At 46.4% G+C, this 71,272-nt stretch overlaps 4 protein-coding genes and 2 pseudogenes across 4 annotated transcripts; 2 read left to right on the top strand and 4 right to left on the bottom strand.

The window, feature by feature from the left end:
* Positions 1 to 16,121: 16,121 nt before the first annotated feature.
* Positions 16,122 to 19,286, bottom strand: LOC136543530 (uncharacterized). The gene is made up of 7 exons (XM_066535953.1): positions 18,053 to 19,286; positions 17,311 to 17,788; positions 16,969 to 17,232; positions 16,768 to 16,878; positions 16,577 to 16,661; positions 16,401 to 16,493; positions 16,122 to 16,319 (listed from the first exon to the last, which is right to left on the bottom strand). The coding sequence occupies exons 1-7, from the start codon at positions 19,284 to 19,286 to the stop codon at positions 16,122 to 16,124; spliced, it is 2,463 nt and encodes an 820-aa protein (XP_066392050.1).
* A 17,173-nt stretch (positions 19,287 to 36,459) lies between these two features.
* LOC136543529 (probable galactinol--sucrose galactosyltransferase 2) lies at positions 36,460 to 38,772 on the top strand. Its single transcript, XM_066535952.1, has 5 exons — positions 36,460 to 36,827; positions 36,917 to 37,027; positions 37,144 to 37,807; positions 37,886 to 38,088; positions 38,193 to 38,772. The coding sequence occupies exons 1-5, from the start codon at positions 36,475 to 36,477 to the stop codon at positions 38,770 to 38,772; spliced, it is 1,911 nt and encodes a 636-aa protein (XP_066392049.1). The 5' UTR covers positions 36,460 to 36,474.
* Positions 38,773 to 39,855: 1,083 nt separating this feature from the next.
* Positions 39,856 to 43,351, bottom strand: LOC136543528 (uncharacterized). Its single transcript, XM_066535951.1, has 2 exons — positions 42,167 to 43,351; positions 39,856 to 40,122 (listed from the first exon to the last, which is right to left on the bottom strand). The coding sequence occupies exons 1-2, from the start codon at positions 43,349 to 43,351 to the stop codon at positions 39,856 to 39,858; spliced, it is 1,452 nt and encodes a 483-aa protein (XP_066392048.1).
* LOC136542880 (GDSL esterase/lipase At5g45670-like) lies at positions 41,065 to 42,029 on the top strand (annotated as a pseudogene).
* Positions 43,352 to 48,425: 5,074 nt separating the features above from the next.
* Positions 48,426 to 52,832, bottom strand: LOC136545456 (dolichyl-diphosphooligosaccharide--protein glycosyltransferase 48 kDa subunit). The gene is made up of 13 exons (XM_066537475.1): positions 52,472 to 52,832; positions 51,890 to 52,026; positions 51,676 to 51,801; positions 50,984 to 51,037; positions 50,727 to 50,840; positions 50,507 to 50,562; positions 50,391 to 50,432; positions 49,870 to 49,945; positions 49,701 to 49,772; positions 49,497 to 49,622; positions 49,299 to 49,403; positions 49,086 to 49,169; positions 48,426 to 48,762 (listed from the first exon to the last, which is right to left on the bottom strand). The coding sequence occupies exons 1-13, from the start codon at positions 52,758 to 52,760 to the stop codon at positions 48,715 to 48,717; spliced, it is 1,329 nt and encodes a 442-aa protein (XP_066393572.1). The 5' UTR covers positions 52,761 to 52,832; the 3' UTR covers positions 48,426 to 48,714.
* A 12,287-nt stretch (positions 52,833 to 65,119) lies between these two features.
* Positions 65,120 to 67,829, bottom strand: LOC136543527 (uncharacterized; annotated as a pseudogene).
* Positions 67,830 to 71,272: the final 3,443 nt, after the last annotated feature.

Raw genomic sequence — 71,272 nt, 5'->3', positions numbered from 1 at the left:
ACAAGCTTTTACTTATATTTCATATACATTGTGCTTGTGTAGTTGCTCTTGTAATTAGTTAGCTTGTGTAGCTTACTAGTTACCTTCTTGCTTGTGTAGCATAGAAGTAGCTCTCTTGCGTGGCTAATTTGGTTTGTATAACCTTGTTAGTCACATTGCTTAGTTGGTGTAGCTAAGTGATTGCGCTCTCTAATTTGGCATTGGTTGCCTTGTTATTGAGCATTGCTAGTGAGCTTAGTTGGCTTTGTGCTTTTGCTTACTAGCATGTGTAGGAGCTCCATTATTGCTTAAAGTACTAGTAGTATAGGTTTGTGTGACCTTGCTTTTAGAATTGATTAGGTGAGCTCTAGCTAGCCCGGCACCTTTGTTGTTTAATTAGGGTCTTTGCAAGGTGCTATAGAATATAGATAGAGGGGTGTAGTCTTGGCTAGACCGATTGTTTTAATTCTGCACTTATTTCGGTTAGCCAACGAGATTAATTTTAGAAATGACTATTCACCCCCCCTCTAGTCCACCATCTCGACCCTACAAGTACCTTTTGGCTCTCCGCCAGGGAAAGGTCAAGAACCCCTCACAATCACCATGATTGGAGCCGGAGACAATCACCAACCTCTGCTTGACGATCCTCGCTGCTCCATGCCATCTAGATGGTGGCAACCACCAAGAGTAATAGGCGAATCCCCTAGTGAAACACGAACACCAAGTGCCTCTAGATGCAAACACTCAAGCAATGCACTTGGATTCACTCCCAATCTCACAAAGATGTTGAATCAATGATGGAGATGAGTGGGAGGACTTTGGCTAAGCTCACAAGGTTGCTATGTCAATGCAAATGGCCAAGAGAGTGAGCTTGAGCCTCCATGGGGCTTAAATAGAAGCCCCCATGAAATAGAGCCATTATACCCCTTCACTGGGCACTTCTCGGGGTGACCAGACGCTCCGGTCCGATCGATCGGATGCTGGACCTTAGCGTCCGGTCGCCCGATGCTTGCCACGTGTGGGGGGTATGACCCCGGATACCCACGGCATACTACATGGGTTGCGCCCCCAGGGGCGGCTCAGCCCACAAGATGAAGCCTCATAGGGCACGACTCTGCTCAGCACCTTCCGTAAGGCATCTGGAGGATATCCTAAAGATACTACGAGATCTGTTAGGATATGTACGATCCCTAGATTCCTGTAATCAGTTATTACTTTCCGGTTATCTCCTAGATCTAACCGACTTGTAACCCAGCTCCCCGGACTATATAAGGCAGGCAGGGACCCCCTCCAAAATCATGGCATATCATACGATAGCTAATACAAACCAACAGACCACAGGAGTAAGGTATTACATCATAATGATGGCCTAAACCTGTATAACTCATGTGTCTCTATTGCCTTCTTGTTCTTAATCACACGCTCTTTTGCCGATCAATCTACCTTCATGGGATACCCCTCAGAGGACTATCGATGATATTCTATCGACAGTTGGCGCGCTAGGTAGGGGTGTGCGTGCTGTTTCCTTGTCGAACAAGATGGCTTTTTTCGCAGGCTCTTCGTCCCTCCCGCAGCCCGGCAAGATCTTCATGGTCGGATCCATCTTATGGATCATCAACGCTGACGGAGTCGGAGAGCTCCTCGAGCCGATGCAGATCCGATCTGCACCGACCACTACCGCACCTGCAACTACAGATCCGATCTTGGAACCACTTCCGAGGTCTCCCTCACCAGCGACTTGCCGCCCACTTCCTCGCTACTAGAGGAGGCACATCAACAATGATGATCTGATCGAATCCATCGATCGGGTCGGTCTGAAGCTCGCTGATTGCCTCTCCATCACCGAGTTGGCTCTGGATAGTTTTGTTCATCGCCGACCACCCTCCAATCCGGATCTATCGAAAGCTGCTCAGCAAACTCCAGGGGTTATGGCCCTGCCCTTCAGGCTCGCCAACACCGCCGCTACATACCAAGACGCCCTGAGGGGCAAATTCACCGACCAAGTGGGGGATATTCATCCTATCGCCGACTAGATCGCTGATCAGCTCCCGCCGATGGTCAACATGCTGCACGCTAGCCGAGGCCCCAGAGCATCCCTCCAAACCATCCTGGAGGAAAATCCGGACTCCGAATCCCAAGGCTCCATGGAGACTCTCGCCGAAACCTTCACCGAGCAACCCCCTCTCCCGCCTTTCCGAGGGGCGCGATCTTCAATGTCAGCATCGACTGCCCCCCTCGGAATGGCGAAAACGATGAGGAACGCACTGCTCGTGAAAACAGGAACATCAACTATGCACAACGTCATGAAAACAAGCGTGCCCTTGCGATGGCCGAAGCTGCTCGTGACAACCAATTTGACTTGCAAGGAAGGCCACTCCATCGCAACCTTGATGAAGAATTTCTCCACGTTGACGGCCACGACGTCTTCAAGACTCCAAGCACCAACCTCATGGTGGCTACCAACGAGCTCGCTCGCCTCCCGCAGACGCCCGAGCTCGCCAAAGTTGCCGCTATGCTGAAAGCGGCACACTATCAAGACAACGAAATCCGAGAGGATCAGAGGCCTTCGTGCTCCATGAGCACGATTCGATGATCAGCCGTGCCAAGATCTAATTGTCGCCCCAGTCAAAGCCGCTTCGCTGACCAGTCATTACCTCCCCAGGGAGGAGCCGAGGGCCACCGTGCCGAGCATCATTGCCAGCACGACCAGGAGGTCGACTAGGATGCTCGAGTGCGCCTCAGTAACCTTCGGGATGCATGACGCCGTATCGAGCAACGTCGCTTCGGTTGCCATGAAGATGAAATATGCCACCGCCAGGAGTATGAGCAAGAGTACAGTAATTCAGACTCAGCTCTGGAGCCGATCGTCGTTGGCGTTGCTGCGGGCAACAGCATCGACAGCCCAGAAGGGTCCCCAGCTTTCACCAGGGTGCTCAGAACACTCCAGTGGCCCCGTGGTTTTAAAATCATCGGGGTCGAGCCCTACGAAGGAAGGATGAACCCAACTCAGTGGCTGCAGGCTTACACCACTGCTGTCCACGCCGCCGGGGGAGACACCAATGTCATGGCAAATTACCTCCCCGTCATGCTCACGCCAGCTGCCATGAGCTGGTTCACAAGCCTTGCCCCGGACTCCATCGGATCTTGGGAAGAGCTAAAGAAAGTCTTCACCGACAACTACATGGCTACATGTACGCGGCCGGGCACCAAGCATGATCTTAACCGCATCACCCAAAAACTGTCCGAGCTCCTCCGCAGCTACATCCGATGTTTTTCCGAGATGAGGAATTCTATTCCCAACATCACTGAAGCTAAGGTCATCATCGCCTTTATCCGAGGACTTCATCACTGCGAGCTCCATTCCAAGTTCAACCGCAAGCCACCTATAGGCATCGGCGAGATGATCATGACCGCCAACCAGTACGATGACACAGAGGAAACTAAGGTGTGATTCAACGAAGATACGGGCACAAATCGCCCACCTCACCGCTACGATGACCGCCCCAACAACCGACGCCACAACAACCGCCGCTATGACGAACGAAGTTTCCACCAGGACATCGGCCGTGATCGGCCATAGGGATCCATGCCTGGTCAGAATCGCCACCATCGGCCAGACCACTTTGTCACTAGCGTCAATGAGCCAAGCGCCAAGCGCAACTACGATGAGCAGTACAAGAAGATCCTCGACGGCCCATGCCCCCTCCACAAGAACGCCAAACACAAGATGAAAGACTGCCTTAGTTTGGCCAAGGAGTTCTAGGACAAAAAGCTGGACGATGATGCCAACGGTGGGAATGGAGGCCGTTGACCACCTGGGGGCAATAACAATGCTTTCTAGGACCATGACAAGGTGGTCGCCACCATCTTCGGGGGCCTCGCCTCCACCGAGAGCAGAAGAGAACGGAAGCTCGCCACCCGACGAGTGCTCGCCGTCGCATCAGAGGAAACCACCGCCAACCCCAGCTATCGCCCATGGTCAGAGGTCCCCATCATCTTTAGCAGGGACGACCACTGGGCGGACATACCCTACATATGACGTTTCCCCCTCGTCCTCGACGCAACCATCTAGAAGGTGCTCTTTAGAAAAGTCCTTGTCGATGGTGGCAGTGCTTTGAACCTACTCTTCGTCGGGGCCCTAAGGGAGTTAGGCCTCGCGATAACAGATCTCACACCTTCAGACTCCTCCTTCTAGGGTGTGCTACCTGGTAGGGCATCCAGACCACTTGGAGAAATCACCTTGCCAGTACAGTTCAGCACGTCAAGCAATTATCGCGTCGAGCATGTCAACTTCTATGTTGCCGACTTTGACACCGCCTACCACGCCATACTTGGTCGGCTAGCTCTGGCCAAGTTCATGGCCGTACCACACTATGCATATCTGGTGATGAAGATGCCTTCGCCTACAGGAGTCCTATCTCTATGGGCCAACCTCTCCGTTGCCTACGCCTACGAGACAGAGAGTCTCGCTCTCGCTGAAGCCACCGACCTCTCCATTCAGATGGCTAGCATGGTCGCCAAAGCCAAGATGGCGTCCACCGATGACATGGAGATCCCAGAGCTGGAGCTTCCTCGTGCCTCCGCCAAGTCGAAGGAAGTCAAGGAGGTCGGCCTTGGCCTCGACGACCCCTCCAAGACCGTGAAGATTGGGGCTCACCTTGACCCCAAATAGGAAAGCGTGCTCGTCTCCTTCCTACGTGCCAATGCCGATGTGTTTGCATGGAAACCTGCAGACATGCCGATGGTACCGCGAGAGAAGATCGAGCACTCCTTGAATGTCTCGCCGACCGTCAAACCAATCAAGCAGAAACTCCGCCGATTCACGCCAGACAAGGAGGCTATTAGGGTAGAAATAAAACGGCTCTTAGCGGTCGGATTTATAAAAGAAGTGTATCATCCAGATTGGTTAGCAAACTCTGTTCTCATTTGAAAAAAGAATAAAGAATGGAGAATGTGTGTTGATTATACTGATCTTAACAAACACTGCCCTAAAGACCCCTTTGGCTTGCCTCAGATAGATGAGGTTGTAGACTCCACCGCTGGCTGCGAACTGCTCTCCTTCCTTGACTGTTACTCCAGCTATCATCAGATCTCCCTCAAGGAAGAAGACCAGATCAAAACGTCTTTCATCACGCCTTTCAGGGCATATTGCTACACAACAATGTCCTTCGGACTCAAAAACACCGAGGCTACATATCAAAGGGCCATCCAGATGTGCCTCGACTAGTAGATCGGCCACAATGTCGAAGCTTACATCGATGACGTGGTCATCAAGACCAAGACTGCTGACAACTTTATCGCCAACCTCGAAGAAACTTTCGCCAACCTGAACAAGTACCGATGGAAACTAAACCCTTCAAAGTGCATCTTTGGAGTTCCATCCGGTATACTGCTGGGCTACATCATCAATGCTCGTGGCATCGAACCTAACCCTGACAAGGTCTCCGCCATCACTAATATGAAACGATCGACATGCGTCGAGGATATACAGAAGCTTACAGGCTGCATGGCTACTTTAAGCCGCTTCATATCACGCCTCGGCAAAAAAGGGCTACCTTTCTTCAAGCTTCTCAAGGCTTCCGAGCATTTTTCCTGGTCAAAAGAAGCGGACGCAGCTTTCGAGCAGCTTAAATTGTTCTTAACAAGGCCTCTGATCATGACCGCGCCACGATCAGATGAAACTCTTCTGGTCTACATCGCCGCTACTTCTCGCGTCGTCAGCACAGCTATCGTCATCGAACGCGAGGAAGCTGGGCACGCTTACAAGGTGCAACGTCCGGTCTACTTTATCAGCGAGGTACTTAATGAGCCCAAAACTCATTACCCTCAGGTACAAAAGCTGCTATATGCAATTCTGATTATGTCGCGCAAGCTCCGACACTACTTCGAATACTACAAGATCACCGTGGTCACCGAGTTCTCTCTGGGGGACATTCTCCGCAACAAAGAGGCCAATGTCCATATCATCAAGTGGGCTGTTGAGCTCGGCACTTACTCCATCGAATTCAGAAGCAGACCTACCATTAAGTCATAGGCGCTCGCCGATTTCATCGCTGAGTGGACCGAGATCCAAGAACCCATTGCCGCCACTTGCCCCAAACACTGGGTGATGTACTTTGATGGCGCCCTTAACATCAACGGTGTTGGTGGGGGCATTCTGTTTATTACGCCAACGAAGGATAAGCTCCGATACGTTCTCCGAATACACTTTCCGGCCTCCAACAACGCCGCCGAGTATGAAGCATGTCTCCACGGACTCCGTATAGCCATTGAGCTCGGCGTCAAATGGCTCATGGTGTACGGGGACTCCGCGCTGGTTATCAACCAGCTCAACAAAGACTAGTCCTATTCTAGTGAGAAGATGGACGCATACTGCGCCGAAATCAAAAAGCTTGAAGGGAAGTTCTACGGTATCGAGTACCACCATGTGGTATGAGATCAAAATCAACCTGCCGACCAGTTCTCAAAGATAGGTTCTTCTCACGCCACGGTCCTGCTGGGGGTCTTCGTTCAAGATCTCTTGGTGCCAACCATTAAAGAAGAAAAAAAGTTGAAGAGGTTCCCCCTGCCGAGCAGTTGGTACTTGCGGTACCTTCGCCGATCGCCGATTGGAGGGAGCAGTTCATCAAGTACCTCACCAGCGCCGAAGTACCCGCCGACAAAACTAAAACTGAACGTCTAAGTCGCCGAAGCAAGCATTACGTGCTGGTGGACGTCAACTTGATGAGGAAAAGTGCCAAGGAAGGGATACTGCAGAAATGCATCACCCAAGATGAAGGGGTAAAGCTGCTACTCGAAATTCACTATGGTTCCTGCGGCAATCATGTGACTTCGAGAAACCTGGTCGACAAAGCTTTCTGAGCTGGTTTTTACTGGCCTACGGCCATCTCTGACGCTGAAGATCTCGTCCAACGCTGTGAAGGATGTCAGTTTTTCGCCAAGCAAATACACGTACCGGCACAAGAACTGCAGACCATCCTAGCTTCCTAGCCTTTCGCATGCTGGGGACGGGACATGATCGGGCCTTTCAAGCCAGCGCAGGAGGTTTCTGGTATGTATACGTCGCCATTGATAAGTTCTCCAAGTGGATCGAGTACAAACCGCTCATTTCAGCTACTACAAAGAAAGCAGTCGAGCTCTTTGAAGATATCATACATAGATTCGGTCTCCTGAATAGCATCATCACCGACCTTGGAACCACGTTTACCAGCCATCATTTCTAGGACTTCTGCGAAGACCAGTGCATCTCCATTAAATACGTTTCTGTTGCCCATCCTAGAGCCAATGGATAGGTCGAGCGGGCTAACGATATGATCCTTGACGCCCTCAAAAAAAGGCTATATCAGAAAGAAGAAAAGCATCTAGGCAGATGGCTTAAAGAGCTACTAGCTGTGGTCTGGAGACTGCGCACTCAAGTTAGTCGCAGCACTGGTGTGTCTCCATATTTTTTGGTCTATGGCTCAGAGGCCATACTACCAGCGGATATTGCCTTCTGGGCACCTAGGGTGGAAAATTATGATGAAGAGCAAGCCGCAGCTGTTCGAATAGAGGACGTCAATAGGGCCGAGGAGGAACGCTTGATCACCTGCGTCCGCATAGCCAAATATCTAGAAGGCTTGCGGAGGTATTATAACCACAACGTAAAAGGTCGTTCATTCACCGTCGGCAACCTCGTTCTCCGCAGAAAGCAAAAGACTAAAGGGTTGCACAAGCTCTCCTCCCCCTAGGAAGGGCCTTACATCGTCAAAGAGGCCACCCGACCAGGCTCTTATTGCCTAAGTGACTTAGAAGGAGTCGATGTTCCCAACTCGTGGCACATCGAACACCTTATACGTTTCTATCCTTAAAACACTCCAGATATGTACTCTCCAATTTTATATTCAGTAAAGTTTTGGTCTCCATAACTTGTCTCTGTTTTGTCTCTATTGTGGTTTAACATCCACTTGCGGTCATCGAGCACCATGCTACTTCATAACGAACTCCAATACGTGATCGCCATAACTGCGCCGAACACGATTTCTCCAAAATCACCGAACATGTTTTCTCTAGAATCACCGAACACGGTTTCTCCAAAATCGCCGAACATGATTTCTCCAAAATCACCGAACACGATTTTTCCAAAATCGCCGAACATGTTTTCTCTAGAATCACCGAACATGGTTTCTCCAAAATCGCCGAACACGATTTCTCCAAAATCGCCGAACATGTTTTCTCTAGAATCACCGAACACGATTTCTCCAAAATCGCCAAACATGTTTTCTCCAGAATCACCGAACACAGTTTCTCCAAAATCGTCGAACATGATTTCTCCAAAATCGCCGAACATGTTTTCTCTAGAATCACCGAACACGGTTTCTCCAAAATCGCCGAACACGATTTCTCCAAAATCACCGAATACGTGTTCTCCAAATCACCAAACACGTTTTCTCCAAATCGCCAACGTAACTCGCCACACGTTTTCTCCAAACCGTCGAACGCTTTACTCTAAATTTCCAAGATATTTTGCCGATCAGCGAGCAGCCTACTCTCTATTCTGTTCTATTCAGAGAAGACCCAGTCTCCGATCTCTCCCTCACGTGCCACGGGCTCCGCACTCTGCGTTATGGGTGGTCGGTTGCAGTTCCTTGGTCGCGCCTTTTTCTCCAACACGTGCACGGACTCCGCGCTCGACGTTATGGATTATGGGCCAGCCAAGGCTAAGAGCTCAGTTCAGAACTAATTGCTCGGACGCCGCTTATACTGTCTACATCTCCAAGTTATTTCGGTAATCGCCGGGCAGCACATGTTCCCCTCTTTTTTCTATGGAGAAAACCTAGTTACTGATCTCTCCCTACACGTGCTACGGGCTCCGCGCTCTGCGTTATGGGTGGTCGGCTGCGGTTCCTTGGTCACGCATGTTCTTCCTACACGTGCACGGGCTCCACGCTCGACGTCATGGACTATGGGCTAGCTGAGGCCATGGGGGTCAGTAGCGAACTAACTGCTCGGACTCTACTTATGCTCCGTATAAATACCTTATGGTCGTAACTACGAAGATTTTTTTGCCGAAATACAACATGACTGCATACACATGCACTTTATAACATTTATCATGTATAAAAGGGTTTTTTATGCTTTCGCGCGTTCTAACTACACTGTCTAGAAATTATAGATGATGTTCACCAAGCAGATCATTGTGCTCCGCCATTGCCGTCCATCTCGCCGAACAGGTCTATATCAGTGGTCAGATTCTTTGCCACGTCCTCCACCTCATCCTCCAGCTTCTAGGTCTCCGCATCGCTCAGTCCTTCGACGAAACCACCCCCTATCGACTGAATGTCGATGGTTGGGTAGTGGGATCGAACCACCATGAGAACGTGAGTAGTGACGGTCACAATGGCATTGCAGTTGAAGATTTTGAAGTTCTCCCACACCACCTTGCACCTTTGGATAATAGTGTCCGAATGTTGCCGCCTGCCGTCGGTCTGCGAAGCCGGTTCTAGGTCGACACAGTCAAGCACTGGCTTAATTGCGGCAACTACAGCATCGAAGTTCTCTTTTTGGATCTTGGCCTCCTGCATCAGCACGTCAAGCTGTGCTTTGGCTTTATGACGATAGCCTATAGGCGTTACAATGTTCTATCATACAAGGAAGCTACTTTAAAAAGTAATTCCGGCCAGGAGGAATTCACCTTTCAGCTCCTCAGCCAGTTTGTCTGCCCGCTCTGTTTCCTTCGCCTTCTCCTGGCGAAGTTGATCGATGGCCTAGCGTAGTTGGCCAAGTTTAGCGTCTTGCTCTGCAAGTGCAACTATTATCACCAAAAACAACGGTTTGACAGCAATATGAAAATACAATCGCCGATATATTGAACCTGCTTTCTGCTCGGATGCACTTTTCAGCTACTCGGATTTTCTCTCCAGCTGCTCGGAGGCACTCTTCAGTTGGCTGGAGACAACGGCCAGTTGCTCAGACTGACTCCGCACCTGCTTGGATGAAGCAACCAGCTTTCTGGTCAGGACCCCATTCTGGTACTCTAGGTCCCACGCATTGGATTCTATAAGGTCTCGTTCGTGTCGTGCTCTTTGGATGTTTTTCTCCGAGAGGTTCATCGCTTCTTTGAGTTTTTCATTCTCCTCGGTGAGAGGCTCCATCCTCTTTATCAGTTAGCGACACTGCTCAGTAGTCCGAGTTATCTCCTACAAATACATAATAATAGTGTCGATATCCAATTCCAAACGTTGACTAGGACCCTTCAAGGTGCAGTGCTAACCTTGATCTGCCTCATCACACCGGTAAGAGCAGTCTCCAGCCTCCTGAACTCCTTGGTGGTGTCCTCCTCTTCGACAATCACTATTTCATCACTGCGCTTTCGGAGGATCCGGACTGCTTGGGGTTGAGGCTCATCACGCATGATCTCCTCCACCTTGTCCTCCTCTGTTGCAGCCGGGGGCACCACCTGGGGGCTCGGTGGTCGGATAGCGGGTCTGACCATGCCCTCCGAAGCATCAAGGACTGCCGTCTGCTCCTTCGGTGCTGCAAGCTTTTTCGTTCCAGATTCCGCCATTGCCAAAGGTGTTGTCGCCGACTCATTTGCCGTTGTAGACAGTCATTCGCTGCCACCAAGCCCACCAGGGGTAGCGATTGGCTCCCCCGCGTGCTCCTGAGCACTCGGGGACTCTAGGATGGGGTCTATTGGCATCTCCCCTGCTCCAGGGCTAGTTTCTGATTGCACCTCAGTCTGAGTGGGTGGGGCTAGATCTGTTGTTCGCCTTGCACTGTATCAAATCAGTTATTTAGTCACCACAGAAGTAAAGAAAATACAGCAAAGTAACTACAGCACAAGGAAACTTACGGTTTGGTCTGACGGTTCAATTTCTTGAACCAACGGTGCCGGCCGGAGCCTCCGAGCGTAGCCGCGGGGTCGACTCCAGTGCTCGGCGGGGGAATTCTCGCCTCTTCCTCGGTCGGCCTCGGTTCCACCTACTGCTCCCGGTCTGCTTCTGTTTGTTGCTCGGGGACTTCCATTGCTCGCCCTGCGGGGACTTCCGTCATCTGCTGCGTAGAAATTCCCTCCGCTCGCTGCTCGAGGGAACTCCTTGTTAGCGCTTCATGGACTTCTTCGCCTACCCCAGGTTGTTCCTCTGCGCATGGGCTGCGTGGAGGCATTTTCATGCTCGGGGGAGGGTTCATGAGAATCTCATCGTCGTCAGACCAATTGAACACCATGGTCCTTTGTGTTCGATTGGTCTGATCATCATCAAGTGAGATGCTGCCTAGTTTGCGGGGAGCAGTACCCGCTGTTTTCCTCTTCTTCTGGGCTGGCTCATCTGCGGTCGGCCTCTTCCCTAGGATTTTCGCCGACACCAGGGGAGGACTCTCCGTCCGACCAGTATCCATAACTCCGGATTCTGAGGATATGCCAACGGAGCTTTCTTCGGGTTGAACTCATCGTCATGCATCCACTAACAGTGGCCAATCATTTCTCGGCATGCTCGAGAAATACACTGCCTTGTCCTGTGAATGGATCTTCACATGAGTAGGATCAGTTTAATGCTCGGCAATGACAACATATAAAAAAAACTTCTCGAAAACACATAGTCAGAATATTCACCTAGGGAGGTAGATTCTTGTAGTTGAAGGGCTTTGTGTACCCTAACAACCTGAATGAGGCCAGCGGAGCAAACAACTCGGCAGTCCGCTCTTCAACGACGTTCCTAGACAGTATTTCTGGCCTCTCTCGGGTACCGTTGGTCTCCCCTTTGAATTCAAAGCCTAGGTGCGTCCTCTCTTTACAGGGCTGGACGCGGCGCACTATGAAACTTGCCGCCACTAATCCGCCATTGGTCTTCACGCTCTTAATTAAGCCAAGGAGTTCATTCACTTGCTCCATACCATCTTTGCTCGGTAGCTCCGACCAACTCCTCTGGCTTTCTGGAATGTGGTCGGTGTTATAGCGAACCGCTAGGTGGCCTTGTCTCATGTAGAACCATCTGGTGTTCCACCCCTTCAGTGACGTGTTAAGCGGTATGGTAAGGTATTCGCTCGCCATTCCATCCCGCAGCTAGAGATATACCCCGCCGACCACCTTGGAACCAGCGCCACCTCTCTTCTTCAGCCAAAATAGGTGATCGAAAAGATTGAAGTGGGGTAGGATTCTAAGGTATGCCTCACAAAAGTGGATGAAGATTGAGATGTGCAAAATGGTATTGGGGTGGAGATTGCACAGAGTAACCCCCCAGAGCTCTAACAGATCCCTCAGAAATGGGTGAACAGGAAACCCTAACCCATGCCAGAAATAGTCCTCAAATACCACTGCTTTGTCGGTATGAGGTGTTGGAAAGGACTCACCGAGGGTTGGCCGCCATCCGGTGGTAGCACGGTCAGGGAGAATGCCGGCTTCCACCAATCTATTTAGGTCCACCTCTCCCGTTCTCGACGGCACCCACTCCTCGTCGCGCTGAGACACGGTGTCCGCCTTCTTGGGACTGGCCTTCTTTGATTTCACAGCTCCTCTCTTCGGCGCCATCTCCCAGATCTAGTTAGGGTTTGGCGGCGGAGGCAAATATGGTTGCGGATTCGGGGATGTGAGAGACGAGGAGGACGATGAAGTGGAAAAGGTGGGAATGGGGTATGCGGCGGCGCCATTATAAAGCACTTTGCCCACCTTTCCGAATTCAAGGGTTTTTGGGAAACCGTTCCCGTGATCTGCGCCGCTCCGAATTCTCCGACGCGTCTTAATGGGCCGTTACCTAGACTTTAATGCAACCGTAGCCCACGTCGCTCATTTATCGCTGCCGTCAGTTGCTACTCGCCAAATAATCACCAACTTCTCCGCCATTTATCGAGGCCCAGTAACAGTTACTGTACAGCCGTTTCTCTGATTTTATCTCCACAGTTGGATTTTCTCCGATATCTTCGCTTGGAGTTCGGGGACTAGCTGTATGCTCGGTTGGTCTTCTATTTCTCTGTTTTTGACCCTGGCACCACATGACTACGTCATCTACTGTCAGGCTCAGGGACTAAGTGGGCACACTTCACCTTGCGGTGAATGTCCTTTTTAGGTCTATGCCTGGGGACTGGCTGCCTGCTCGGCTGGACCTCTTTTTCTTCTGCTTTGGATCCTGACACCACATGACTACGCCATGTATTGTTAGGCTCGGAGACTAAGTGGGCACACTTCACCTTATGGTGAATGTGCTTGTTTTTCCTGAAAGACTCCACGCCTCTAAAAGCTTAAGAAGGTTACCTCCTTTCCTCGTGGTCGGACTCTAAGTGGGCACACTTGGTCCACTGCGAAGAAGTTTTCGATTTGAACTTGAGCTCCTTACACCCTTATAGCAAGCCATGCTTGGGTTATGCTGCTCAGCGACAGTTCATGCTGCTCGGCGATGATTCACGCTGCTCGGTGACTGCTCACAACTGCTCGGCAACTCATCACGGTGGTCGGACCATGAGTTTGACTACTCAGCCTTGTTTGCACTTGCTCGGACAAGCTTAAGACGGCGTTGCACAACGGGTACAAGGCGCTCGGGGACTAGCTGTGGGGGGTATGACCCCGGATACCCATGGCATACTACATGGGTTGGACCCCTAGGGGTGGCTCAGCCCATAAGACGAAGCCTTGCAGGGCACGACTCTGCTCGGCGCCTTCCGCAAGGCATCTAGAGGATATCCTAAAGATACTACGAGATCTATTAGGATATGTACGATCCCTAGATTCATGTAATCAGTTATTACTTTCCGGTTATCTCCTAGATCTAACCGACTTGTAACCCTGCTCCTCGGACTATATAAGGCGGGCAGGGACCCCCTCCAAAATCATGGCATATCATACGATAGCTAATACAAACCAACAGACCACAGGAGTAAGGTATTACATCATAATGACGGCCTAAACCTGTATAACTCATGTGTCTTTGTTGCATTCTTGTTCTTGATCACGCGCTCCTTTGCCGATCAATCTACCTTCGTGGGATACCCCTCGGAGGACTGCCGATGATATTCTGTCGACACCACGTGTCATCGGCTTCAAACGTCGTTCATCTGATCTCAACGGTCAAGTGATGACCGAATGCGCTGCTCAAAGTGACTAAACGCTCCAACACCAGCGTCCAGTCATTTCCAGTAAGGTACCAGAAGCGAGAAATCACGACCGGACGCGTCCGGTCATGCTCGACCGGACTCACTCAGCGTCCAGTCACACAACGCCTCCTCTGTGTGCACCACACCAGTGCGACCGGACGCACCTAGCCAGTGTCTGGTCACTTCAACGCCAGCGTCCGGTCGAAGACCGACGCCTGCGCGTTCTCTGCTGCCACTGACTAGACGCGCTGATCCTACCGAGACCAGCGTCCGATCACTGCGTAAACAGCGTGACTAACTCCTTTTCAACTCTATCTTCTTCACCCTTGCTCAAATGTGCCAACCACCAAGTGTATCACCTTGTGCACATGTGTTAGCATATTTTCACAAACATTTTCAAGGGTGTTAGCATTCCACTAGATCCTAAATGCATATGCAATGAGTTAGAGCATCTAGTGGCACTTTAATAACCACATTTCGATACGAGTTTCACCCCTCTTAATAGTACGGCTATCAATCCTTAATGTGATCACACTTACTAAGTGTCTTGATCACCAAAAACAAATTGACTCCTACCATTTATACCTTTGCCTTGAGCCTTTTGTTTTTCTCTTTCTTCTTTTCAAATCCAAGCACTTGATCATCACATGGCATCACCATCATCATGTCACGATCTTCATTTGCTTTACCACTTGAAGTGTGCTACCTATCTCATGATCACTCTATAAACTAGGTTAGCACTTAGGGTTTCATCAATTCACCAAAACCAAACTAGAGCTTTCAACGGTAAAGGTATTTAATTTATGATTGTATATGCACACACTACGCTACTCTCTAACTCCTTAGTGATTTAAATAAATTATCTAAAATTATGACCAAGTTATAAATAAGATTAGTGATATTTATGACACCAATTCAAATCAATACCACCTCTATGTATAGAAAAAAAATGTAATTCTAGAATAGTAGCATGTCACGCGGTCTTACCTTTAATCAAAATTATACAAAAAAATATTGATAATGACGGTACCGAATAGACATATTGGGTTCACCATAGAATGTACAATTTGCATAGTATATTTTTTAGTGCCATAAATAATCAAATATCAATACTTTTTCCTTTAAATTTAGTCAAACTTTAGTTAGTTTGGCTAGGACTAGAACTATAATTGTTATTATTTTCTAGATGAAGGTAGTATATTATGAAAAAAAAATCAAGACAAGTCGGATACTATTTACTGCTATTTGGTATCATAAAATATTAATATTTTTTTATATAAATTTACTTCAATTCTAGATGATTTGACTAGGTACTATGAATGGCATTTTTTTAATCGAGAGGAAATACATCCATCCATCGAGCCCCGATGGCCCGGATGTTCCATTTCCCATACAAATACAGGTAAAGTCCTAGCTACATTCAGTGTGGCAGCTCACTCGTCAGGGCGTCCCCAACGGCGCCGAAGAAATCGCCAGCAATTGGAGCCGCAGAAGCAATAAAAAACAAAGTGAGAGAGTGCAGACTAGTGAGATAGAATTTGTTGTAGAACCCAATGCCGTGAGATAGAATTTGTGAGAGAGTGCAGAACCCAATGCCGTGAGATAGACACTACTACAGAATGTTACTGTAGGGGCAGCTCTAGAGCCTCTGTAGGGGCGGCTACGCCAGCCGCCCTTCCCAGGGTGTTCCTACAGAGGGTGCCTCTGTAGGGGTGGTTTTCTAACTGCCCCTGTAGTGCCCTCTGTTGTAAGGGCGGCTAGTAATATCAGCCGCCCCTGTAGTGGACTTCTATAAGGGCGGCTGTATCACCAGCCGCCCTTGCTGTGTGTATTTGTAAGGGCGGTTCAATCAAGAACCGCCCCTACAGTGGATTTTCCAGCAAAAAAAATAAATAATTCAAATTCAAATCTGACCGCCACAAATATACATATATACATCCACAAACACAAGACCATCATCACAAATCATAATTCACAAAAGTCCATCATTACAACATAGTCCATTATGAAGTCCATCATTATAACAAAGTCCAAACCGTTCCAAAGTCTGATCCAAATCATACCACAAGTCCACATTGTCATCAACGACCTAGGGCTAACCTATCAGTCTCTCGAAGGTGTTGATACAGAGGATTACTACCTAAGTCGGAAAGAAGATGATGGTAAATGCCTTTATGATACACAATCTGGTCCATTATAAAGTTGCAAAGGTCGCCGACCATCTCTAAGAGCTCGTCATCCTTGTATGGGTTTCTTCTCGTGTCTTTATCTTTCTCCAACTACAAGAGAACAAGTTTAGGTTTACTATATCACAACATATGCAAACTTTTCATACTACGAGCGAAGAGGTTCAAACTTACCAGATTGGGGTTTCTGTTGTAGCCACCGATGGTACTCATCATAATACATGTGTAGTATCCACAATGTAGACTCCTAGGCTTCTGCTTGGGGCACTGTGTGTTTTGCATATGGAGATGTTAAGTAATGCTATTGATAGACACGTAATATATAGAGTACCAAAGTAAATAACACTTACCGCACATAGAGTTTTGACATAAAACTTTTCCTTCCTATTTGGATGATGCCTCCCCTTATGTTCCTGGACATAGTGCCTAAATGCCCTGTTTCAATGGTTTTAGCAAATGCAACTTGTTAGTATCCCACATTGAACCTTACAAGTATGTATACAAACATAGTAGCTAAAATGAGGATTGTCAATATGTATACGTCTTGACAATTGTTATGAAGTCTTTGTATATCTCGACTGGGAAATCCACTGAATCAAAGACCCATGTCATGCTATGTGAGAGCCAGACGCCTATGCAAATCCAGTGATCACTACATGAATTTAGTCATAGAAGGAACACATAAGCTCTTTTGCATCGAACAAAGTAATTTGAACAAAGCTAAGTATACAATCGAACTTACTTGAAGTGGTATGGTATCCATATATCATCATGTTGTTGGAGATTTTTAAAACATAGGGCAATGTATGCCGCAACCTTGAGGGACTCTTCCAATATTTTCTTGTTCCTGATGTCCTCTTTCTTCTTAAGTGTCTTTCCAGCTCCTAGTTCTTTGCAATCTAGTTTCCACTCTTTAGGGTAATTAAAATTTGTTGATGCTATAGGTGAAGGGTCTATATACCCATGTTTCAGAGCTATCCTCTTTTTCACAAAGTCCGCTTGCATTCTACAAATCACAGCGTGGGTTAGTTACAACAAAATTAAAAGATTACATTCATATCATATCGAGAGGGCAAGGACTTACAGGCACCATATGCGAATCAGATTCATTTCCATTCGTCCGAGGTGGAAGCATACCTGGATATCCTTAAACTCAACGGCAATTTGCCCACCTAGGGCTCCAAATGTGCCGGCAGGGATCCATGCTTGTAAGATTTCTAGTTCTGTTATCTGAGCACGCAAGTACCAATCGTGGAACTTTCTCATTCCACGTGGCAAGCACTGTAGGACTCGGTTTGGTAGGAAGTTCTTGCCTTTTTCATATTTATCTGGGCAATCATCTGACCATTTGAGGTTATCAACAGCTAGATACTTGTTAAACCCTTTGTGCAGTTTGCTAGTGGTGCCCTCCTCAGTGGTGCCCTCCTCAAAAGCTGATGCTCTGAATTCTTTTACTTGGTTCTTAGGCTTGAACTGGTCATGAGCCATCCACTTGTGCACTGACGAGACATCATTAATGCCCACATACGATGGCCTTATCTTGATTGGGATTTTGTTTTGAGCTTCCCATTCGGGCATGTCCTTGTCAACTTGTGCATCACCTGCTCCAGGGGCCACTTGTTCTTCATGTATCGGCTGTTCACGAGGCAATTGTTGTTCATGAGACACTTGTTGTTCATGTATTGGCTGTGCTTGTTGATAAGAATGTTGCATCTCATCATGCCTTTGCTCGGTACGAGCTAGAGAAGGACATGGCATGTCATCATGCCCATGCTCGATATGAGGTGGAGAAGGATGTGGCATGTCATCATGCCCTTGCTCGGTACGAGGTGGAGAAGTCTCTAGCGTGTGGTGGTCATGGTCATGGGCCGGTGAGTATACCTCCCCGTCCTCGACGGGTCGCTCCCGAGGATGAACTGCAGTCGGAGTTGGTGAAGACTCGATCAATACAATGTCCTGTCTATGCCAGAGGATGAACTGGTTCATGACGTCTCCGAGTAACACGAGCCCCTCGGGAGTAGGGTGTTCTATCTTCCAAGTCATGAACTCGGGCTTCACGGTATGCACCTCGACCCGAGTGTAATCCTGTGGGATGTCCCTATTGTGCCACGTGCCACCCGGAGGATGTGCCATGCCCGTTGCCACCTCAATGATCATGTTTTGCCTGCCCATCAGAACCACCAATTTACAACTAGTTGGCGCCCGTATGCGATCGACGGGGGTTCCGGTTGCGTTGGAACCTTGACTGCTGGGAACATCCGGAGGGCTGCCAACTACCACCAGTTCTCTGGGCGGACCCATTGGTGTCTGTGGCTCCATCGTAGATAGTCCTTTCTCCACCAACATCTTTTCAACTAGAGCCTTCACTTGGCGCTCAAGATTAGACTCTCGGTCTCTGCCATGTTTCTTGTACATGTGCCTCTCCTCTACGAATCCGTGCTTCCAGGACATCCTCTTCCCTAGCCCCCTGGTGCGTCCTGTGTGCTCGGGGTTTCCCAAGGCAACAGTAAGCTCATCCCTCTCTCTGGAAGGGTTGAATGCGCCCTTCTCCTTGTCTTCAGCAAGTTTCAGTATTTTTGATACTACATCTCCGGTCTCCGGCATAGCAAACTTGAGGCTACTACCGGATGAATCGACACTCCTCGCGTATATCCACTGTTTAAGGCGTGGCTTCAACTTTGACACTTCCGTATTCCCGGTAGCTTCGGCCTCTGCGTCCATCTTCCTAAAGACCTTTTGCTTGCCAGCGTAGCCACCGGGGCCTAGACGAGGGTAGTGTTGGTTCTTCTTCGCCTGCTCGCTGTTACAGGCACTGAGGGACAATGATGCCTCTGAAGTCTTCTCAGCCACGAGCTCCTCCCATTGACTAGGAGTTATGTTGCCATACTCATGGAAAGGAGTTAACTTTTGTTGGATAAAGTTCTTGTTTAGATCTGACCGCCAACGTCGGAAGCTCTGCCCCATTATCTTAAAAGCATTTTGTTGTACCAACTCGTGCGTTCCCTTTGGAAACCTGAAGTTCTGCTTTAGCTTCTCCCATAGGTCTACCTTTTGGCTCATAGGTACCAGATTCCAGCTATGGATAGCTGGGTTCAACTTATCTCTAACTACAAACCCGATGTGATTACGGAATTTCGCCCTGTATGTATATGGCTCAAGGATCTGCCCGTCTGGTCTGACCTCCGTTATCACATAGCATGCCTTGTCGTGATATTGGTTTGGCTTTCTAATCCCCCCTCGTTTCCTCTTTGGCTGGGCAGTCTCAGTCGTGGTTGTGTCCTGAGGTTGTGGAGCAGAGGCCTCATTGTGAGTACCTATGGCTCCTTCCTCTGATCTCCTTTGCCCCGCTACGTATTGTCTAGCAAGACGAGCCAGAGGCCGACATCGTCTTTTTAGAGGTTGAGTAGGGACGACCTGTGTATCCGACAGGTCAAAAGTGTTAGCAGAGGTAACATAAAGCCATAGCATTAGCCAAATTTACAAGCTACTAAGGCTTTAACCGTACCTCATCGTTCGGATTAAAATCCTTGTCCAACTCATCCTCCATTGGCCTCCGTCTGGGTTCTTGTGGGAAAGGATCCTCGGGACTTACATATCCCCCTGATGAGGTGTCATCATCATCATCTCCTTCTTCGCGTTGGGCATCCTCTCTGCCTTCTCTTCCCTGGGCTCCCCCCACTGGATCATCATCATCGACAAGGTCCTCCTGAGTAAGCATCACTTCTAGACCCTTTTCTAACTCGTTATCGAACTGCTCTTGAGTAAGCTGGTCATCTAGTTCTTGCTCTCCATGGGATGGCTGCTCATCATTCACGGGGCATCGGGATGCACTCTTTGATGTTTGCGACATTTCATGCCTTGTTCTAAGATATGCAAGAAAAAAAGTAGTAGAAGTAGTAGAAGTAGTGATGCCAACTACTGCTTGCAAAATCCATTTACAATAGGTTCTCCATTTTTTAGTAATTGATCGTATGCTTTTGTTCTAGTATCCTTTATCATGTTCTTTAGTATCTTGTTGTTGACAACTAAATAGTTCCTAAACACTTCTTGTTTTATTTATAACCTCTACTTGTACTGATAAAAGACATTCTATCTTCTGAGTTTGACCAGTCCAGTGGATGGCCTTGTTCGTTGCAATGAGAAAGTGGGTGAGAGGATCGTCTAGGAGAATAACAATACTATGGTAAATGTTACTGGGAACCAACCTGAAGATTGGCAGAATCCAAAAGGACATGGTCAATTAAGTGGTGGTTTCTCAATTGTTTAAGGAGAACCTTTTACAGTAATACTGTGGGCTGGTGTAGAGGGGTTCCATATGACAGTAAATGGAATGGGCGGCATGAGACATCATTTGCCTATAGAGAGGTGAACTTTTGCAAAACAATAAGACTGCATACTTCACTTTTTGTGAGTAATTGAGTGTTACATAATTGTGAAAGCTATTAGGTTTTTTATAGAGGTCGGAGCCATGGTTGGTAGCAGAAGTCAAGGTTTCTGGTGATTTGGAGCTCTTGTCATTCTTGGCTAATGGGTTACCAGTTTCAGAAGATATAGACATGGCTAGTGTTGCGGTTTTGAAGGCCCCACCTCTGCCAAAGAAGCTAACTTTTCTGCTGGTTGGTGCTTTCTCTACTGGAAACAACTTCAAGCGGCGGATGGCTTTGAGGCGAACATGGATGCAATATAAGGCTGTTCGCTCAGGCGATGTAGTAGTCCGATTTTTCACTGGTCTTGTAAGTTCACTATATTTGCCTCAAGTACATTACAATGTTTCTATTTCTATCTTTTGAACCAGTTTCTTTTTGGTTGAGATACCCTGCTGTATCAGTAAAGAACCACTTGCATATTCTTGCATCTTCATAGCCAAATTATTTCCCTATTTTCCGACTAGCTTCAGCATGTAAGAGCCTAAGCGGCAACTCCTCTGAACAGGGACTGGTTTGGAAGTGAGTCCCATGTTTAGAATAGAAGTAGTAGAGAACATAATGTCGCAACCTGTTCTTTTTTGCCTATATTTTGTTTGGAAGCCAGTCAATCAAAATGCACAGAAAGAACAAAGATAACAAGAAAGCAATAATTATCTCTACTGCTAGTCAGATTCCAACCACAATACACATGACTGTCTACCTTATCAGTCTCGATCACAAGTCATGAATACTGAGTTCAAACAGCATATCTTAAAATAACTAAAAAAATTAAAAACAATTGGTATGGCCATACATGTTTGCTATTTGCTAGTCCTGAAGACTATAGTGTCTTTCATCACTACTAACATAAGTAGTAATGGTTATGTTAGAATGGAACTCATATGATGCTCTGAACCAACTTTAGAACACATTAAAATAGGAACAGTCAAGAAACATGTTATGAAGGAAACAAACAATCGCATAGCTAAAGACTCAAAAACAGGGCAGTGAAGCGGCTATAAAATTTGAGGACATATGCAAATCTAGAAAAGGATTTATGAGAAATTCACAGCAGACAATGGGGATAACTCATACAAGATCATGTGAAGAAATTACAAATAATAATAACAAAAGAAGCAAGTTTGTTTACCTCTAGATGGAAACAATTCAAAAAGAGGGGAATCCCAACGATTACGCCTCTCTGGCTTCTCAAATCTCCTTACAAGATCTTCAAATTTGTCATCATTGAAGAAAAAGCCAATGAGAGGGCAATTTGTTGCTGATAGTTGACAGAGAAGTGCTTGAATAGAAAAAGCATAGTTGTGTTATTATTCCGACAACCCCAAAATTCAATACAGTAACTGAACTACTAAAGATTTATAACCTATGAAATACAAGTTTGTTTAAAATAAGAATGCCAACATCTGACCCCATTAGTGTTTCGGGTCAATGAGCTCCATACAGATTAGATCTGACTTACATATTACTTACATATCCCTACAATGGTCCACTTCTGTATCACAAAAAAGCTGAAACATAAAAGAGGAAGTATAAAAGAAATCACTTTCTAATGGATGATTTACTGTTCTGAATTGTTCAAAGCAAAATAAAGTTTCCATTATTTCCTATAGATGCTCTTGACAAAAGGATCATGCAGGACATAGTCATGAGTTCCAATGTGTCCTACTTGTTGAATTAAAAGAACTTTTGTAACTTTGTTTAGGTGAGGCTCTATCTTGTAAGTTTACTTAGTTAATCCTTTGATAGATACCAAGAATAGCCTAAAAAGGTAGCTCATCATGCAAACAATATTACCATCTGATTCGCGATGTTAATTAAATCCATACTTTCAGAACACGTAATGTCGTCTACAACTCCAGTTTGTTTGTATTATGCTAGGAAAGCCATCATTCTAAGTACATAGTACATAAACAAGAGAGCAAGTGCCTACCACACAATATCTTACTCCAGATGCATGCGCAAGACACCACAACTCATACCGGTACCCCTGCATATTATCAAGTGAAAGTCAATTAATTGTATCCAAGACAAAGACACAGGTGCGCAATAATATTGCAAGACCATAATGCATTTGAGGCATCGTAACTGTAAAATGATGCAAGGCAAATTGCAGAATCTATTTTGTATCACAACTAGCGTGAGAGTTTATACAGAACAGTACCGATGTAGCAATAACAAGAGCAGCACACAGTTGCAACTATGAGTGTCAAATCACTGATTCAATGAAAGTCAGTCAATAAAGATAGGAAGAAGCAACACTTCAAAGGTCTGGGAAACTTTTATGTCTTCTAGAACCCCCTATCATCACAGTGATGAGGGCAAACATATATAACTCACCTAGTGCAATGCAAACATAACTGACCTAGTGCAATGCAAAGTGCAATAACTCAAATGACAATTTGCCGGATGACTCGTAACCCTTGTGTAAGCTGCAAAGGTCACAGTGTGGTTTTAGAATATGCTACTGAAAATATATGGGATCAATTTTTGTATAGAACTATTTTCCCAAATATTACGTCTCAATCATTCACCAAATAGGGCAAATGGAAAGGAAATTTAAATCTTTACCATAAATTGGATAGGTAACGAAGCAATGCTTACTATAAAGAGAAGGATTCGTACGGTGGAAACTGCCCCTGTTCCACACGGAGGTGGATGACAAGCTCAAACTGCCAAGAATTTCGTGGGTTAGATTTGAGATGGAGAGCAAGATACAGATCGATTTGGGGAGAAGACGTAGAGGTAAGACCAACAAAAATGGAAACGAGAACCTACTCGGATGTACCCTTTGACTCGCAAAACCTCCACCAGGTCGTCGTACGCCCGTTGTCGCCTGCCGTCGTCGCTTCCAAACACGCGGATCTGATGGCGAACGCGGATCTGATAACAAGAGCCGTGGCCAGATCTATGGGTCGAGCGGGGATCCTACCTGCCAGTGTCGGCGGCGCGAGGGGAGGACTCCCGGTAGTGGAAGCGGAGGTGGGCGCCAAGCGGAGGCTCAACGACGACGAGACGGCGCTCGACGCGCACGAGCGGTGGGGCATGGCCGGCGACGGGGCTCCCGGTTCCGGCCGCCGCTGGTCTGGCTCGGGGATAAGGCGGTCGCCGAAGAGCGGAGAGGGAGAGGGAGGGGGCCGGCCGCCGAAGACGCGTCGGGAACCCTAGCCGCCAAGGAATTGGGCAGCCTGACGGCGTCCACAGGAGATTTCGCCCAACACTCAACGGGTGGCCACAGCGACGACACTGATATACCTCAGAGCACTATAGGGGCGGCTGAGGTTATAAGCCACCCCTATAGAGAAACTGTAGGGGCGGCTGAGGTTATAAACCGCCCCTACAGTTGAATTTTTTTTTTCAAAAATCTAAATCAAAATGGGAAAAAAATTAAAATCAAAACTACTAAAATAATTTTGAGACACCAAATGATCTCAAATGAAAATCAAAGTTGTAGAGGTCATAAAGATTTACAACTTTTATTTTGGTCATCTTGTCATTTGACAAAATTTGAACCTTTCAAATTTGAAATTTCAAAAAATGACAAGTTCGAACCAAAATTTGAGACCCAAAATGATTTCAACATAAAAAGTGATGAATACCAAAGTTGTTCAACTCATTAATATCTACAACTTTTATTTTGGTCAACTTGTCATTTGACAAAATTTGAACCTTTCAAATTTGAAATTTGAAAAAATGACAAGTTCAATCCAAAATTTGAGACCCAAAATGATTTGAACATAAAAAGTGATGAATACCAAAGTTGTTCAACTCATTAATATCTACAACTTTTATTTTGGTCAACTTGTCATTTGAGAAAATTTGAACCTTTCAAATTTGAAATTTCAAAAAATGACAAGTTTGAACCAAAATTTGAGACCCAAAATGATTTCAACATAAAAAGTGATGAATACCAAAGTTGTTCAACTCATTAATATATACAACTTTTATTTTGGTCAACTTGTCATTTGACAAAATTTGAACCTTTCAAATTTGAAATTTGAAAAAATGACAAGTTCGAACCAAAATTTGAGACCCAAATTGATTTCAACATAAAAAGTGATGAATACTAAAGTTGTTCAACTCATGAATATCTACAACTTTTATTTTGGTCATTTTTTAATTTGACAAATTCTTAGCCCACATTGTTCACTAATCTTACACATGTCTCATATAGTTTATAAAACCTTATGAGAGATGTGTCACATTTGTGAACAATGTTATTACCACTTTATCATATGAAGAAATGACCAATACAAAAGTTGTAGATCTTGATGAGTTATTCAACTTTGGTATTTATCACTTTTTCAGCTGAAATCATTTGGGGTACCAAAATCTTGTCTGAAGTTGCATTTTTTTTATATTCAAAATTTAAATTGCTCATACTTTTCATATGTATATATTGACAAAAAACCAACAAAATAAATTGATAGAGAATTATTTTAGAAAATTTTAGGAAAAAAATCATCAGATTTGGAGTTAGTCTGAGGAAGAAAAACTAGTTACAAAGTTGACCCACAGATTAAAAAAAGAAATCACACTATTCACTATGATCATGTAAGGATCATCTAGAACAGTATGATTTCTCTTTTTAATCTGTGGGTAAACTTCAAATGTGATGGTTTCTTTTCCTAAAAATTTCTAAAATCATGCTTCGGCATTTAAGTTTGATCAAATTTGGATGTGACAATGTTTTACACATTTTAAAATTTGAAATTTGGAATTTGACAAGTTCAAACCAAATTTTCAAACCCTAAATGATTTCAGATGTAAAAGTGATGAATACAAAAGTTGTTCAACTCATCAAGATCTACAACTTTTATTTTAGTCATCTTATCATTTGACAAAATTTGAACCTTTCAAATTTGAAATTTGAAAAAATAACAAGTTCGAACCAAAATTTGGACCCCCAAATCATTTCAACTGAAAAAGTAATGAATACCAAAGTTGAATAACTCATGGAGATCTACAACTTTTATTTTGGTAATTTCATAATTTGTTAAATTCTTAGTACACATTGTTCACACAAACATACATGAATGTAGTCTCACACACACATACATGAATGTAGTCTCACACACATACATAAATGTAGTCTCACACACACATACATGAATGTAGTCTTGCGAACACTGACACACTTACATAAACTAGCTAGCCCACCATGACAACTTTTCCCTTGACACCTTTTCGTTCCCATGGCAATACATCTTTGGGCAGGTTCTTTTCCACAGCCTCGATCTTCTTACAAAAGTCTGTGAATAGCGGCATCTCATCACACTTATTGTAAGCTTCAACATCGTCCACGCCATCAACTCCGATGATATGTTGTTTTCTAGAGGCCACCACGTGCTTTGTCTTCTTCTTTGGGGGGAGGTTACTTTGCGGGTCGGGCATATAGAAGACTTGAGCGACTCAATCAGCGAGCACCCAAGGGTCATCCTGGTAGCCTACATTCTGGAGGTCGGCGACTCTCTGTCCAATCTCATTTAATTGATGTTGCTTGATCCAGCGGCATCGAAATAGGGCCACCTTTATATCCCTTCCATAGTCAAGTTCCCATATATCTTCAATTATGCTAAAGTACAGCACCTTTCGCCCCACTCCGTCGAGAGCCTCTATTCGGACGCCGCTGTTCTGATTCACAGATTTCCTGTCCTTTGTGTCGGTATAGTATGTGTACCCATTGATGTCATAAGCATTCCAAGACGTCACCTGTTTTGATGGCCCGGCCACCAACCGACTGATGGTAATAGAATCTATGGTTTCTCCAGGCTATATGTTCTAGTCCTTCAACCATGATGTTAGGCGTTGCTTATGCTGTTTCATGACCCAATCATCTGAACGGCCATTCCTCTCGGCCATAATGATAGCCATGTGTTCATCAATGTACGGTTGCATCACTACCATACTCTGCAAGACACTATAATGCGCCCAACTCACCTCTCTGTAATCATTGTCGAGGAACACTTTCCTACCACTTATGCCCTTCCCAGCTAGCCTTCCCTTGTGACGAGAATCAAGATTACCAATCCCTCTCTGTACTTTTAGCCACTCTTGGCAGCACTCGACGACTTCTTCGGAATTATAACCCTCTATCATGGAGCCCTCTAGGTGTGTTCAGTTATGCACGTATCGGCTTAGAACCGACATGAACCGCTCGTAGGACCACATTTCATGCAAGAAGCTAGGGCCCAGCGCCTCGATCTGATGAACCAAGTGAATCATGAGATGTACCATTATATCAAAAAAAGTGGGAGGTAAACACATCTCTAGCTGGTTCTGGGTCTCCACCATGAATTCATGTAGGTCACTCAACTCTTGCCTGTGAATCGTCTTCTGTGAGATCTTCGAAAAGAAGTAGCACATGCGGGTGATGGCTATCTTTAGGAACTCTGGCTTTATAGCTCTGATTGCAATTGGTAGGAACACTGTCAGCATCACATAACAATCGTGAGCCTTGCAGTATGTTAATGATAGGTCCTTCATCGACACTAGCTTCTTCGGGGTCACCAAAAACCCAGTAGGCACTCTGACCCCCCTAAGGAAAGCATATAGCTCTCCTCTCCTCTAGGGTTAGGTTGAAGCTAGCCGCGGGAAAACTATACTTGCCATTATCTTGCTGTACCGGCCAAAGCTCTCGCATCACGTTCAGCTACACTATGTCTTTCTGTGATCTGAGACCATCCTTTGACTTGCCTGTGTCCATCAAGGTAGCCATGAGACTCTCAAAGACATTCTTCTGCACGTGCATCGCATAAATGGCATGGGGGACCTCCAAGTCTGGCCAATAAGGCAGGTACTGAAAGAAGATCGATTGCTTCTTGAATGGTACGCCTTCGATGGGAGGTGTGCTTCTATCTCTAATCGTTCCATCCGGATTCTTCTTTCCATAGACGACGTGTATGTTTTGGACCATTCTGAACACATGTTCTCCATTACGATGTCTCTCTGGAGGGGGTTCATCCTCCGGGATGTTGCCATAGTATCTTAGGTACAATTTGCCGCGGTACTTATGACCTGTCTTTAAGAAGCGTCGGTTCCTTATGTAAACTATCTTCCTGGATCCATTTAGGAACACCCATTTAGTACCATCCAAACAGACTAAGCATCCAGTCTTGCCTTTGAACTGTCCAGACAGGGCAAACAGCGCGGGGTAATCATTGGTAGTAACAAATATTATTGCTTTGCATATAAAGTCCTCCCGCCGGAACGCATCGTACATCGGCTCCCCATACCTCCATAGCCTCTCCATTTCTTGCATCAGAGGCTCTAAGAACACGTCTATATCAATGCCTGGTTGTTTGGGGCCGGAGATAAGAATGGTGAGGAGAAGGTACTTCCTCTTCTGACACAAATACGTTGGGAGGTTGTACATGGTCAAGATGACTGGCCATGTGCTGTGGTCGGTCATCCTCTCATTGAAGGGATTCATTCCATCGGTGCTCAAGCCGAACCGTACATTCCGTGGGTCATCACTGAATTCTGCTTTGTACTTGGCATCGAACGATTGCCACTGGCTACAATCGGCTGGGTGTGCGATCGTATCATCATCCACCTTGCGCTCATCATCCCACCATGTCATCAGTGCGGCTTCTTTAGGGTTTAGGAACATACGCCTCAAGCGGTCGGTCACTGGCAAGTACCACATAACCAGGGCAGGAATTCTTCTCTTATTTGCATCGTTGCCTAATGGAGTTTCCTCTGGGGGCTGAGATTCTTGCAGCACCTTCTTCCCACCCTTCTTCCTCTTTCCTGTGGAGGCTTCCACCCCACTTTGAAGGTCATTGTTCTTGTACCGACTAGCCCCACACCTAGGACATGTATCTAAAGTCTCAAACGATGTGCCACGCCGAAAAAGGATACAGTGGTTGGGGCATGCATGGATTTTTTCAACTCCCAATGTGAGTGGACTTATAACCTTCTTCGCTTGGTATGTGTTGGCGGGAACTGTGTTCGGCTGTGGGAGCAACCGTGACATGAGGCACAACAGATCATTGAAACTGCAGTCCGACCAGCCGTACTTAGCCTTCAGGATGAGTAGCTCAAGCACAAAACGTAGCAGTGTGAAGTATGTCGGACAGCCCTTCTCAGCATCATACATAGTCTTCTTCGATGCTTTTGTCATCCTCTCAAGATTTTCTAGACCTCTCTTGCTCTTTTCTAATATTTCTGGTCCAAAGGCCCCAAGCATTTCGTCCAAGTTGTCATCGTCATCTGCATCCCCCTCACGTGCTTCGCCATCATTGCTGACACCACCAGCATCATCACCACCTTGTTCATTGCCAAAGCCACCACCTTGTTGATTGCCATAGTCATGATCCATTTGTTGCTCAAGATCGTCTGTGAATCGGGACAAGTATGCTTGGGTTTTAGCTTCATCAGCTAGATCATCGTCGCTGTCATCAACAACCACTGTTTCACCATGATGAATCCACACGGTGTAGTCCGGAACAAATCCTCTCCTAATCAGATGTTCTTTGATGGTACTCACATCTCGAAATGCAATAAGATTCTTGCAATCTTTGCAGAGACAAATAATCGTGTCACTATTCTCTTTCAACGTCGCTGCATGCTTCTCTGCGGCTTTGATGAATTTGTCCACCTCATCACGGAAAAGAGCGTCGTGTCTTAACGAACCATACATCCAAGAGTTCATGTTGTTCATCTTATAGAAACAAAACAACCAAAAAAAGAATATTACTCGAGAATAATTGTATATACCTGAGACATGCACCATGATAGTAGAGGATAGTTTATTAATTGACTATTAATGCATAAATATTTTAAAATATAAATTGATAGGTTCAAATAAACAATTTCAAAGAAAACAATTAGCAACATTTAATATTTCATCCACTACCTTTCATGCAAACTCCATTCCAATTTCATGGTAGAGGATAATTAATTAATGGCCTATTTATCCATAACTAATTAAAAACACGCATTATAGAAAGGAATCAAAATAAATATTAAATAATAATTAGTAGCCATGGTAGAGGATATTTTACACATTAGCAACAATTAAAATCTTACACATTCACCTACATGCAAACCCTAGTCACATAAAGAAAAAATTAAAAAAGAATAAAAAAACAAAATCCTAGATCTAGATCTAGATATAGGGTTTCATGACACATGCATCAAACTTCACTAATACTACACTAAAATCAACAAAGATGTACTAACAAAGGGTGCAATCTTACTTCCCTACCTAATTACCCTAGTATAGTGAAAATTAGAGTCCAATTTCACTCATAACTAGCTCAAGCTCCATGGAAGAAAGAGAAAACCAAAAATCAAATTACTCATTAACCAATGAATTAAACTTCAAATAAAGGGTTGTAGAAGCATTTCCTTACCTTTTAGAGCCTCTTTATCAAAGGATTTGAGATCAAAACCTTCACCCCTTAGTAGAGCAATTTTTAGGAGGAGCCAAAGGCCTCCCAACCTTTTTTTTGGTAGAAGAGTATGTCCCGAGGTGGAAGAAGGGGTGGCTGCTGCTATTTATTCGTGCGTCGTCAGTAGGAGCGGCTGGTGATTCAGCCGCCCCTACAGTAGAACAGCAGGGGCGGCTGGTGGCAGCCGCGCCTACAAAATGGTCACTGCAGGGGCGGCTGGTGATTGAGCCGCCCCTACAGATCACCCCCAACTATAGGGGCGGCTCAGGTTACCAGCTGCCCCTACAGTTCCATCTGTAGGGGCGGCTGGGCTGCTGTGGTCCGAGGACGTCCACTGTAGAGGTGCTCCCAACCCCAGCCGCCCCTACAGTAAAAATGACCCCGTTCCTGCTGTGAGAATATGTAGTAGTGAGAATTTGTTGTAGAACGTGCGAGACTAGTGAGTATGCACTCGATAGCTAGCAGCTCTGCATCCAATAGAATATCACCTAGACTAGCTATTTCAATTTTCATCTCCGTTAGGGACGCCCTCGTTGGTAATCCACTCCATGCATCATAGTGCGCGCGATTGTGTCGCAAGTTGATGATCAATCAATGAATCATATGATTGACCGACATGACTGCTATGCCGATCGACCTACCTAGAGGCTAGTAGAAGGCAGCCATCCCACCCATGCCAAGGCCTTGTTTAGATGCCACCAAAATTCTAAGTTTTTTCACTCTCTCTTCATCACATCAATTTTTAGCCGCTTGTATGGAGTATTAAATGTAGGTAAAAAAAATAACTAATTACACAGTTTAGTTAGAAATCACGAGATGAATCTTTTGAGCCTAGTTGGTCCACGATTGGACAATATTTGTCAAATAAGACGAAAGTGGTACTATTCATCATGTTGAAATTTTTTCAGCATCTAAACGAGGCCCAAAATTGCCCAATTGCCCATGCGCGAGCGCCAGGGAAGGCCGCCGGTTCCTCGGACGGACCTGTCGTCAGCCGTAGCACATCACAGATGACGACCATCCATTATCCGTTGACATCGACGCGGCTCAAGTACCTAAAATTCAGAAGTGTTATTATTTTTGGACCGAGGAAGTATATCCATCCATCCATCGAGACCCGATATGTCTGTCCCATTTCACTCCCATACTGATACATGCAGGTCCTTGCAGCTACTCCTACATGCGCAGGATAGATGATGCAGCTGCGTCCTTGTGGGATTGTGTCGCAAGTTGATGCGATGGAGATGAATCAATCACGTGACCTGACTGCTCAGCCGACCTAACCTAGAGAGAGCCCTAGAGGCGGCTAGGAGGCTGCCGGTGCCAGCCACCGCCCACCACCCACCGCGCGCCACCAGCCATGCCCATGCCCACGCCGGATGCCGCCATGCGCGAGCGCGAGGGAAGGAAGCGGCGGCCGCCGGCCGGCGGCTGGTCGGACCTGTCGTCAGCCGTATGACATCACCGACGACGACCATCCATTGGCGGCATCGACGCGGATCCGGCTCAGCCACGCAACTTTCCAGCAGCCCACCATCCCATCCGTTCCGGCGGCGCCGCACGGTCCACACACGGGGCCCGGACCGGTCCTTAAAAATTCTCCGGCCGGTCGTAAACGTATGCGTGGGAAAAGCTTTTTTTTTTTTACAAACAGTACGTACGTAACAGATTAGCAGTGAATGATGAGTGCTGCCCATCCCAAGGTCATGTTTCTTCTGCCGGCGCGGTTTTGTTGGCCACGAACGTGTCCCTCGCATAAAAATGGACTTGTATATATGGCCGACGGCTCAATTGTTGTCGTCCATGGGTCAGGTGGATGTGGATTCGTATTTAGCCGACCGTATAAAACACTCAACACATCTATATTAATAGTAATATAATCGTGATATTAATATCAAAGGTTTGTATGGGCGAAAGGTGGCTATAACCATCTCAGATTTTTAGATCCATTTGGAGTAAACAATGATTATAAGGGCCTAAATGTTAATATAGTGTCGGTCGGCATACTTGCTAGATTGAGTTTTGGGTCCAGCTTCTTTGGTGCAGTAGCTATATTTGTTATCAGATAAACGTTTAGCAAAACAACTCCTTAGTTTGAACTCATAAACCCACCTATCATTGGGTTTTTTCTCCACCTTTTTATTCCTCCCCCCCCCCCCCCCCCCCCCCCCCCACCTCTCTTTCTCACCCATTACCCCCGCCCATATCCCTATCTTTCTCTTGCCAGCGCCACTGCCAGTGGCGGATCCAAAGGGGGGGCTGGGGGGGCTCCAGCCCCCCCTAATGTCTTGATTTCAAGCCTAATCACTGTAGCAAAAGCTTGATTTCACCATTAAATCTTCATGCAAATCAACATCTCCATTGTTTTAGCCCCCCCTTATCCCGCATCGTGCATCCGCCACTGGCCACTGCCTAGACTCCTCCTTCGCTAGTGTTGTACCTCCTTCTCCGTTGGCACGTGGGCCTCTATTGCCATTGAGCCTCATCCTTTTGTGGCGTCCTTCACCCCCTGTGATGTCGCGGAGCACAAGCGATGACGCCGGAGGCGGCGCATAAGGAAGACAATGATGACGAGAGGAGCAACTTCGACACTCGTGCAGTTCCTCCTCGGCTCCAGCACACGAGGGCAGCGGGGCCCACACAGGAGCGAGAGAGGGCCGGAAGAAGCTTAATTCTTTTAGATTTGGATGCAAATTCTAGCTTTAGTCAATGGGTTTTGCGGGACTCTGCATGCGAAGCCGTCTCCCGGAGCGCTCGGAGAAGCACAGCTAACACTTGTTCGCTTGAATGTATCAGCCATGATACGGTGTTTTTCTCTCACAACAAAACAACATCAGTCGGCTTATAAGCCACAGAAACGATCAAGCGAACTTGCAAAGCGCAATAATGATTAGTTTCATACTCTGGTCTTGTTTAGATTCAGGGTGTAAAGTTTTGGGGTGTCACATCGAATGTTATATGTGAGTGTCTGCATGTGTGTTCGAATACTAATAAAAAAACAAATTACAGAATCCGCCAGTAAACCGCGAGATAAATTTATTAAACCTAATTAATCCATCATTAGCGCATGTGTTACTGTAGTACTTTATTATCAAATCATGGACTAATTAGGCTTAAAAGATTCGTCTCGCAAAGTAGTCGCAATCTGTGCAATTAATTATTTTTTTAATCTATATTTAATACTTCATTCATGTGTTCAAATATTCGATGTGATATGATGTAAAATTTTGACGGAGGATGTAAACAATTGCCTCAATATGGGCCTTGTTTAGATTGCAAGTTTTTTCACTCTTTCTCCATCACATCAAATCTTTGGACACATGCATGGGGTATTAAATGTAGATAAAAAAATAACTAATTACACAGTTTTATTGTAAATTACGAGACGAATCTTTTGAGCCTAGTTAGGCCATGATTGGACAATAATTGTTAAATACAAACGAAAGTGCTACAGTGCCAAATACTGATTCCTAACCCCAATCTAAACAAGGCCCTGCATATAATGTAGTCAACGGCCATATAGTGTAGTCAACGGCCATCCCTGGCTGTCTCTTTCTCTCTCTCTCTCTTTTGCTAAAAAAAGAAAAGAATAAGGATGCGAGACGAGCGATGTAAGGGGGTGTTTAGTTCATGAAATGAAAATTTTTGGATATCACATCGGATGTTTTGAAGATATCGGAAGGGGTTTTCGGATACTAATAAAAAAACTAATTACATAGCTCGCCTGAAAACTGCGAGACGAATTTATTAAGCCTAATTAATCCACCATTAGCGCATGTTAGTTACTGTAGCACTTATGGCTAATCATGGACTAATTAGTCTTAAAACATTCGTCTCGCGATTTCCAACCAAACTGTGCAATTAGTTTTTTTCGTCTATATTTAATACTCTATGCATGTGCCGTAAGATTCGATGTTATAGTTTGAGGTAAAATTTTTTGGGAAGTAAACCAGGCCTAAACAACCGCCTCTGTAGTCTCGAGCATGGTTCCCTCCTTGGTAGGGAAGCAATTAATTTGCATAGCGCGTATTTCCAGCACATAGCTAGCTAGCTTTTTTTTTTGCGAGGAAGCTAACTAGCTTAATTAGTTCCATAATCTTCGGTCTGTTCGCTTGGTCGTAAACGATCATAAATTTCCAGCCAGAACAGTATTTTTCTCTCACACCAAATCAGCCAGCAGTAATAATCCACGATCGTATCAGCACCAGCCGAACAGGCTGCTTATGAAAGCTTATATTCATATTTTATTAATCACAAATATCATTAGTAGCTTATTAACCACAAACGAAGAATCTAATAAGTAGTAGTAATATGCATGTACCACCGACGTACACGCACACCTTACTAGATCAAAGGATCGAAGGACTTAGGGCCTCTTTGATCCCAGAGCTAAAAGTTAGCTCATCTTGTAAAAAAAGAATTAAACACGAGCTAATTATGAGTTAATCAGGACTAATGGACTCTAACTATAAATTAGCCCTCATTAGAGCATCTCCAGTAGCCACCTATTTTTATACTACCTACATTATGCCAATTCCAGCAGTACTACCTAAATCATGGCTCCTAAATTTATTTTAGCAGTCTATGACATAGGGGACCTACGTGTCATCCTCTTCCTTGTCGCTATCGACGAACTCGGCCATCGGGAAGGGAGTTGCCGGCGGAGGCCGCCGTGCCTGGGAGCCTGCGCGCCATCGGGAGGGGAGGGGAGCCGGAGGAGCGGCGCTCGCACGGCTTCTCTACGGCGTCCGGTGGCGTGCGGCTTCCCTGCGGTGTCCGGTGAAGGGCGCGCATCTCTCGTGCGGCATGGAGGTGGCGAACCGAGATCCGTCGTCGATGGGGAGGCCAACGTCGGGATCCTCCGTGCGATGGGGTGGCCACCGCGCGAGGCCACGGCAGCGGGGAGGCCACCGGGAAGGGCCGCGTGATGGGCAGGGCCGCTGTCGGGAAGGGCCGCCACCCCGAGGGCCGGCGCACGCGAGGGCAAGGTGCCGGTGTGGGTGGCGTCGGGCATTTCTGTGCGCGTCGGGAGGAGAGAGACAAATGAAAAAATATGTAGTAGGATTTGTTGGCCCAACAGATATAGGTAGGCTGCTGGAGTGTGTTTTTTATCTCCACAACCCAAATATAGGATAGGTAGTGGGTTTAGGTAGTCTGCTAGAGATATCTTAGCTCTTATTAGTTCAGAATTAGCCCACATATAGGCGTTCTAATTGGTATAGAAAACATGGGCATATATCCGTTCTAATTGGTATAAAAAACATGGCCTAATTATTAGCTGGGACCAGACACCCCTTAAAATTCTCTAAAAAAAGAAAATTGATTGGAAGAAAAAAAAAGAGGGAATAGATGTAAAGCAGCCGTCAAACTATGGCCTTGTTCACTCTGCAATTTTTTTTTGAACCTGATGAATAGTACCACTTTCGTCTTATTTAGTAAATATTGTCCAATCATGGACCAACTAGGCTCAAAAGATTCATCTCGTGATTTCCAACTAAACTGTGTAATTAGTTATTTTTTTTACCTACATTTAATACTCCATACAAGCGGCTAAAAATTGATGTGATGGAGAGAGAGGGAAAAAACTTGAAATTTGGATGGCATCTAAACAAGGCCTATGTAGGAATTCTGTCCTATACTACTAGACTAGCAGTACACCTATCATCAACCTGGCCGCCCCTAGGGAATGCAACAGGAGGAACGTGTACTAGTATGTAGTCCCATTTTTCCTTGTCTGCAAATAATGAAAGAATTGAAGAGCCAGTGGAATGTAGCCGGAACCTACGCACAAGCAAAACAATTTTCTCGGTTATGGAATATTCTAACCGGCAGAGAAAATGGAAATGATGTGCTTGGCAGTGTGCAGTCAACCGAATTCAGGATATGAAAGAAAAAACAATTGCTTAAGTTCATCCTATTCGTCTAAAAGATCATACAGTCCATTCAATCTATCGTACTCTCTTCATCTCCAGAAGAATGTAAGCCTCGCTTCTTGAGTAGCTAAATAGTTCTAAATTTGACTATGTTAATAGAAAATAGCATCAATCAGCATTTGTATTTTTAAACGTGTTTATTACGAAAATAGCTATTTAGCCATTAAAATGAACATTAGATCGAATGATAGCTTTCCCCTCAAAAAAAAAAAAGATCGAATGATAGCTAAATACAATAGGCGAGACGATCGACGTTTAGTGTTTTAGTGACTAGATGAACACTAATTTTATGAAAAGTTTATTTGATTTAAAATGTGTATATTTAGATATATAAACCGATATTGAATTGTGGTATCTTGATGCTAGAGAGGATTTAACTATGCAGCAAACGTGAGGCCTTTTTCAGTGTGAGTTTAATCAAAGTTTCATTTATATTTAATAAGCTGTCACATAAGCATTTTGACGTGACAATGTTTTTAAGAAAAGAGAAAAAATGAGTAATACTGGAATTTCCGGGCGGCGCTGCTTGGTGATGCTTCCGCTGCTGGAGGGGCAGTTCCGGGCGGCGCTGCAGGGGAACGACCGCGACGAGCTGCAGATCTGCGTCGAGAGCGGTGACAAGGCGGTGCAGACGGAGCAGGGCGCGCACATGGTGTACCTCCACGCCGGCGACAACCCCTTCGACACCGTCACCGCCGCCGTCAAGGCGGTGGAGAGGCACCTGAAGACGTTCCACACCCGCGACAGGAAGAAGCTGCCGTCGTTCCTCGACTGGTTCGGATGGTGCACCTGGGACGCCTTCTACACCGACGTCACCGCCGACGGCGTCAAGCACGGCCTCCAGAGGTAAGGATTCTGCTCTGCTCTTGTGTGTCAGTGACTCCGTGCCAGCGTTCCGTACTAACAGAGCAGCAACCCTCCCCCTGCTCTTGCAGCCTGTCCAAGGGCGGCGCGCCGCCGCGGTTCCTCATCATCGACGACGGCTGGCAGCAGATCGCCTCCGACAACAAGCCCGACCCCAACGTCGCCGTCCAGGAGGGCGCGCAGTACGTGCATTGCATTTGCACCCCACCGATCACATTTCTCTGATCAATCATGGCCGCCGGACAGCCGCCGCGGTTTCCCGACGCTCGCTCACCAAAACTGATTTGCTTGCTTCCAGATTCGCCAGCCGGCTGACGGGGATCAAGGAGAACACCAAGTTCCAGACCAAGCCCGACGGCGGGCTGAAGCGGCTGGTGTCCGAGACCAAGGACGTGCACGGCGTGAAGCAGGTGTACGTGTGGCACGCGATGGCCGGGTACTGGGGCGGCGTGACGCCGTCGGCAGGGACGGCGATGGAGCGGTACGAGCCGGCGCTGGCGTACCCCGTGCAGTCTCCGGGCGTGACGGGCAACCAGCCGGACATCGTCATGGACTCGCTGTCCGTCCTCGGGCTGGGCCTGGTGCACCCGCGCCGGGCGCGGGACTTCTACGGCGAGCTCCACGCGTACCTCGCCTCCTGCGGCGTGGACGGCGTCAAGGTGGACGTGCAGAACATCATCGAGACGCTCGGCGCGGGACACGGCGGCCGCGTCGCGCTCACCCGCGCCTACCACCGCGCGCTCGAGGCCTCCGTGGCGCGCAGCTTCCCGGACAACGGCTGCATCTCCTGCATGTGCCACAACACCGACATGCTCTACAGCGCCAGGCAGACCGCCGTGGTGCGCGCCTCCGACGACTTCTACCCGCGCGACCCGGCGTCGCACACCGTCCACGTCGCCTCCGTCGCCTACAACACCGTCTTCCTCGGCGAGTTCATGCAGCCCGACTGGGACATGTTCCATGTGAGTAGACTGCTTTGCTTGGTTGTTCTTTTGGTCGCCGTGTCGAGGCATCCATTGATCGATTCGATTCGTTGCCAGAGCTTGCACCCGGCGGCGGAGTACCACGGCGCGGCGAGGGCCATCGGCGGCTGCCCGATATATGTCAGCGACAAGCCGGGGAACCACAACTTCGAGCTGCTCAGGAAGCTCGTGCTCCCCGACGGCTCCGTGCTCCGCGCGCAGCTCCCCGGCCGGCCCACACGCGACTGCCTCTTCTCCGACCCGGCGCGCGACGGCGCAAGGTGACCAGTCCTCCGATTAAAATTCCAATTCCAAAAGATTTTCGATCAATTTTAAACCTTTGGCGGTGCTGATTCTTTTTTTCTTCCATTTCTCTGCTCTGCAGCCTGCTCAAGATCTGGAACCTGAACAAGTGCGGCGGCGTGGTGGGCGTGTTCAACTGCCAGGGCGCCGGGTGGTGCCGCGTGACCACGCGCACGCGCGTACACGACGCGGCGCCGGGCATGCTGACCGGCACCGTGCGCGCCGACGACGTCGACGCCATAGCTCGCGTCGCCGGTGCCGGCGACGACGGCGACGGTGAGTGGGACGGCGAGGCCGTGGTGTACGCGCACCGCGCGCGGGAGCTGGTGTGGCTGCCCCGGGGCGCCGCGCTGCCCGTGACGCTGGGCCCGCTCCAGTACGAGGTGTTCCACGTCTGCCCGCTCCGCGCCGCCGCGCCGGGGGTGGCGTTCGCGCCCGTCGGGCTGCTCGACATGTTCAACGCCGGGGGCGCCGTCGAGGAGTGCGCCGTGGACGAGAAGGCCGTGGTGGCGCTCAGGGTGCGCGGGTGCGGGCGGTTCGGCGCGTACTGCTCGCGGGAGCCGGCGAGGTGCCTGCTGGACTCGGCGGAAGGGGAGTTCGGCTACGACGCCGACACCGGCCTCGTGACCGTTGACCTGCCCGTGCCGGCAGTGACGGATTAGAAAAAACATGCCCGTGCTAACGCAACGGATTTATTTTGGAGACGCACATGAAAACAACCGATGTTTTTTTTCCATAGTACAACTTTTACACAATATCTTTGAGCATGTATATAATCCGGGAAACTAAGAAGTCATAGTAAAGTTTTTTCTCATATAACATAGAATATAAGAGGCGGGCTTGTTGACGGCGGCGAGGACGGCGTGGGTGCGGGAACAGAGCCCGACGCAGGCGGATCCCTGCTTGACGGCCTCCATGGCGTACTCCACCTGGAACAGCCGCCCCTGGGGGCTCCATGTGGTCACGTCGGTGTCGTACTGGTTGCGGAACATCTTCGAGGCTCCCTTCTTCCTCCGTCAACCTGCTCGATTCAAGGATCCCCGAGTGCGGCCGGCGGGCGAGTGTAGGTAGGATTTGGGGATCTCTTGGGCTCGCGTGCGATTTTGGTGGCAGCGGCGAGGGCGTCGGGCTTCTTCTGGTTGAAGGGGGGAATGAAAAATCAAGAGAAGGCACCGGCGTCTGCGCGCGTGGGTGGGGGTGGAGCGGTGAAGTGGGAAATCGGTGTTGGAGATCCAAAGAATATCGGCCGTTGGATGTGGCCGAGGAGAAAGAATGAGTGAGAGTTAATTTGGTGCGTATATTTTTAATGTTATCTTTTTCTGTGTGTATTTTGTGGGGTGGACGTAGTTTAGGTCGTGACTGTAGAGGTGAGATTTGTTTGGTGGCTGTAGGATAATTTGAAGTGGTGTATTATAGGGGTAGAGATATTTAAGAGGTGCTGGGTCAAAAAGAGGAAGACCAACTTTACTCAATTATATCACATACATAGCTAGCATATAGCAGTTTTAAACCTTTTACATGATAACTATGATAAACAATCAAAAGTGCATCATAAAATGCATAAGAAGAAGTAAAAGATACAATTTTTAGAACTAACCAACAAAAGATCGATAAATGATGACGCATTCACGCTGTTGTATTCTTCATGAATCATTAGAAGCAATCTATACAAGAAAATAAATAAATTAGTGACACAAATTTCAAGTATTTAACTTCAAAGTTTTGAAGGTAGAAGAGAACATATATCATAGCACTAAATTGTTCCGAGGCACTAACATACGCCGGGTTTTCATGTCTTCAAATCGTTTTATGATTTTGTCATTCTTGACGCTTCTAAATATCTTCTTCTCAGTATAACATATCATTAAGTCATTGAGCCATTCATCACCCATTTTGTTACGCAAATCTGTCTTTACAATAGACATAGCAGAAAATATCCTCTCAACTGAAGTTGTTGCCACCAGAAGAATTAATGTTAATTCAATGAGCCGATACACCAATCCATAAGATGTATTCATTTTAGGGGGAATTATTTATTTGGCACTGAAACAAATCAGTGTTTCGTATTTGGCACTCAAAAATTTGAACTTTCTTATCTGGCATCAAGTTGAAATTTCCTTTCGTAAATGGCACTGCCGTCCATTTAGGACAGTAACGGTGTCAAGTGACTGATAAAAAGACATGAATACCCTTGTTTGCAGCAGAAATTCACGGTGCCAAATAGGGAAGTTCAAGTATTTTCGTATGGACGATATTGCCGGAGCTCTTGCGCAGCCCCGTGCCATCGCCCTGGCGACCCGACGCATAGACCCCGTACCAACGTCCCTGCATCGCCGCCCTACCGACTGAAGGAGGCAGGACGATGGCGTGCCACTGCCCCCACGGGAGCGCCTAGCTTGCTTTGCCGCAACCTCGCTAGTGCCGCGCGCTGGTCATCGCGGTCTCCACGTGCCGCTCGCCGCTGTCCGCGCGAGGTCTGCCGGCACCACAGCGCCTCACCATGCACCGGCGCCACTGTCGTGGCCCCGCACGCGAGGTCCGCTCGTGCTGCTCCCCGTGCGAGGTCTTCCCGCGCCACCGCGGCCTCGCCGTGAGCCGGCTCCGCCACTCGCCAGTCGTCGCTGGACCTGTGCGCCGCTTGCCGCCATCCCCGGGCGCCAGCTCGTAGCTCGCTTTGCCGCGTGTTCGGTGCTGCCCTGCGCGCGTCGCAGCTCGCCGCTTGTCGCGGCCTCGGGGATGGCGGCCCGGCCATCGCGTCGCACTGCGGCAGTGGGGTGCGCTGCGGCGGGGAGCTGGCCGAAATCGAAGAAGATGATGGCGTCTATGGAGTTCTGACCCAGCGCCGGTGACGCAGCCCATGATTTGGGAGGTGGTGAGGTACCTGGACGGCGGTGACCGGGTCTAGCTAGCTAGCTACTAGCCATCAGCACAGGTGGAAAAAGCTAGCCATTGGAATGGGGCGTGAGACAATGCGGTGGCCGCTGCCGGCGCTGCTCCTCGTCATGGCCGTGCGGCTGGCCACCGTCGCCGTCGTCGTGGTGCGGGGCGAGCCCCAGGTGCCGTGCTACTTCATGTTCGGGGACTCGCTCGTGGACAACGGGAACAACAACGACATCGCGTCGCTGGCGTGGGCCAACTACCCGCCCTACGGCATCGACTTTGCCGGCGGCGTCACCGGGCGTTTCAGCAACGGCCTCACCACCGTCGACGCTATATGTAAGCTCTCACTGTGTATTCATGTGTCGTTTTTCAGCTCGGCTTCTGGGCTTCGACGATTACATCCCCATGTATGCCGCGTGCGAGTGGCGATCAGCTTCGGCGGGTAGCTGCAGAACTACCAGGCGGCGGTGCAGCAGCTGGTGAGCATCCTGGGCGACGAGGACTCCGCGGCCAACCACCTGAGCCAGTGCATCTTCACGGTGGGCATGGGCAGCAACGACTACCTCAACAACTACTTCATGCCGGCGGTCTAATCCACCAGCCAACAGTACACGCTGGCGCAGTACGCCGACGTGCTCATCGGCCAGTACGCGCAGCAGCTCCGGACGCTGTACAGCTACGAGGCCAGGAAGGTGGCGCTGATGGGCGCGGGGCAGGCCGGGTGCAGCCCCAATGAGCTGGCGCAGCACAGCGCCGACGGCGCCACTTGCGTGCCGGAGATCAACGGCGCCATCGACATCTTCAATCGCAAGCTCGTCGCGCTCGTCGACTAGTTCAACGCGCTGCCGGGGGCGCACTTCACCTACATCAACATGTACGGGATCTTCGAGGACATCCTGAGAGCCCCAGGGTCGCACGGTACGTATATGCACGTGTTTGAGTGGACACCAAACCAAAGGAAATACTTGAACTTCCCTATTTGGCACCGTAGATTTCTACTGCAAACAAGGGTATTCATGTCTTTTTACCAGTCACTTGACACCGTTACTGTCCTAAATGGACGGAAGTGCCATTTACGAAAGGAAATTTCAACTTCATGCCAGATAGGAAAGTTCAAATTTTCGAGTGCCAAATACGAAACACTGATTTGTTTCAGTGCCAAATAAATAATTCTCTCTTCATTTTAGTCTTGACCATAATTTCAGTAACCTTTCCAAGCTCTGTACATCCAAGAAAGTCTTGAGTTCTTCTAGCACGACTGACAAATCCTCTCAGTTGATCAGGCAAAAGAAGGTCACCGACGTCAAAATCCGCAGCATAAATTTCAGCAAGTCTCACAAGCTTATCCACATCAAAATTAGAGAAAGAGTTCTTTGGGTTAAGACAAGCCATGCATACTAATAATTCTGAACTAACTTCACCAAATCGATGATTCATCTCAGACAAAATGGCATCTATGGCAGCAAGGAAAACCTCAACATGGTAGAAGTGCATGTTTGTTACCTTTTGCTCTCTACATGTAGATGTCCCTCTAGCATTTATTTCCTTGTCCATATCTGGCACTTCAATCTCATTCTTATCACAGAATGTTTTCACTATTTTGAATAAGGGATCCCATCCATTGTCCCTCATATCCTGCAACTGCTCTTTGACATCTATGATCAATTGCATTGCCTCAACAATGTCTTGATCCTTCCTTTGCAAAGCAGTTGATAGACTTTCTGTGATGCTCAACAATTCTATCATTAAATGCATTATGAACACAAAATCAAACCTCTCTATTTTACCAATTAAACCAAATGATCCACCATTATTTTCTGGTTTAACAGAGTCTTTCTTTACTATCTCAAGAATGTCTATGACAGCTTCCCACATCACCAAAATACGAAGTAAAATTTTAAGATGTGAACCCCATCTAGTATCTTCAGGCCTTGCTAGGTTACATTCCTGGTTCAAACCTTTTCCAGTGATAATCTCCCCACTCTCCAACTTTTCTAACAACACATCATCATGCTTTGCAAGCAAGGCATCCTTTCTCATACATGATGTGTCGATAGTGTTGACTATTAGAGGAACATAGTTAAAGAAATCTGCAATGGCTGGAGTAGAAGTTGCAACAGTAACAACCACTAATTGCAATTGATGGGCAAAACAATGCACATAGAATGCATAAGGATTTTCATCTCGAATCAATTTTTGCAGACCATTAAATTCACCTCTCATATTGGAAGCTCCATCATAACCTTTCCCACGAAGCCTAGAGATTGGTAGCTTATGACTGTTAAGCATTTTGACCAAAGCTTCTTTCAATGCAGCAGTTGTACAACTCTCAACATGCTGAAATCCAAGGAGCCCCTCCATCACCTTCCCTTCATCATTCACAAACCTGCAAACCATATTTTATTTCATGTTAGTACAAGTGTACAAGTAAAAGTCGAGGTAAAAAAATAGAGTTGTCATCTACTAACCTCAAAATTACTGCCATCTGTTCTTTTATTGATACATCTCGGGATTCATCAATCAATACAGAGAATTTTTTATCTCCAATCCCATCCATAATCACTGACATGACTTCTTGTGCACAAGTTTTTGTAAGGTCCTTCTGTATATGATGAGATATCATTGTGCAATTTTTTGCACCTTCATCGTATGCATCCTTAACAATCTCAACTTTATCTTTGTACCAATCAACCATCTCTCTATATGTACCCTTGTTGTTGGAAGTAGAGGACTCATCGTGTCCACGAAAAGCATCACCTTGCATTATGAGAAATCTTGCTACATCTAAAGAAGAGTTCAAGCGAATCTCATATCTTTTCTCTTCCTCCTTGCTAATTACATCAATTCTTCTAGCCACATTTGTTCTTTGGTTCATAAAGTCATCACACTTTAGCCTAGCATTATTGTGAGTCTTGCAAGTACCGTGCTGATTAAGATTGTCCTTAGCTTTTTTTCAGTTAGTATAACCATCCTTTTCAAAGACAGAACTACCAAATTTTTTAGGCTTCCCCGGATCAAAGAAAAGATAACAATATAAGCAATAAGCTGCATCCTTCAACTCACTATACTCTAGCCAATCAAACTCGTCAAACCAAGTATGCTAAAATGATCTCCATTGACCATTTTGCCATTTACGAGCAAAGGTAAGATTACGAGGTTGGGTCGGACATCTCAAAGCATATGCCCTTCTAACTTGGTCTCTAATTTCTGGTGGATATTCTTCAATCGGTATGCGATTTCCTAAATCACCAACTACATCGGACTGACTAAACTCCACTCTACGCCGAATTGGTTGATTTATGCTGTCATTAGTGCCTGGAGTTGATGTACTACTTGTACCAGAAAAATATGTGCGCAATGTTCTTTTGGACATTTTGAATAATCTGCAATTTATTAAATCATAATCAAATTTTGAACGATTACAAAGTTCAAAAGGCAAATCTAAAGAAAAAGAGTATACCTACTGGCTGCTGCCCTGCTGGTACTGCGGTGCTGCCGCCCAGTGCCTGCTGCTGCGTCGCCCAGTGCCTGCTGCCGCCCAGTGCCCCAAATTTCAGCGAAGGCAAAATGGAGGAATAAAAGCACCACATCATGGTCCTAGCTAGAATAAAAAGGAATGCTAAAAAGCCTAGGCTCACATGAAAACTACGGCGGTCGACGGAAGAAATCAAATTGCACGCATCACCGAAAGGGCTAACTGACAGGGTAAGCCAATTCGTTGCAGGAACCCCAAATTTCAGCGAAGCCAGCAGGCAATTGCACATGGAGTCACCACCGCGTGCCGCGTCGGCGTCGCCCCTAGCCGACAGCCGACGGCCCTGCGCCCCTGCTGGCTGCTGCGAGCCTGCGATGCGCGACTGCGTGGGCGCGGCCGCTGCTGCCTCCGCCCGCCGGGATCCCGGCGCCTCCGTCGGTTGTTGGGCAAGAGCCAGCCAACCCTAGCTAGAGCCGCCGCCACTCGCCCACTCGCTCGAGTCGAGTGCGACTCCTCTGCTCCCGTGACTGACAGAATGAGAAGAGAAACGAAGGAAAAATGTCGGTCTTCTTGATGGGCTATGAATAGGCTTCATTAGTGGGCCACTGAAAGTGAAACATACACATTCCGGCCCAGGAAGCAGACCAACTCCACCACTCGTCTTCAACCTCCGTCACCAGCGACGGGACGTCTCCAGCCCCTCCTTCCTAGTGGTTAATGGCTGAAATTTTTATGGAGGGGCACATGGGGGCTCCAATGGCGTGGCCAGGGTAGAGGGGCTTGAGCCCCGGCAGCCCCCCCCCCCCCCCCCCGCGCGCGCAGATCCGCCCCTGCGTGCCGCAGCAGGAGATGTACCAGGTGGACGCTGGAGATTGTGGTCTAAAGGTCGTGACGCGCGTGCTCCGACGCCGGCGCTTAATGTGTGTTTGGTTCGAGGACAAGGGTGGATGTTAGTCTTCGTGGCTGAGCCGCACGACCATTATTGCCATTTGCGATGTGCACGAGAGATGGGGAGAACGCGTGCGATTGTGGTGTCTCGTTGTATAATTGGTATGGAGAGAGTATGCTTTGCTATGTCCGTATCTGTATACCCTGTGTGCTCTGAATGTTGTATGATACTATTACTGGACAATAAAAGATGGTGCTCCTTCAATATGAATCTCCTCTCTAAACATACATGCCACATTACCACTTGTTCATTTTCTGCATGGATGATTCGAAATCACAGCATTTTGGGCATAGTTTGCTCTACCATAGTCTCTGCTTATTGTTAAGTTAGAATACTGAGATAATGTTGCTGAACAGCTTAGCTTTCGGGGTTTGATGATCACAATATAAAACTGTGCACATCTCTGGTCAAACAGGGGCCGGTTACACATGAGAGAATTGGCAGCTAATGGTAATTAGCAGATGCTGAGAGCAACCAAGAGCTTCTCTGTGTCCTTTCTTATCCATAGGAATAGAGATTATAGTGACCTTTAGCTGCTGCACTCCCAGCCCTCTTCAGCCACTGCTCAGCTCCAGAAATATCCGTCGGAGCAGCCGTCCGCAATGGGATCAGAAACTATCTAGCTCCCAGGCTCTCCAATGTCGCATCCTTTGAACTGGAAGCCCTTGACAACATAGTGCTGCAGATTCAGCTCACGGGTTCAGAGGACATCAGGACCAGCACTTTTGAGAAAGGACACCACAATCTAAACAGTGCCAAGATCTACAGAACCTCCACATCAGATGGCCGGAAGTTGCCGGCGTTCAAATTTGTATGGAGCAGTCGTGCCCCGCCAAAAGTCAGGTTCTTCGGGTGGCTATTGCTGCACGATCGCCTTCAGTGCCGGTCAAACCTGATCAAGAAGCACATTCGCCCTCTTCGCTTGGCTTATAAGCCATACTTTTTCAGTCAACGAACAATATTTTTCTCTCACAACAAATCAATCAACGGTACTTTCAGCCATGGCTTATCCGCCATGGCTTATAGCCAAGCCAACGTGGCGATATATGCGCTGTCTGCCATGGAGACTCTGAAACCGGTACCCACTTGCTACGTGACTGCCCCTTTGCGTAGGAATTCTGGAGGGTACTCGGTTGGAACACTGCCGACATGCCGGATGCTGCTCATCTCTGGGAAATCAAGCGGCCGGCTCACGTTCCCCGACATCTGTTCTCCACCTTCGTCCTCCTGTGCCGCTGGCATTTCTGGAAGCACAGAAACGCCGTGGTTTTCAGGAACGAGCAGCCGAGCCTTGCTCGTCTGATGGCTGCGTGCAAGGAAGACTGCGAGCTCTGGCGCCATCGCTTCCCCATCAGGCTTCGGGCACTGGCAAACTGTTGGGGCAATTTGTTCTCAATGTAATAGCCGCTCCCTGTTGAGATGGTTTATGCAAGGAAGAAAAACTTGTCCAACACCGGTTGAGATGGTTTAGACATGTGTAACGGAGACCTCTAGATGCACCGGTGCGTAGCGGAATCCTAAGTCAGGATAGTAACATGAAGAGAGGCAGAGGAAAACTGAAGTTGACTTGGGTAGAGACAATAAAAGGAGACTTGAAAGGATGGAATATACCCAAAGACTTAGCTTTAGATAGGAGTGCTTGGAAGACAGCTATTCACGTGCCTGAACCTTGATTGTTTCTGATGGGTTTCAACTCTAGCCTACCCCAACTTGTTTGGGATTTAAAGGCTTTGTTGTTGTTGTTGTGTGTAATAACCGCTCCCTTTAGCCTTTTATTCCCTCTAGCCAGTGGCCTTGTAACAAAAACTTAAGAGAGAATTTCTCGTGAACCATTAAAAAAGATCGTAATCCTCTATGAGTCACTGAAAAAGTTCAGCGGTATTCAGCGCCACTGCTCCAACTTTTTTGCCCTCCATGCCACTGCCGTCAGATTGAGCTCTAATCAAAAATACCCTTCAGTCTAAATATGTCATTATTTTTTTTTGAGCATCTTAACAATTTCAAATGAAAAAACTCAAAACTAGAAAGTTGTAGATCTCGTCGAGATCTATAATTTTCATATAAAAATTATCTTCATTTAATTCCACAAAAAAAGATATGATTTGATATGATTAATATATCTTAGAAAAATCCTATCTTTTTTGCAGTATTAAAAGAAGATAATTTTATATAAAAATTATAGATCTCGACGAGATCTACAACTTTCTAGTTTTGAGTTTTTTTTTATTTGAAGTTGTTAAGATGCTCAAAAATTAATGATATATTTAGACTTAAGGGTATTTTTGATTTTTCACACCTGCAGTTTGACACCGTTAGAGCCCAATCTGACGACAGTGACATGAAGGGTAAAAAAAAAAGTTAGAGCAGTAGTGCTGAAGACCGTCGAACTTTTTCAGTTGCTCGTAGGGGATTGCGATCTTTTTTAATGGCTCACGAGAAATTCCCCCGAAACTTAACGGAGCACGCCTCCTACCGTTTCCCGCCTAGCTCGGAATCAATGGAAATCATTCAGGCGGGGACTCTCGACTCCCCCCCGTTGCTTGACTCAAAAATATTCTCCAATACCTACTTTAATTAGATATTCAAATATTACAATATTGTATTCTAGATTTCTCGCTAGCAAAGGTAAAAAGCGAAAATTAACTCTATAGACTATAGAGTGCGCAAAAGATATATAGAAAAATTATTAAAGGATGAAAAAAAAATAGACAACACTTATTCCAATGGCTATCCAAATGATGATTTATAGTGTGAGTTTAGCATTATGAACTGCAGTTTCAAGGGCTGCACAGCATGACACGAGATAGGGAGAGAAATGCACCCCCTACCCGGGAATAGGTTAGATAGCATTCCAAATTTCGAATTTTGAACATAAAGCGGCTTGTTTACTGCGGTCTTCAAGCATTCCAAATTTCGAACAAGTGCAGAAATATTTTAAGCACAAGCTTATAAGTCCACATCCAGGGCCAGAAATCAGAACTGCACAAGAGCGCCAAATGGTTGGGGGTGAAGTACTTTCAAAATCACTACATGCTTCGTCATCATTTCACTGCTATAGACTGTAAACGTTTTCACAAGTGATGATCAGAAAGGATCCAAGAAAAAGGGGGGTGGATCGAACATCCTAGCACCGGCAAATTTCTCATGAGTGCAGTCACGGTCGTCAAATGTTATCTAAGTTGGCACTACAAAAATATGGTTCCATAAAATTGCACCGGGTACACTTGGCTTATAGCACACATTCAGTGCCACAGATCTAGGTCGCATCAGTCTCCAGAAACTTGTGCGCCGATGAATACTTTATTTGTGGTACAGGTACACAAGTGAGAAAATGAAGAAAGCACCCATCTGCAACAAGGACGAAATGAAGAGGTGATACATTGTGCTAATCCAGAACTTACATGCACAGTACATGTGGATTGAAGTGGAAAATGAACTTATTTCCCTCTCAATAGCTCCCAATGCATATGGATTGGAGGGGATTATCCTCTATTCAAACTAGGCAGTAAGGAAAACAAGGCTAGGTAGTTAATACAGTATGCAAGATGCAACCTATGATACAGTCTACGCAAGTGAATTTAATGATAAAGGTCATATAGAGGTGAAGCTGTAAAAGGTGTAAAAACAAATTTCATTGTGTCTACTGAATAGCAAATGGAATCAGATCTTACTGTTGAAAATGAGGCAGTGTAGTATGGGTAAGCTGATGTTATGAATCTCTCATACTCATTATGCTTGTAAGGGCATACTGGAATCTGCAGCAGACAAAAACGAATTATCGAATGTGAAAAGTCACCAAAAAATTAACTATACAAGTGGATGTGGTTTGACTAAAGTAATCATGCTACTGTACAAACTCCAAAGAATCATGTCATGAGACTAACCTGCTTTGTAAAAGACAGACCAGTATATCCCAATCTTTGGTACTCAACTTTGAACTGGAAAACTCCATAAACATCAGGAACTTTGAAGGATGTTGAATATAAACCCTACATTGGGAGAACATGATAGTTTAGCCACAGCAATCCATCAATCTCACAATATATTTTAATACAACACAGGTTATCGTAATAGTGCGCCACCTTGTTGTCCGTCGACATAGTTTTCAGAACATAAGGACTCATCATAAAAAATTGAAGTTGCACATCATCAGCAACATATGGCTTCCAGCTTGTTCCAGACCATTCATAGATCTCAACAGAGTATTCCTTGATGGGGAAATTTAAATTAGCACATTTAACTTGTCACAGCTCAACAGCAAGTACACATCAAGGCAAAAGAATTACCAGGTCATCATTTATGCGGTACATGCCTGGTTCATTGGTCTCCCCAACCTTGTGATGCTTAACATTAACAGCCTGTGAATTTGAACGTGACAAAGGTTACGCCATCCCGTTTATTTGAAAAACATCAATCCCCTAAACAAAATTACAAAGGAAAATAAGGCAATATGACCTTTAGATGCCCCCTCTCATGGAAAACCCATTTGCTTGTCTCGGTCACAAATTGCTCATTTCCAGCCCTCTCATATCTGTACAATAGCATGTAATAAATGACTTCCAGAAATATGTAAGAGTAATAATATGAGAGGTTATGTTCTGTTCCAGGATATGCGGTACTATAATTTGCAAATATCCAATAATTAGCAATATGAAACTTATTTGCAATCCTGCGTACAGAAGTATAACATGCCATCATCCAATATCTCATGTTATGGTTTCCTCCTTTATCAAGTGGTGCTCTGTTGCCTTGTCAAGAGTTAATTACAAGATAAAAACTTCAAATTTGGCATTAGGGTAGGTCATATAGAACTTAGAAAGGCGGATTTTTTCTAACAATCCTTCTAACAATCAGATGACACTTGCCTACGCAAGGATTGAAGGCATTAACAGAAATAGCAGCCAAAAGATCTTGATATTTTCTAGCTGAAATCTATAGTCTATTAATCTCAGCAAAAGCTTCAAAAGTAAGCTAACCTCGTTTTGCTACCAGCCTTTTGAACACCAGACTTCAGGAACCTGAATAAATGGAACAACATAAGCACTTTATGGAAAACCAGGGGAAACTACTTCATGTATATATGATAGCATACCGGTTGCTAAACAGATCGAGTGATCCAGATATCAGCACCCGAGCATTATTTCTTGCCTGCAAGAAGACATAAAACTTATCAGAGAGATTGAATGGCAACATACAACTGGTAATACATGGATTCTGGCAAGCCAATCATACATTTAATGAATACACAACAATTAACAATGGAATGACTAGCCCACTAATAATAATAAGAAAGTAAAAACAAATTTAATTACCTGCATAACCGAAACCAATGATATAGCTGACCCAGTGAGCGATGGAGGAGACGACAACTTAGTCTTTGGGTTAGCTGAATATGCTGATGGAGAGGCAGATAGGACTTTCAGAACCTAGCAATGCCCAAAGACAGGGGAGAATGGGGGATTATAGGGAAAAAAAACATAAAAGGTACATATTTTACAGCAATAAAACAGAGTTATGCAACTAATAGTTGGACATGCAAATACCACTGTTCAGAATTCAAAGTACGTACCAAACTGTTTGATGGATTAGCCATGTGTCCAATTCCTCGAAACAATACAGGAGCCTAGAAATATTGAGAAAAATATTTAAAAGACAAATTTACATTTATAAGAACTGCCAAAAATGAAAAAGGAGGTGCTAGCCAAAAGCACTTGGCAAGTTTACACCATATCCTCATGAACACCAATGTTAACAAATCGCATTATAGCTAAGTCTACTCTAGTCAGTAATGAACTGCAGGTATATAAGTAGCTAATTCTTAATTGGAACAGACAGATTTTAGGATATAAGTATCTTAGCTAATACTAGCAATTGGATAAGCATGGAAAAACTCAGTACAGCAACCAAGACTGAATATAAACATGGCACAAAATTATGGAACAGCAAATTGAAGACATAATGTATGGGCACACTTTTACTGAAAATCTAGGCAGTATGACCAACACCCAACAAGATTAGGTCAAGATTATCGTTGTTGTAATGTTGCGATAGCAAAGATGAATAAAAGGCCTGCTAACTATGAATGCTTAGTATATGAAATTATGGATACCATGAAGCCCCACGCACAAAACAGAGCTGTCTATTGATAAATTTAGAATACGAGTGCAGAGAGGTTCAATGTCAACTCGGTCTAATCCAATGAACATAAAAATGTGTAAAATGTCAGGAAGGGTTATGAAGATTCTTAGCATCACTTCTAACCTCAATCTTTTTAGACCCCAGTATCACATCAGACTGGATAAGATCATCACCAGCGATCAAGGTGTGATCACCTTCAACATCCGTGACGGCATAGTTAATGTGGTCAATAACCATTGCCTCTGGATCCTGAAATCATCAAGACACAAACTGTTGGCTTGCTGAGGTCAACAAAAATGTTAAGATAGGAATATGCGAGGCCACAGGAATTGCTTGCCTCATCAAAATCAACCCCGCACTCTGTTGCAATGCCACGAATAAGATCAGAGGCGGAGGAATCTGCCGCCAAGATCATGTCATGCCCAGCATCGATAAATTCGAGGACTGCGTTCTGGTCCACTGATCCACCAAAACCTGCCATGGAATAAAGACTAGCTTTAGAAACAAATAGGGTTGAATCAAGTACTATACCATCATGGGCAGAGATCAAGGCCCATCCAGTAGTTTAATTCAAACAAGAGCGGTAATAATCTCTAGTGAATCGCGACAGGCAACAATTGATACCCCTGAGATCCACGGCTTTCAACTAGAACTAACTGACTACGGTCAATTTTCAGGTGAGCCTTATTGGATGAATCCTCCAGTAACGGGAAATTCTACTCCGAAACCCCGAATTTGCCATTAGCCGCAACAGATCACAGAACACCACCACTCCACGAGCAATCGAGCACGGACCAGATCAGATAAGCAGTCAGACTCCGCACCCGAATCATCTCTATCCCCATCGAATCTATCACCAGAACACTCCAGCAACACAGATCGGATATCCGAGAGGCGAGGCAGGAAAAGGAGCAATTACGTGGGGTGGAGGGGGCGAAGAGGACGAGGCCGTCGTAGAGGTACTGGCCGTAGCGGTGGAGCGAGAGCTTGGGGTCGTCGGCGAGGCGGAAGTCGAGATCGAACCCGCGCGCCTGGAGCGAGCCGAAGAAGGCCGAGTGCGACGACCGCACGGCCAGGTCGTCCAGGAGGACGAGCAGCCGCCGCCCGCGGGGCCCCTCTTCGGCGCCCTCAGCTTCCGCGAGCGCGAGGAGAGACGCGAAGGCGGCGGCGAGGAGGAGTAGGAGGAGGGCGTGGCGCCGCGTCGCCATTGCTGCTGCGCAGATCTCGTGGGGTGGGGGGTTTTGGGTTTGGAGTGGCGCAGCAGCCAGCAGCGACGGAGACGACGACGACTCGGAGAGAGGAGCTATAGGCGTGGCAAGGTGGAGAGGAAGGGAGCCGTCTGGGCCGTCCGATTGGAGATCGAATGGCCCGGAGCCCCGGATCGAGTTCGAGCTTTGTTTGCTGCGGGTCCGAAGCGTGCAAAGGGGTCTGTCTCTGACAGGCGGTCCCACGTGAGACAGTTAGCATTTTCCTCCTTTATTTCTTTGCAGAATTTGCTTCCATATAGTTTTAACTTTTATTTTATATATATTAATAATAGTGGGTATGTTTCCCCAAAACTGATAACTGATGAAACCAAAGTGCTAGCTGCGCACTCACTGCTTTCATAACCAACAGAAGCAAAATCTCCAGAGATTTTAAAAAAAATACACAGAAAGATTTTCCCGCAATAAGAATCCAGAAAGATAACTCATCAGTGAAACATTATTAGTGATCTGTTCAACTACCAAACCAACTACATGTAACATCAACAATTCAGCATGGTTCAGGTCATATCATTTGTTTCTCTTTGTGTTCTCTGGTCATATCTTCAAATCAGCTAGAACAAACGTCGCTCCACACTTCTCCGTGGCACAATTGCCAGAATTTCAATCAGAAACTCAGAATGACCCAGGACGGTATGACCAGATGTTCTGAATGCTGATCAAGTCAGTATCTTCAGATGATCACACAAGCTCCTGTCGACACAGAATTTTCGCCTCTGTGTCGAGGACACACGCAGCAAACTGGAATGGTTCGCTCAATGGAGCAGATCCGTCTGGCTTCAGCGCAAGGGTGGTCGATCCTGCGCAATCCTTCCGAGACGTGCCAGTCAATTTGACCCTGCAATTGACAAGGAGAGAAAGCTTATCAGTAATTAAGGACGGGACGTGCCGATGTTGCCAGACAGTCCCGAACGTGCGGCTCTGAGAGCCGATATGAGATAAAATCGACTAAATAGCCGATTCCAGCATATTCACAAGAATGAATCGATTAAAGTTCATGGGTTGTATAAGAAGGATCGGTTATCATTCAGGATAAATGTTATTTAAGCAAATATTAATCAATGGCAATAAGATATCAATGATGATTGGTTTATACTGAGCCAATGATTACATGTAACCGAACTCCTTTTATTTAAAGAAACAGCTCAACACCTCTTAATCATCTAATAAAGGTAAATCTAATGAACACGTTAGATCTCATCTATCGCCATGACCAGTGGAGCATGAGGCAGAATCATACAGGCCGTAGAAACAACAATAGACTCGACGACCCTAACTCATTACTAATATCAGTGGGGCATGAGATAGAATCATGTAGGCTATAATACCATAACAAGATCATGAGGCTAACGCATCTTTCAACTTATCTCTACTTCAATGGTCTCGTGATGTGAACTGTTCGTGAAAGCATTCGATATCGGCTAAACAGCCGATTCAGGCATAACGCATGGTTAAGGTCATGCCTTCTCAGGAACGGGTCTACTAACTAACGATCCCCACGCTGCCAACAGTGGGGTGAGAGGCAGAATCTCACAGGCCGTAATGACGGGCCATGGAACGGTTTTCATTAACTAATAGATCTACTCAAGATCGGACATGCCTTAACCGCACGCTATGCACGATTAAGATTGACACAAAACAACCGATAAAAAACGTAACCCATCGCTTAAGATGTAGATTAGATCAGTTTTGGATTATCAAACGATGAGTTAAACAGGATATAAAACCGATCCAGACCAATCTCAGTCGGGCAGAGTGATATTGCTGTAATTGGATAAACAATAAAAGCAATAAGCAATATCGGTAACTTAATGAATCTATCAAAGACTGCCATACTAAGGTAGAGCCGATAACTTGACATTGATCTAATTCAAGCAGTGGGGTGTGAGACAGAATCACATAGGCCATACTTAAATTAGACAAGAATCGATAGCTAGTCTATACCAGAGTCGCAGTGGGGGTCGACCGGATCGATACAGCCATACGAATAGAGGTATAAACCATGACAGTACTTACAGGCAAGCAGTGGAGGTCGACCGGATCGATGCAGCCGTACTCGCTGAAGAACTTGTCGAGATCTACTCTACTCCTACTCCTAAGGGGTGGCCGGAACCAAAAAAGTAATTGACTTTGTATTTGATTGGTTGATTCCTTAACAATAGCCGGGGTTTGATATTTATACCCGGAGTCTAAACACGAACCTTACTCGAGTACGACTCAATACAATCTTTGGCATAATAAAAACATTCCTAATTTAAGATAACTTGGACTCTAATCTTTTCCTTTTTGTAGAGTCCAGCATGTCTCGCCCCAACGCCGATCGTAGCCTCTGTCGTCATCTGCCGGAGCTATCTGAAGAAAGCCGATTCTGGTGCGTCCGAATCAACTAGCTCCAATATCCACGTAGCTGATTCCTTGATGACATGATTTTTGGGAGCTTCCAAATCCCTGCAACTCTTCTTCCAAATTCTGGTGTAAACACATGCCTCCCAATTTTGGAATAAAAGTAATTTTATTCCAAAATTATCACGTCTTCATCTTCTACGGGTCTGCAGTCATGGGTAGAGAATCTTGATCTGGGGTCTACTGTTTGTCGCTGCCTATGTCAGCTCATGAGCCCATGCTTCACAACTTTTACAAGAGCATCATCGCTTCATGGGCACTTGGATTCATCCTTCTAGACCGGCTATAAAATGCCTATTCGCTCCCGGTGAGAGCAGCTTAACGATTCAGCTATGTTTCTCTTCTATCTGCCTTCTCGAGCTCTAACTTCGTCGGATCCTCCATGGTCCATCCTTTTGCTATGAAGGTCTTGAGTGGCTAGAAGAATTCTTGTGTATAGGGTGATTGTGTCACTCATTCTAACGCCTTGTCGAGCAAGAGAATCAGCTATCGTGGCTAGAAGAAGTCTTGTGATACCACCTGAGTCTTCTCTCCATGCTCGTAAAGTTGTTCTAGTGTTTGCAAGGGCTAAAATGTGTGGACACCTTCCCCTTGTTTGCTTCATCAAATGCCCACTGGGAGAGCCACAAGCTTCTTTCCCACAGTTCCCGATCACCAAGAAACTAGTTAGGAGTCTACCAAACGGGCGGCCTTTCCCCTCCTCCTGGTATAATTCCATTATCCGGCCGATGTGACCTGGTTCATGATGACCTTCGGCCTTGTGGGGGCCCGGACTCCCTTCAATCCAAAGAAGTCTTGGTGGGTTGATTTCTGGTTAATGTAAATTCTTCGTATCCATCCCACGACGTTTCATACTCTGGGGAAGCAATAAGTTTGAATCTGTTATCTCTTCGTTATCTCTCCCCTGAAATTCTAGAGTGCCGATCCGCTTTCGTATCTATTTTCAGTTTTCATACTCTCGGCGAAATCCATCCCCTCGCCTCCCCGGGCTATATATGCGGGCCACGGCTGGGGCTCGGAAAACTACCCGTCTTGCCTCAAACCTTCTACGTCTTTAGCATAGTTCCTGCTCTTCTGTAGGTTTGAGATCATGGAGAATAGCAAGAGGCCTGCTGAGGAAGTTCTTAATGGGTCTGCATCATCGCGCCAGTGTCTTCATCGCCGGGAAGGTGCTACTCGGGATGTCTCCACCGCCCCGGAGCATAGGGTCGACTTGGTTCAATCTTCGAGATCGTCTTCAACACTGATTTGTCGCCAGCTTCCCAGTTGTCCGAGGATGCAGATTGATAATGATGATCTAATCGCTTCCATTGATCGGACTGATCAAAGTTTAACCAACTGTCTTTCCCTCGTGGAGTCGGCTCTGGCCATGATTCAAATCCGATCGTCCTCCGAGGCTGATCTAAGGGAACGGTTGGCCAGGGCTGAAGCTAGAATCACAGGTAAGACGGCTACCACAATCTCCTTCGCTTTTTCTTAACTTTGCCTTTGAGATCCTCTGATCAACCCTTTCTTTGAATTTTTTCAAATCTAACTGCTCAGTTGGAAAGCCTTCGATCAGCTACAGATCATGCAATGGGATTTGTCAATGCCAGGGGCGCCATCCCGGTAGTTCGTTTGCATGATATTCCAAACCACGTCATGGAGGTTGCTCTCCATGGCGTTCGCCATGGTGGTGCTACAACATTGGCTATTGCACAAGCCCGCTCTGGTCACAATCTTCGGCTTCTTCCTCATGGTTTCCTGGATGCAGTGCCTCCCAAGGATCATGAGCGTTTGATTGAGGAATTCTGTAGCGCTGCCAACTCTGTATCTTTCAATACTTTGGCCGATGATGTAGTGAGCAAATTGTTTTCCGGCCCGTAGCTTGTAATAGGTGATTTTTAGCAAACAATTCCCTTGTCTTGAATGATCTTCCTTTGTCTCATGTTTCATATTATACGTATCACTTCATCCATGTTTGCTTTCCTCCTATAGGCGATACGCATCGTACCGGCTTCTGTTCTTTTGGGTTCGTTTTTTGTACTAGAGGTGATACCTTTATGATATCGGCTATTAGAGCTGTTGACCGAACAAATCAGCTACTTAAGTGTTAATCCAAATGCTGGGATAATATTTCTTTAGATATTTCCCATTGATTGCTCGGTCAAACTCTTCTCCTCCTCCTAGTGTCTCCAAAATATAAGCATTACCGGGCGCACAACGTTTGATCCGATAAGACCCTTCCCAATTGGATGACCATTTGCCAAACTTACTGTCCTTTGACCCGATCGGCACTTTCACTTTCCATACCAAATCTCATTCAAAAAATTGCTTATTCTTGACCCTTTTATTGTAATATTTTGCGACCCTCGGTTTATTGGCTTCAATATTTTCGAGAGCGCGTAGCCGAAGGCAACTTAAGTCTTCTAAGTCGTCCATCATAAGATTTTTGTAGACTTCGGCTGTCAAATCATTCTGTAACATAACACGCCTCGATCCGGTCTGAACTTTCCAAGGAAGGACTACATTATGGCCATACATAAGCTCATAAGGTGATGTTTTAATTGGTCCATGACAGGCCATCCTGTATGCCCATAGTGCCTCATTAAGCGTCGAATGCCACTTCCTGAGCTGTTCCTCAATTTTCTTCTTGATCAGCTTAATCATAATCTGATTGGACGCCTCTGCCTGACCATTAGCCTAAGCATAGTAAGGAGACGAATTTAGCTGCTTGATCCCCATACTGGCAGCAAAAATCTCTGAATTCCTCTGATGTGAACATGGTCCCTTGATCGGTAGTGACGGTTTGAGGAATTTCAAAACGATACACAATATGCTCCTTGACAAAATCAACCATGTTTTTTGAAGTTACCGTTTTCAAGGGGATTGCTTCAACCCACTTGGTGAAGTAATCTATTGCTACCAATATGAACTTATGTCCTTTGCTCAAGGGCGAAAAGATCTAGCCAATTAAATCAATTCCCCAGCCCCAAAACGGCCATGGCTTGATTATTGGGTTCATGGTCGATGCAGGCGACTTCTAGATATTACCAAAACGTTGATAGTCTTGGCATCCCTTGTAATATTCAAAATAATCTTCTAATATTGTTGGCCAGAAATATCCAGTTCTGCGGATAATCCATTTCATCTTATAAGCCGATTGATGAGCTCCACATATCCCTTCATACACCTCGCCCGTCAACACCTTGGCCTCTTCTTGATTCAGGCATTTGAGTAAGGCCCCATTGATCGTTTTGTAATACAGCCGGTCATCCAACAAAATGTATTTAGTCGATTTATACCTTAGCTTTCTGGTAACTTTTCGTGATGGATCTCTAAGGTAGTCGACTATCTCAACTCTCCAATCATTATCCAAGGTTTCATTGCTCAAGATTTCTTGAATTACTCGATAACCTGATGCACTTTGAGCCAAATAGTTAGCTTCTTGATTCTGTGCCCTCGGAATATGCTGAAATGAGACATGAGGAAACTCTTTGAGCAACCTCTGACACTCGTCATAATATCTCCTCAAAGTGTCTTCTTTGCACTCATATAGGCCGATCAACTGATTAATAATTAACAGTGAGTCTCCAAATATTTCAATTGCTTCGGCCTTTACCTCATGAAGAAGTTGAATTCCTCTTAGAACAACCTCATATTCTACTTGATTGTTGGTAACCATTGGCTCGGTTGAAAAGGCAAACTCAAAATTTGCCCCCCGAGGCGAAATAATAACAATACCAATGCCACCACCTTGCTTGCAAGATGATCCATTAAAGAATAACGTCCAAGGCACCGGCTCTACATAACTCATGCTTGGTTTATGATGCTGGGTGACAAAATCGGCTATTACCTGCCCTTTGACTGCTTTAGCCGATTCGTACCTCAAGTCAAACTCTGATAATGCGAGAATCCATTTTCCCACTCTCCCATTTAGTGTCGACATCGATAACATGTGCTTGATTACGTTAGTCTTGGAAACAACCGTACATTCGACCGACAATAAGTAATGCCTCAACTTGGTGCAAGAGAAATATAAGCATAAGCATAACTTTTCGATGGGAGAATATCTTGTTTCTGGATCTAGAAGTCTCCTGCTTAAATAGAAAACCACTCGCTCCTTTCCTTCAAACTCTTGTATCAGGACCGATCCAATTGTTTTGTCATCGGCCAATATGTACAACTTGTAAGGCTTACCCTACTAAGGAGGAACTAGCATGGGTGGACGCTTCATATACTCTTTTATCTCTTCAAACGCCTTCTGTTGTACGTCACCCCATCTGAATTCTTGATCGTTCTTTAATTTCAACAAGGGAGAAAACGAAAGAACCATTCCCAACAAATTTAAAATAAACCTTCTGATGAAATTAATCTTGCCAAGTAAAGATTGCAACTCTGTCTTTGTGGTCAGGGCACCACATCGTTAGTTGCTTTCATGCTCTTCTGACCGACCTCAATCCCCCTCTCATGGACCATAAAACCCAAGAATTGCCCAGCTGATACTCCAAATGCACACTTATTTGGATTCATCTTTAGACCATGCTTTCTTGTGCATTCCAGAGTCTCCCTCAAATTAGCTAGATGCTCTTTGTACCCTATTGATTTTATCATCACATCATCAATGTAGATTTCGACAATCCTGCCGATCAACTTATGAAAGATATAATTCATTGCCCTTTGATAAGTGGCACCAACATTCTTTAGACCGAAGGTCATCACAACCCACTCAAACAAGCCGATCACACCGGGGCACTTGAAAGCGGTCTTCGCTATGTCCTCTTCAGCCATGAAAATTTGGTTATACCCTGCATTGCCGTCCATGAAGCTAATAACCTTGTGCCCGACTGCTGCATCTACTAACATATCGGCTATTGGCATCGGATAACCATCCATGGGTGTGGCTTTGTTCAGATCCTTGAAATCAATGCAAACCCTCAATTTTCCATTCTTCTTGTATACAGGGACAACGTTCGATATCCACTCTGCATATCGGCATGGTCAGGTGAACTTCGCCTCTAGTAGCCTCTTAGTCTCCTTTTTAATATCATCAAGCATGTTCGGATTGAATCTCCTTGGGGCTTGCTTGAATGACCGATATCCAGGTTTGATTGGCAACAGATGTTCAACAATTGACCGGTCTAAACCAGGCATCTCGTAGTATTCCCAAGCAAAGCAGTCTTTAAATTCCTTCAATAAATTAATTAATTCCTACCTATACTCTAGACCCAATTTAGCACTTACGTACGTCGGCCTAGGTCTGTCTCCAGAACCAATATCCACTTCTTCCAATTCATCAGCCAATGTGAAGCCGTGCCCTAGTTTACCATCTGTACCATCTATTAGATTATCCATTAGCACGAATTTTCAAAGCCGACTGCTTGGATCGGCTGTGGGATTTCACCATTGATTCTGAATTCCGATGGCAACAGAAAAGCCATTTGGATATTAGCCGATGGTTGCTTTCTATCAGCTATTTGTTTGGTACGCCATACTTGAGTTTTACTGGATGCCTGAGCTTGTTCCACCTCTTTATTCCTTAGGCGCTGCACCCTTCTCTTCTGGCTTGTTGTCAATTCACTGGGGCACCATTGGCCCTCTTGCCAGACATGTTCCGTCTGGTTGCTTCCTTCTTCATGATCAGCCCAGTCTTGGTCAATAACTCTTTTTTCTAGCCGATCATTCATACTTTTATTTTTTAAGCGCCGATCCATGTTATTATGTTGATATGTATCTTGGGCATGGATAGACCGGCGGTTGATTTGAGATTGCCTAAATTCCTAATATTGATTGCTGTATTCTAGACAGTTATGTCTGGTAGGCAATTTCAAACCTTCGTTCCAGCAGTATCTGAAGAAAGGACAACTCTAGTGCGATTCGGCTTGCTTCCTTTCATACCTTTCTTCTTCCAATTGACGCTGGTGTTCTTGATCCTCTAGCCACCGCTGATAATCCTTTTCCTTCTGTCGCTTCCACTTATTCAATAGGATTCGAGATGTAACTTGTGGCTTCGTCGCTCCATCCTTTGATGTTTCCCCCTGCTCATATCGGCTCCTCTGCTGATCATAATGTTTTCTAATCTCCCTGTATTCATCAACCGATACTTGCATCTTGGGATCAACTGTTCCAGCTTCTCTCGACCTAGCCGATGTTAGGACCTTAGTCTTTCCTTTGAATATCCCAACATCAACCATATTTTGATCTCCTGGGAAAGGATTATCATCAACTTTCATCTTTCGAGGCGTATCGAACTTGAGCCTCCCTTGTTGAATAGCCCTCTATATGTGCTGCCGGAAAATTCTGCATTCATTAGTGGAATGAGAAGTAGCATTATGGAATTTACAGAACTTCTTATTCTTCAACTGTTCAGGGGGTAACATAACATGATTGTCCAGCAATTTGATCTGGCCTTTCTCAAGTAAGAAGTCAAAGAGCTTGTCTGATTTTGTGACATCAAAGTCATAGCTCTCCTCGACTCCTCTTCTCCAAGGATTTGACACCATTACTGTCTTCTTGCCCCAATTCCATTCAGCTGCAGCAACCTCCTCTTCTTCATTTTCATAGCTGTCTTCAATTGAGTATGGATCATAAGCTTCGGCTACTGTGGTGCTCTTCTAGAATCGGGTATCTCTGCGCATACTCTAGAATTGGCTATTGAGCGCTGCCACCCATTGAGCCAATTGTCCTAAGTTGTCAAACTCTTGTCCTAGCAGCTTTTCTTTCCACATTGGCAACATTCCTTGGACGGCTAGAGCAGCTAGCTGATCATCGATCAAGCTCAATGAGAAACATAAATTCTTAGTCTCTCAGAATCTCTGAAGAAACTTAGTGCTCGATTCATTAGTCCTCTGTCTCATGGTTATCAAATCGGTTATTTTCTTCTCTCCAGTCCTAGTATAAAAATATGTATGAAATTTCTTCTCCAGATCAGCCCAATTGGCAATGGAGTTGACTGGTAGTGAAGAGAACCAAGTGAAGGCCGGCCCTGACAGGGACAAGGAGAAGAAACGAACTTGATGGGCATTCTCAACTGATGCTTCGCCTAATTGTGTAAGATACCGACTGACATGTTCTATTGTGCTTGTACCGTCTTGACTAGTGAACTTGGCGAATTCTGAGAGCCTGTAATTTGTAGGAAGAGCGACCAAATCATACCATTCTAGATATGGGCGTTTGTATAAAAAAGTCATTCCTTTTGGCTTCAGATCGAACTGATTCTTCATCATCTCTGTCACCTTGAGCAGTAACTCGTCAGCTTGCGGATTTGGATTTCTCGGTACTTGCTGACCCATCTGTGGATTGAAATCCCGCGTGCCTTGATATCCTAGATTTGGTATCATGTGGAGGGTGTTATAATCCGTGCCATAGTGATAGCCTTGTGGAATCTCAATCTATTGGGTCCTTTGCTGACTTGCTGCTTGAAGTCTCTGATTATACACATAAGGATCTATATCTCTACGGATCCTTTGAATTGATGGTGCTATCTTCTAAGCCGACGACGGTATGTGGCCTGATGTGTCAAAATTGATCATCTGGTTTTGACCTTGCCCCGCCGGCTGCTGCACATGCCGTACTGATGGTCCAGGATTGTACTGTATCTGATTTGTAGCAGTACCCGGATTTTGTTCAGATGAACCTTAAAGTGTCTAGACGTCACTATTACCAGCTGGCGCTGCTTCTTGATGGCTGGTACCGACTTGATTAGTCTCTTGAGTCGATGGATCTAGAATATTATAACAAGTCGATCCAACCTGACCAACTGGAATTCCATGAATCGCCTCTTTCATGGCGTTGTGAAATGCGTCGATAAAAGCTTCATTGCGGCCTGATATGGCATTACGAACAGATTTGCCTATGGCTTCTGTAAAGAAACGCCTGTCTTCAGCTTCGACCATATCTGTCTGCCTGTGTAGTAGAACTCTTGGTAGTGGAAATTTCTAAATAATTGTGTTGTCACGCGTTTTGGTGTAGGATAGCAAACACTTCTTCTGAAATTCTTCTGTAGCTTTGTTGATGGTATCCTTATCTTTGTCAGGTAGGTCTTCATAATGTACCATAAGGATGCTGTCATTGTTGTGAACTACCATGATGATTGTGGGGTCCCACCGAGCGTGCCAGAAACGTGTGTCGACACAGAATTTTTGCCTCCGTGCCGAGGACACACGCAGCAAGTCGGAAGGGTCCGCTCAATGAAGCAGATCCGCCTGGCTTCAGCGCAAGGGTGGTCGATCCTGCGCAATCCTCTCGAGACGTGCCAGTTAATTTGACCCTGCAATTGACAAGGAGAGAAAGCTTATCAGTAATTAAGGGCGGAATGTGCCGGTGTTGCCAGACAATCCCGAATGTGCGGCTCTAAGAGCCGATATGAGAGGAAATCGACTAAATAGCTGATTCCAGCATATTCACAAGAATGAATCGATTAAAGTTCATGGGGTTGTATAAGAAGGATCGGTTATCATTCAGGATAAATGTTATTTAAGAAAATATTAATCAATGGCAATAAGATATCAATGATGATTGGTTTATACTGAGCCAATGATTACAAGTAACCGAACTTCTTTTATTTAAAGAAACAGCTCAACACCTCTTAACCATATAATAAAGGTAAATCTAATGAACACGTTAGATCTCATCTATCGCCATGACCAATGGAGCATAAGGTAGAATCATGTAGGCCGTAGAAACAACAATAGACTCGACGACCCTAACTCATTACTAATATCAGTGGGGCATGAGGCAGAATCATGTAGGCCATAATACCATAACAAGATCATGGGACTAACGCATCTTTTAATTTATCTCTACTTCAATGGTCTCGTGATGTGAACTGTTCGTGAAAGCATTCGATATCGGCTAAACAGCCGATTCAGGCATAGCGCATAGTTAAGGTCATGCCTTCTCAGGAACGGGTCTACTAACTAACGATCCCCATGGTGCCAACAGAGGGGTGAGAGGCAGAATCTCACAGGCCATGATGACGGGCCATGGAACGGTTTTCATTAACTAATAGATCTACTCAAGATCGGACATGCCTTAACCGCACGCTATGCACGATTAAGATTGACACAAAACAACCGATAAAAAACGTAACCCATTGCTTAAGATGTAGATTAGATCAGTTTTGGATTATCAAACGATGAGTTAAACAGGATATAAGACCGATCCAGACCAATCTCAATCGGGCAGAGTGATATTGCTATAATTGGATAAACAATAAAAGCAATAAGCAATATCGGTAACTTAATGAATCTATCAAAGACTGCCATCCTAAGGTAGAGCCGATAACTTGACATTGATCTAATTCAAGCAGTGGGGTGTGAGACAGAATCACACAGGCCATACTTGAATTAGACAAGAATCGATAACTAGTCTATACCAGAGTCGCAGTGGGGGTCGACCGGATCGATACAGCCATACGAACAGAGGTATAAACCATGACGGTACTTACAGACAAGCAGTGGAGGTCGACCGGATCGATGCAGCCGTACTCGCTGAAGAACTCGCCGAGATCTACTCTACTCCTACTCCTAAGGGGTGGCCGGAGCTAAAAAAAAGTAATTGACTTTGTATTTGATTGGTTGATTCCTTTACAATAGCCGGGGTTTGATATTTATATCCGGAATCTAAACACGAACCTTACTCAAGTACGACTCAATACAATCTTTGGCATAATGAAAACATTCCTAATTTAAGATAACTTGGACTCTAATCTTTTCCTTTTTGTAGAGTCCAGCATGTCTCGCCCCAACGCCGATCGTAGCCTCTATCGTCATCTGCCGGCGCTATCTGAATAAAGCCGATTCTGGTGCGTCCGAATCAACTTGCTTTAATCTCCACATAGCTAATTCCTTGATGACATTATTTTTGGGAGTTTCCAAATTCCTGCAACTCTTCTTCCAAATTCTAGTGTAAACAGCTCCCGCTCAGGATGCCGAGAGGTTCTGAATGGTGATCAAGGCAGAGCTTTTTCATATCATCACACTAGCTCCTGCTCCTTGAAGCTGGTTAATTTCACGTTCTCTCTGTCGTGCTTGAACACAAGGTACAAGGGGCTGTAGAACAGGACACAGACACCGCATGATCATCATGGTCAGCAGCCCTCTTGAGAGCGCATACGCCCCTTCCGCGAGGTTCACAGTCTTGGTATCGTAGCCATAAATCTTCTCGGTGACCAGTTGAGCCCTCGAATGCACGGTCGAAGGCATAGATCATGGTGCGATGCTTGGGAGGGACCACCTCAGCGAACATGGTGCACCAGCTTATCGTGAATGCCCATGAAGAAAAGCGTGACGGCGAAGGCGTACCAGTAGTCAACTGACTGGGGGATGACTGTGAGGAGGATCGAAGAAAACGGGATGCCCATGAAGGCACTGAACTGGGCGCACATGACACGTGCCGAATCTAGAAAGTACTTTGACAGGTGGTCTGCTATCACCCCGCCAAGAAATGCTCCGCTGGCACACCTGATGGCGAAGAGGCTGTTCAGTGCTGCCGAGCTTTTATTGTCAAAACCTAAGAGTGTTCAAGGATGTTAGGCTTCAATTTTAAGAGCGTTGTTATCAGATTTTTTAGAAGTATATATATCAATATATGGTTGCTATCCTACCAATGAGTTCACACATTGTGAAGAAAACTATAGCAGTCCACGGCAATGAGCCAATGATCCCTTGCAGGACAGTGATCTGAAATGAGCCAATGAGCCAATGATCCCACGCGGCTCGACCAACCTGTTCGGAATCCCGCGCAAGGAATCAAGGAAGATTTGGAGATCAAGCAAGATCTTGGTCGGTTAGAATATGAATCCTTATCCGGCCACCTATAGCAATTGTAACTGGCTAGGATTAGTTTCTAGATCTGTAACCCTACCCCCGGACTATATAAGGCGGGCAGGGGACCCCTCTAAAAAATATCTCTTATTAACATATAGCAATACAATCAGACGTAGGACGTAGGTATTACGCCTTCACGGCTGCCGAACCTGGATAAAATCTCGTGCTTGTCTTGCATCACCATCTTGTTTGTGGCTTGCGCATCTGTCTACCGACAATCTACTACCTTGGGCATACCCCTAGGTAGACTGCCGACCATATTTCGTCGACAGTGGCGCGCCAGGTAGGGGGTGTGCGTACTGCTCTCCAAGCAAACAAGATGGTCATCATCTCTGGCTCCATGGCTATGCCGAACGGCCTCACATTCACCGTCGGCCAGATCACCTGGACCACTGGCTTCGACGACTTCATCGCCATGACCATAGAGGAGGCGCGGATTCAATCTGCGTCGACCACTGCTTCACCTGCATCGGCTACAGCTCCGACCATGGTGGATCTGGCTCCGACCACAGTGGATCTGGCTTCGACCATGCCCGCATCGTCTTCAGCCACGCCGACAACCCGTCGCCCGCTTCCTCGCTACAAAGGGAAGCAGATCGACAACACCGACCTGCTCGACTCCATCGATCGGGTCAGCACCAAACTTGCTGAAACCCTAGCTCTGGTAAGTTCAATTCAAAGTCAACCTAATGAGCAGGTAACCACTACCCACAACAGATCTACCCGACCAGCTCGGGCCAGTCGTCCTGCACGACTCGGTACAGATCTCATGGTCACATCTACTCCTGAAGGGCGCTTCGCTCGTCGCCGGACAGCCTCCGCGATGGGTCTCCAGCTCTCCGAGTACGAAGCCTCAACCGAGAACTACCAGGCCCAGCCCTACGCCCTGCGCAACTTCGTCAACATGGTCTGGATTGAGGATTATCGAGAAGGATCCGTCCACACAGTTCAAGAGGGTGGCTCCAGCTCCTCGTCTGGCATCGCATCTAATGCCTCCGTCCACACCGAGCTCCAGCATCATGACGATGAAGGTGTTGAATGCGATCTGGATATCCCAGACCACGCCCCGGGGTTCCCACAATTCCCGTCTTTCCCACCAAGGCGAGGGGACTTGATCATTGTTGTCGGTAATGACGAACCACCGGTAGTTGGCGAAACAGAACAAGAAAGGCTTGCACGCGAAGCACGCAATATTGATCGGTTTAATCGCCGACAAATCGAAGCCGAGGCAGAAGAGGAGGCATGACGCATAAGGGTCTAGCCACGCGACCTTAACAATGCCTTCAACAGGGTGGGGGACAGACAGGTCTTCAGGACTCCAAGCGCCAACGTAGCTGTTGCTATGGTGACAATGCAACGACTTCCCAATACCCCGGAAACCCAGGCAGTTCGCGATGATATACAAGCTTATCTAACGGCTGCTATGGCTCAGACCATAGAGATTGTAAATCAAGCCCAGGCTCCATCCGTCTCAGTCGAGTCAAGCCACAGCCGCTAGTACTCAAGTCGCTCACAGCCACCCAACCAACGTGGCTCGCGCAACGATGACCCCTTAGACAACCGTCAAGGCAGAAACGGTGGCCATGATGGTGGTCGGGACGACAACCGCCGCAACTACCGGGACGACAACCGCCGAGACAACCGTGACAATCGCCGTGATATCCACAGTCGTAGGGTTAACTAGGGTGGCAACCGGGATCGCCGTGATGGCAATAACGATCTCCGCCATTACCTCGGAGAACACGATCTGCTCGATCACATCAACCAGAGAGCCCACGATCGTGTATCCCACGAAAGCCATCGCCGTATGGAATACGATACTACCCACGGCCCTCCGGGTTTGAAGCAGTTTACTTCTCACCTTCGCCAAGTCATATGGCCCAAGAACTTCAAGCTCGAGAAGCTTTAGAAGTACGACGGCAAGGAGAACCCCGAATTATGGGTTATGCTCTACGAAACCGTGTGCAAATCAGCCATGGCTAACGAGCACGTCATGCGCATTAAGGTCCTGTCAATCTCCGACAACGAGGCAATCGAGGCTTTCATCACTGGCCTCCGCTTCCTTGACGCCCTAAGGGACAAGCTCCTCCGCAAGAGACCTAAATCTGTCACAGCACTCCTGGCCACTGCTAAGAAATATGCGGACGCCGACGACGCTAAAAAGATAATTATCGAAGAAGTAGCAAGGGTTCCACGCTCTGACCACCCCCCACACCACGACGACTACTGCGGCAACCGTGGTCGAAACGACAATTTTGACCGCCGCAACCAGCGCAACGACTCCCACGACCACCATGACCAACGTAATCAGCGGCATAACCGCCGTGATGATTACAGGGGCAAGCGTGCTCGGGAAGACGACAGCGAGGTCAACACTGTTAAAAAAGGTGGCGGACGTCATAACTACGAAGAAGACTACGCCAAAGCATTGAAAGGGCCCTGCCAGCTCCATCCCAAGTCAAACCATACCATGGAGAATTGTTGCATTCTCAAGTCTATCTACACGCGTCAACAGGCTCCGGATATATCCGACAAGCCTAACGACGTAGGGGAACAGCGCAACAAGGACAACGACGATGAAGACGCAGATCCCCGTCACAAGTACATCAAGCCAACCGATCGCGTGCACACCATCATTGGAGGCAAAGTGTCCATCGAGACCAAACGAGAACGCAAGCTACTCGCCCGCGCCTGTTTGAACGTGGCCAACACCGACAACCTCATCACCGATCTGCGGCTCCCTCCTTGGTCTCACCGTGAGATCTCCTTCAGCAGAAAGGACCAATGGGTTGCAATACCTGAGCCAGGACATTTTCCCCTGGTCCTCGATCCTTGTATCAACAAGGTTTAGTTTGACAGAGTGCTGATTGATGGCAGCAGCTCCATCGATATACTGTTCAAGAACAGTCTGCTAGCCCTAAAGATAACCTAGGCGGATCTCAAGCCATACGAGGCACAATTCTGGGGTGTTCTCCCCGGATAGAGCTCTACACCTCTTGGGCAGATCACGCTACCTGTGCAATTTGGGACCCCGGACCACTTCCGCACCGACTACATCAACTTCGTGGTTGCTGACTTCGATGGCACCTACCATGCTATCCTTGGTCGACCATCGCTCACCAAGTTCATGGCCATACCTCATTATAGGTATTTGGTGCTCAAGATGCCTACCGAGAAAGGGGTTCTAACTCTTAGGGGCAACGTATACGCAGCTTATACCTGTGAGGATGACAGCTTCAAAATAGCAGAGGCTCATGACCTCTCTATTCGCATGGCTGAGACCATGCTCGATGCCAAGAAGACCTCAGCCGACCACCTGGAGATCCCAGAGCTCGAGGCTCCACGCAAGAACATCAAGTCCAAGGAGCACAAGGTGATCCAGCTGGTCGACGGTGACCCCAGCAAAACGGCCCTTATCGGGGCCAACTTGGATCCCAAATAGGAAGACGCGCTCATCAGGTTCTTGAGGAGCAACGTGGATGTGTTCGCATGGAAACCTGCTGACATGCCCGGTGTACCTTGGAACTTGATCGAGCACTCCTTGAATGTCAATGGCAAGGCCAAACCTATCAAGCAGAAGCTATGACAGTTCGCTCGCGACAAGAAGGATGCGATTAGGGTAGAAGTTACATGGCTACTGGTAGCCGGATTTATCAAAGAAGTGTATCATCCAGAGTGGTTAGCCAACCCGGTTCTTGTACGCAAAAAGAATAATGAATGGAGAATGTGCGTTGATTACACTGATCTCAACAAACACTGCCCTAAGGACCCCTTTGGTTTACCTTGCATAGACGAGGTCATAGATTCAACCGTCGGTTGCAAGCTGCTTTCCTTTCTCGATTGCTACTCTGGTTATCATCAGATCGCTCTCAAAAAGGACGACCAGATCAAGACATCTTTTATCACGCCTTTCGGCGCCTACTGCTACACGACCATGTCGTTCGGGCTCAAGAACGCTGGGGCTACCTACCAACGCGCCATACAGGCTTGCCTCAAAGACGAGATATAAGACGACCTCATCGAGGCTTATGTTGATGATGTAGTTGTCAAAACCAAGGAAGCACATACCCTTGTTGACAACCTAGAACACACCTTTGCAGCCCTTAATACATTCCAATGGAAATTAAACCCAAAGAAGTGCGTCTTTGGTGTTCCTTCTGGTATACTGCTTGGCAACATCGTCAGTCACGATGGCATACGCCCTAACCCAGAGAAAGTCAAAGCTATCTTAGACATGAAGCCGCCCAAAAAGGTGAAGGATGTTTAGAAGCTTACCGGATGCATGGCTGCTCTTAGTCATTTCATATCAAGATTAGGAGAAAAAGGACTACCGTTTTTCAAGCTGCTCAAAGCATCCAAGAAGTTTGAGTGGTCGGAGGAAGCAGACGCTGCCTTCACACAGTTGAAACAATTCCTTACATCACCTCCGGTCCTCACTGCTCCCAGAGAAGATGAAACCCTCTAACTTTACATTGCGGCAACTAATCGAGTGGTCTCCATTGCCATGGTGGTCGAGCGCGACGAGCCTGGCCACGCCTACAAGGTACAGCGACCAATCTATTTCATCAGTGAGGTACTCAATGAATCCAAGACTAGGTACCCACAGATTCAGAAATTGATCTACGCCATACTGATAACATCCTAAAAGTTGAAACATTACTTCGATAGATATCGTGTGGTGGTCATGACTGAGTACCCTCTGGGAGACATCATTCGCAACAAGGATGCGAACGGGCGCATCATCAAATGGGCAATGGAGCTATGCCCTTTCTCCTTGGAATTTGCAAGCCGTACTACAATCAAGTCTCAGGCACTCGTCGATTTCATTATCGAGTGGACAGACTTAAGCACGCCTGCCTCTTAGGGGCCCGATGAGTATTGGAAGATGTACTTTGACGACTCTCTCAACATCGACGGTGTAGGAGCAGGAGTCCTTTTCGTGTCACCATCCAAGGAGCAGCTCCGGTACGTCCTCAGGATTTATTTCCCGGCATCTAATAACGCCGCCGAGTACGAAGCATGCCTACATGGTTTGCGCATTGCGGTCGAGCTCGGTGTTAAATGTCTCTATGTCTACGGAGACTTAGCTCTGGTCATCAACCAACTCAACAAGGACTAGGACACGACCAGTGAAAAGATGGATGCATACTGCAAATCGATCAGAAAGCTGGAAGGCAAGTTCTATGGCATCGAGTACACACACGTGGTCCGGGACAAGAATCAAGCAGCAGATGCGCTGTCAAA

Source organism: Miscanthus floridulus, chromosome 3 (genome assembly GCF_019320115.1).
Source record: "Miscanthus floridulus cultivar M001 chromosome 3, ASM1932011v1, whole genome shotgun sequence".
Lineage (NCBI taxonomy): Eukaryota > Viridiplantae > Streptophyta > Magnoliopsida > Poales > Poaceae > Miscanthus > Miscanthus floridulus.
This window is presented reverse-complemented; position numbering and strand designations above follow the sequence as displayed.

What these genes read in the sequence shown, in the direction of transcription:
- LOC136543530 (XM_066535953.1), bottom strand. Translation starts at nt 19,286, where the DNA reads ATGAGCCAAAAGGTAGACCTATGGGAGAAGCTAAAGCAGAACTTCAGG. An exon ending in TGGATACCATACCACTTCAA is followed by an intron (nt 16,879 to 16,968) that starts GTAAGTTCGATT and finishes AAATTCATGTAG; the next exon opens with TGATCACTGGATTTGCATAG. An exon ending in ATGTCAAAACTCTATGTGCG is followed by an intron (nt 16,494 to 16,576) that starts GTAAGTGTTATT and finishes CAAAACACACAG; the next exon opens with TGCCCCAAGCAGAAGCCTAG.
- LOC136545456 (XM_066537475.1), bottom strand. Translation starts at nt 52,760, where the DNA reads ATGGCGACGCGGCGCCACGCCCTCCTCCTACTCCTCCTCGCCGCCGCC. An exon ending in GCGGGGTTGATTTTGATGAG is followed by an intron (nt 51,802 to 51,889) that starts GCAAGCAATTCC and finishes TGATGATTTCAG; the next exon opens with GATCCAGAGGCAATGGTTAT. An exon ending in CATTGGTTTCGGTTATGCAG is followed by an intron (nt 50,563 to 50,726) that starts GTAATTAAATTT and finishes GTCTTCTTGCAG; the next exon opens with GCAAGAAATAATGCTCGGGT.
- LOC136543529 (XM_066535952.1), top strand. Translation starts at nt 36,475, where the DNA reads ATGAGTAATACTGGAATTTCCGGGCGGCGCTGCTTGGTGATGCTTCCG. An exon ending in CCGACTGGGACATGTTCCAT is followed by an intron (nt 37,808 to 37,885) that starts GTGAGTAGACTG and finishes ATTCGTTGCCAG; the next exon opens with AGCTTGCACCCGGCGGCGGA. An exon ending in CCGGCGCGCGACGGCGCAAG is followed by an intron (nt 38,089 to 38,192) that starts GTGACCAGTCCT and finishes TCTGCTCTGCAG; the next exon opens with CCTGCTCAAGATCTGGAACC.
- LOC136543528 (XM_066535951.1), bottom strand. Translation starts at nt 43,351, where the DNA reads ATGGAGGGGCTCCTTGGATTTCAGCATGTTGAGAGTTGTACAACTGCT. An exon ending in TGGTCAAGACTAAAATGAAG is followed by an intron (nt 40,123 to 42,166) that starts AGAGAATTATTT and finishes CCTAAAATGAAT; the next exon opens with ACATCTTATGGATTGGTGTA.